The 72,089-nt window shown below is 40.8% G+C and overlaps 1 protein-coding gene across 2 annotated transcripts; it reads left to right on the forward strand.

Moving 5' to 3' along the window:
• Positions 1 to 4,904: 4,904 nt before the first annotated feature.
• Positions 4,905 to 54,469, forward strand: enpp4 (ectonucleotide pyrophosphatase/phosphodiesterase 4). 2 transcript variants are annotated; one of them, XM_039749452.1, is made up of 5 exons: positions 4,905 to 5,558; positions 34,453 to 34,550; positions 41,641 to 42,504; positions 47,542 to 47,712; positions 52,645 to 54,469. In XM_039749452.1, exons 3-5 carry the CDS (start codon positions 41,661 to 41,663, stop codon positions 53,013 to 53,015), a joined length of 1,386 nt encoding a protein of 461 aa, XP_039605386.1. In that variant the 5' UTR covers positions 4,905 to 5,558; positions 34,453 to 34,550; positions 41,641 to 41,660; the 3' UTR covers positions 53,016 to 54,469. The 2 variants fall into 2 exon arrangements, with proteins under 2 accessions (XP_039605386.1, XP_039605387.1); XM_039749453.1 differs by lacking the exon at positions 34,453 to 34,550.
• The last annotated feature ends 17,620 nt before the right edge of the window (positions 54,470 to 72,089 follow it).

Here is a 72,089-nt window from a genome sequence, read left to right on the forward strand (position 1 = left end):
GGGGGCCCCAAGCAAAATGGACATGGAGGCCCCCCGCACGCATGCAAAGGAACCACAGCATAGTCATACAGTTTAAATTCACTCACACTTTATATAAATAAAAAAGGTTTACAGTGCAAATACTGCTGTTGCATATAAAGTGCATAAAATTTGAACATTTTCAACAATTGAACATTTGCAAAAAACACCACTGTACCATAAAATCAAATATACATTAAAAAAGTGCACAATAACTAAATCCAACATACTTAAAAACACACATACACATACTCACATTAACATTTTTCAGTTCTCTCAAAAATGTGCTATATAAATAAACTTTTTACTGTTAACAAACAATGAACTTATAATTAAATGTTTACTAATTATTATTAGTGCTGTGAGTCGACTACCAATGCTTAAAAACATCCCAAGCTAATGTTTGATGCACAGAATTTATTGTGTGGTTTTCCTAAATAGATTATCACAGTGGAATAGTTAGTATAGCATGCTATGCCACTTTCATCAAAACCTATTACAAAGCTATAGCAATGTCATGCCATTTATGTATGATACATAAACATATTTCTGCTAGCCTACCTGCTGCAAAATTGCACCACTTGTACAAGACAAGTAGAGCTATTTTATGTGTGTAATTTATCACTTACCACTGTCTTGTTTTTTCTTATCCTCCTCTTCCTTTCTCTTCTTTCTTTTTTGGCTTCCTGAAGCATAATTCCGCTTCATGACTGCCGAAGAAGTTTTGTATTTTGCCGGCAGCAGAGATCGCGTGGTTGGCTGGCTGCTGTCAGCGAGGGGGGCCCCCTTGAGGGGGATCCCGATAACAGTGTCATTGTACTTTACTGCATTCACTATCAATGGGGCGCTCACACTGTTTGTTGCTGCATTTTATTCTTAACCAGTCGTTGTCTTGGGGCCCCAGGCCAGCTCGGGGCCCCAAGCAATTGCTTGGTTTGCCTGCCTTGTCGCGACGGGCCTGCACGGAGCTGAACAGTTTGACATCCGTGGCAGAGCGACGGGCACTGAGCAGACTCCTGCCAATCATGGAGAATCCACTGCATCCACTGAACAGGATCATCTCCAGACAGAGGAGCAGCTTCAGCGACAGACTGCTGTCACCATCCTGCTCCACTGACAGACTGAGGAGACCCCACACTATGCGACTCTTCAATTCCACCCGGGGGGGTAAATGTTAACATTAAACAAAGTTATTATCTGTCTGTTATACTTTCATTGTTATCACTCTTTAATTTAATATTATTTTTTATCAGTATGCTGCTGCTGGAGTATGTGAATTTCCTCTTGGGATTAATAAAGTATCTATCTATCTATCTACTGCTATGGACTGATATGGTGATGTGTTAGGAACGAAAGGATGGAAATGAAAATGATCAACCGACAGAGGTCTGAATTCAAAGACACCCCGAAAATCAAAATGATGATAAAGCAGGCTGCCGAGTCCATTTGGCCGAAATTTAATTGCAGCAACTCCAAATCGTAATCAGTAGTTTGTCCCCCTGGTTGCGCATGAACTAGTTCAAAAGGGCGCGTTCATTGAAAAAGCTAATTTTTCTAAGAACGGTGAACTTAACGTAACATATTTTTAAGAGAAATTAGGAGACATGCTGGATCTGGTTTAGGTCCACATTAAACGTTTTGCTTTACCCTGTAATGTAGGAGTGGAGCCGAATCTGAATACGGTATTTGGAAAAGCACAAATAGTGGATTTGTACAAATATTTATATCGTAATAATTTTTTGCCATTTATTTGTATTAGGGAAAAATAACATGAAATCAAATAGGCACCATCTGGGTCTGCCTGCTTGTGCTTAAGATGCACCCCTGCTGACACGAGAACACGGTGAAGCTCTGCTTTCACTTTTAGGGAAATGTTGTACTCTGTGAGGCCATTTTATATTTTTCCCCATTGGACATAAAATATGTGATGCGAATTTTGACCGGCAACGTATTCATTTAGTTCACCTACACCAGGGGTGGGAAAAGTCAGTCCTGGAGGACCACAGTGGTTGCAAGTTTTTGTTCCAACCCAATTGCTTAATTAGAAAACCATTGTTGGCAATAGTTTAATTTCATGGCTTGTTACTACTTAAACTCTGCCATGCCACTTGATTTTCTTCCTCTTTTTAAGGATATCATCCACATGATTTGAAGTCTAAAACTAGATGAGTAATTCTCAGTCCTTTACTTTTTTCTATTCACTTTCGTTCCAAGTATTTAATTAAAACAAATAGTGCTTGATAAATACACATGGGTGTAAATGGTAACAAGCTAAATGAAGAACTGCTGGTTTCTTTTGTCATTTGCATCTTATTGCTAATAAAAAATAAAAACCGAGACTATAGTTGTTTAAGACTAAAATAAGCAATTAGGGTTCAAAATCTTAATGAGCGAGACGACGAAAATGAAGCAGAAGTGTTACTTGAGCAATAAGTGCTTCTTATTAAGCAGGAACGACTTTGCCCACCCTGACCTACACACTGGTTCCACAATTGCCATTTGTGTCACAAGATTGGAAATAGAGCAGTAATTTATATGTATACTTGCATCTATTTATTTTTTTGACCAGAAGGATATTAGTATATACTAGGCTGACCCACCTTTTAAGGCGACCGACTTTTAAGTTGACCACTTCTTAAGGCAATTCAATATGTAGATCAATTTGGTATTTTATACAAACTCATTAATTTGGTTATATTGCATTTGAGCGGTATTACTTTAATACTCGTAGTTTCTGTTATTTTTGTGATGAAATTTAAACTTTTTTTCTATATTGAGGTCACCCTTTTGAACCCCCCTGATATTTACTACGCGGTGAGGCATTTGTACTCCATCAACATTAATTATTTCCAGAGACATAATTTTGTCTATTTTTCTAGCGCATCGCGCACAAAAGCAAGGGAACGATGGGAGCACCAGAACTCTGCACACATCATGTCGCTTCGTACCGCAAACTGCAAGTGGTAAGTCTGTGATAAGCGGAATACCGCTACGCTTTCCACTCACGGGACGGAAGGACAATCCCGACCGCTTTATATAGTAAGAAAGAAGAAGAAGATATCGCACAGTCTAAAATCATCTTTTATCTGGAAATACGAAACTACAAATCCCATCGTGCATTGCAAAATGGACGGGGCGTGTTTGAAACTCCGCTCCTGCGTAGCACTCACGGGACGGGACGGAAGGACAATCCCGACCGCTTTTATATAGAAGGATGGTAAGACATGTTTGTTGCTGCGTATAACTAAAAAAAGTCTTCATAATTATTGTATTTAATTCAAGAATACTGCAATAGCCTAATATAAGGTATGCAAAATTGAAAAAAGTAAACTCATGGGTCATTTATTCTCACTCCTTAAAAAATACAAACTGAACAGAACATGAACTAGTTCAAAATTCAAATGGTGAACTATGAACATCAGTCAGTCAGTAATTTTCCAACCCGCTTTATCCTAACACAGGATCACGTGGGTCTGATGGAGCCAATCCCAGCCAGCGCAGGGTGCAAGGTAGGAACAAATCCCGGGCAGGGTACCTGCCCACCGCAGGACACTAGGGACAATTTAGGATCGCCAATGCACCCAACCTGCATGCCTTTGGACTGTGGGAGGAAACTGGAGCACCCCGAGGAAACCCACACAGACATGGGGTCTCCTTACTGCGAGGCAGCAGCGCTACCACTGCGCCGCCCACTATGAACGCGAATTTGTTTATTTTAATCTGTGTGAACTAAACTTTGAGCTCGTTCTTGTGAGGTGTGAACTTGCACAAAACTGCATTTAGTGCCTTTCCTATCACTTAAGTGAAAGACGCCAATTGCTTCACTCTTTATCATAAAAGAGTGTAACTTCATGCACAACATATGGTCCACAAATGGCCTAGAAGTGCAGGTGTAGAAAGTCAAAAATTGGAGGGTACCCAAAAAGCTTAATGTCATGCACAACAAAACATCAAGACGCGCTGAACGATATGCCAACTTCTGGTCGTTTTCTCCTACAGGTGAGTCAGGACACCGGATAAAACGAAAGTGACTTAAAAGAGATCCTATATATTACTGGCTGAAGCGACTCAACTCCGATTTTTTTCCATAATGTGACACACATTTCATTCCTTCAGGGCTGTGTGGACACAAAAATCCTGTCTTTTAAAATCAAATTTGAGTCACTTTCATATGTGGTCCTAGACCTGATACGTAACCGATTCGTGGCCATGCGACGGGAATGACGAACAGCTTGCCATCCTCCACAGCAAACTGTGATTCATACACTGGCTACCAGCGCATTCGTTTGATCGTTTTTAATACCACATGTAATGTCGAAATAGGAAGTTTTTTGTTAGTGATGCAGATGACTCGTGCACAAACATATCGATGTGCGCATGTGTGGCGCTTCGGCGGACATGTGTTCAAATTACAGTTTACCGCAGGTCACTTGAACCACCGAGATGGGCAAAAAAATCGGAATTGGGCATTGAGACTTTTAATGTGCACGATGCCTAAGTAATTCTCATGAACACCATAAAACACGAATCGGCACGATGCACAAAGTTGCCAGTGAAAGGTAAGAAGGAAAGGGAAGAGACCCCGCCCATTTATCTGGTGCCAAAACGTCTCAAGTTTGTTTGCGCTACTCCCATTCCCGGTAAATAAATTAAAAAAATGCGACTGTCTCTAGTTGGAAAGAAGGACCTCTCTGTCTCGATCCGTTACAACCGATGCATCGCTGCTCGACACGTTAAACGGGTAGAAAAGTTAAATGGCCCGAAGGAAGATCAGTCCCAACCCATAATTCTCCTATAAATATTTATGCACGGGCTCAGCTCCAAGAGGAGCAGTGAGCTGAGGGCGGCAGTTCAGCACTGCTTGTATAAAAGCTGAAACAGGAAGGCGTGGTTAGTGCGAGAGAAGCAAAGATTTAGCCTGAGATAAGCTGGAGCGGTGAGCACCAGGCTGGTTTCTCAATTTTCAACTGAACCTCCGCAAGCAGCGATCGCGATAACTGAATGCAGCTTGTGCAAGCGCAATGCAACCCCCAATGGGAGTTGTCCTGAAAACAGGGAGGTATCGGTTTACTTCTTCCAAAACGGATGAACCCTGTGATCACGCGGAGAGAGAGCTGGCAGAGTAGTTACATTCCTCGCTACAGCGTCGCACTTCAAGCAGGTGTCACTTTGGTGATGGTGGCGGCTGCCTCTACAGTCGGCTCTGAGGCAAACCTCGCGGCGCTGTGTTTCTGTTTCGCTTCACTTCCAGCTCGTAAGAATGGGCGGGGCGGAGCTGCTCGGTGTTAAGGACTGATCAGGGTTGTTCCAGTTTCCAGTCGAAACGAGCACGGAGGACAGAAAGGAGGAGGAAGACGACGACGAGTACTTGGCAGTTGCTGTTCCTACTCAAGTGGCGCACTTTTGAGTTTCAGCGAGGGGCACGCGCGCACCTGTTGCCGTCAGCACCTCGCGCCTGCGCACCCCTCACTTCACGCTTGGCTTCCCACTGTGCTACCATCGCGGGGCTGCTGGCTGTCTGGACCAACGTGACTGCGCAGGTGACAAACTTCTTACTTTCTGCCTTACCCGTATTATCTGTAGATGGCAAACTATTTCGAGTTAATCCGTTTATTAAGATATAAAGTTTTTTTTTTCAAGGAAAAAAAAATGATTTGAGGGACTTTCTCCTTACCAGGAAGCGTTGTCGGCAGGCGTCGGGCAGTTTGCGCCATAAATTAAACGCAGCCCTTGTCACCAGTACAATTAAAATATATATATATATATATATATATATATATATATATATATATATATATAGTTCCTCATATCTATATTGTACGGAAGCTGACGTTTTAGATTAATTGGTGGAAATAATTTGATAAAGCGAGTGTGTGCGCCCTTAAATAAACCGCCGGGATCGGGACACACATTGTGCTCCGTTTTGCCAAGCTAGGCAAAAGTTTACTGCAACCAGGAATTGCCTGTTTAAATTCAATGAGCTGACAATTTTTTTACTTTGTCATTGTTCAGTTTTGTACTGAAATTACAATGCCATACCATACCATTTTCTACAAGTAAGCCTGCTTAACCCAGAGCTGGGTCACGGGGACCTGGAGCCAATCCCAGCAAGCATAGGGCACAATGATGGAACACATTCTGGACGGGATGCCAGGCCATCTTTGGTATGAACACACTCACACACCTCACAACACAGACACACACACACACACAAACACACTAGGGCCAGTTTGGCATCGCCAGTCCACCTTACATGCAGTCTTTGGACTGTGGGAGGAAACCCCCCCAGACATGGGGAGAACAAAGTGAAATCTGACATCAAATATATTGGAAAGCTTGTTCTGTCTGAAATAAATAAAATACACGTGTGCATTAAATTTATTTGCCTAGCAGATGCATTTATCCAAAGCGACTTACAAAGCAGGTCAACATAATCGAGTAAAAATCAGTCAGAGAGACTGTATAGGAATCGGTGTGACTGGAAATGTTCGTCTGAGGGACTGTTAGGGACCCAGTGTGACAGGAAACATGGGGGACTGTATGGGAACCAGTGTTACAGGACAAAATTTCAAAAAGTGAAGAGCGCAGAACAAAATACAAGCTCATTACAATTCCTAGGTCTCAAAACCTCATACAGAAATTCACCAAAAATAGTCTTCAAATGCATCTTAAAGACATTGAGGGTCTCTGAAGTTCAAATGGAGGTGGGCAGTTTGCTCTACCAGCAAGGAGCTACATGTGAAAAGAATCTGGAGTGAGATTTGATACCATGTGGAGGGGGCATCACCAGATGTTCGAGTTATTAATTATTAATACAAAGTGTAGTGATGATAATAGTGATTAGTGAACAATACAGAAAAGCAATTTATAATATAGTAGTGGCAATCATGTACAATGTGTGTGTGTGTGTGTGTGTGTGTGTATGTGTGTATATATATATATATATATATATATATATATATATTGTGAACGTGGCCCGGACACAGACAGGCGAACATGTTGTTCATCACCACCACATGTTTATTTTACACTAATATTTACAAATAAGTCCAGTGCACACACACAAACCCCACACAGTCTTGGCCACACAATGCCTTCTCTTCGGGCCGCCTCCACTCTCCTCTCTTGCTTTGTCCTGCTTCCACCCGACTCCAGCCTCGAATGAAGGGAGACGGCCCCTTTTATTTCATCCCGGATGGGCTCCTGGTGTTTCCCGGTACTCCTCCCTGGAAACGCCCCAGTGTGGCAGAAGTGCCGGCTGTTCTCCCAGTGTCCCTGCTCCTCTTCCCCACAGCACTTCCTGGTGTGGCGGAAGTGCTGAGGTCCAGGGTCCCCAAGGCTTTGGGGTGCCCCCTGGTGGTGACCACGGGTCCCTACAGGGTTGGGCTTCCATGCCCTCTACCCGTGACCCCCAAAGAAACCAGGATGGCGGCCCCCACGTGATCCAGAACGGGCATAGACCCTCTTCCAGTTCCTCAAGGTGTCCCGGCCGGGTCGTTGCCCCTGGCATCCCTGACAATATATATAATTATATATATATATATATATATATATATATATATATATATATATATATATATATATATATATATATAATATTACATTATATTATATACATACATACATACACACACAAGGGATGTTCAAAAAGTTTCCGCACTCTTATATTTTCGTTGGAAACGGTGAAGGCGGGGGGAGTAGTAATTAGGCATTAAAAGCTTCGTATGACACTGGGAAAATTGCATCACAAACAAAGGTGACTATGTAGAAAACTGATGTCATTTGTTTTTGAAATCGTTAATAAACAGAGTTAAAAAAATTGCGGAAACTTTTTGAACATCTCTCGTATATGTGTAGAGAGAGATACAGTATAATGAAATTCTTAATTTGGAAGTGCCTACCTCACAGAATACAACCATTGACTTAACAATTAATGGAACAATTAACAGTACTGTATTGCAATAACACAGAATATCCATCCGTTTTCCAAACCCACTTTATCCTGTGCAGAGTCATGGAGAAGCTGGAGCCTATCCCAGCATGCATAGGGTGTATGGCAGAAGCAATCCCTGTGTAGGGCCAGTCCATCACAAAGTGAACAGACAAACATGCCAGGGCCAATTTAGCATCACTAATCCACCTCATCTAATGTCCACGCAGACGTGAGGAGAACATGCAAACTGCACGCATGGAGGGCCTGAGATGTGAACCCCAGGCTGTTTGTTGTGAGACAGCAGCACTACCGTTGTGCCACTTTGCTGCTCACAATACAGAACAATATTGCTAAATTACAGAATATAAAATACTCTGCAAGTGCAAACAACATACTGCCTGGAGTTGTAAAAATGAGGTAAAACGGGGCAATAGAATTAAGTGCCATGCATTAAATAAAGAGCTGTAATCTGTGTAGCAGCTCAGAAAATAAGCAATAAGGTGACTGTTCTACGACTATGATAATAATAAAGTACAGTATAGTAATACAGTAAATTGTAGCTGACCGATAAGGGGCAGTTATTGGTCTTGGCAGTACAGTGAGCGACACTGTAAGATATGTAGTGCAGAATATAAGATGTAGGTCATAGACTCAGCAATAAATATCAAATTCTGACAATATGGTATTGTAAAATATTGTGACGTGTATATACAAATCACTATAAGGTCAGATAATTGGTATAATGGAAGAAAGTCTAATAGCGTCAGTACTGCGCAGACAGACAGACAGAAAGTTATAAAATCCCAAAAGAAATTGCAAGGTTACAACAAGCAGACAAAAAAGGCACAGAATGCATTTAAAAATGTTGAGTATGTTAGAGAGGTGCAAATATGCATATAACAAGAATTATCTATAAGTATATTAACAAGTGATTAGAATCGCACACAATTTTCAGCAGGGCTGTGGAGTCGGAATCTGAGACAATTTTGGGTACCTGGAGTTGGAGTTGGCCAGAATGTACCGCTTCTGACTCCTAATAAATTTAAATTGTGATGAAAAAAAAAATACAGCAAGTTCAAATGTCCCATTTCACAAGCAATAGTCATAATTAAGTACTTCTCTGATGTAAAAATAAAGCCGAGTGCATAGTTGTGTTACTAGTAGTGTGAAGTTCAGCTGAGCTAATATACAACCTGACATTCACATGTAATCTGGATTATGGTACACTACAAAAAGGGTCGTCATTTTATTTCAGAAATAAAGTGTTTAACAAGTGTAACGATGTAGGTGGAGATGTGTGCTATGGCCTGATGTGTGTGTAGTCAGAGGTTCTTGTCTTTTGTTTAAACTGGCCAATACAGTAGAGAGTCGGCTTTCTAGCCAGTACTTCTGTGGCTAAATGACGTGTGTGTTGCCTTCCATCAATCAACATGGAAAATACATTAGCATAATAAATACAGAGGAGTCGGAGTTGGGGAGTCGGAGTCAGAAGTACTGGAAATCAAGGAGTCGGAGTCGAAGGATTTATCTACCGACTCCACAGCCGTGCTTTTCAGGTGCAGTATGTTAGTCATTGGTGCTGTATGTTGGCACAGTGTACTGAAAATGCTGACATTGTCTGTGAAGGTTTCTTCTTGACCAGCTCAGTACCACTCATCACATGGGTAACAATTACTCCTCTGCCAATAGGTGACTCATTATAGAGCCTGATGGCCATGTGTATGAATGTCCTTGCATAGCGGCCCTTGGAGCAGAAACACAGTTGTGTCAATCCATTACTAAATATGCTCCTCTGTTTAGCCACAACTGTGCAAAAAGAATTCAGTTTTATAGCCAAAGTGACATTCTTACATCCAATATATTGTAATTCCTGTTCTGTCAATAATAAAAATCTAACAGGTATTATTAATTACTAACAAATATAAAGTGAGATAAAAATAATAGTGTATCAGTTCACATGTGGAAAAGCAGTTCAAAATAGAATAATGACAAACATGCAATGTGTAGTGATAGCAAACAGACTGTGTTAATCAACTAATTTGTTATAAAGCACAGTTAGGATTTCACATTATTATTGCATAGATCAAACAATCTTACAATCGGATCATCCTTGCACGCAAACCAGCTTAGTCTTCTCTTAGTGTTGCTTCCTGTCATTCATTTTCTAACCTGCTTACCCAGTTCAGAGTCCCCTGCAGCCCTTTGTTTTGAATGACTTTGCCTTATGGATGAGGGTAGAGGTGGCAGCATGTCAAACTGGACTGAACCGGCCTTCTTCCAGTTCCCGGCGGTGCATTCCCAGATGCTCTTAGACTAGTGCCGAGATCATGTCATCCTATATTGCTGAGCAAGGGCCTTCTCATATAGAGTAAACCCAGCAACCCCATGACAGGACTTCATTTCGACACACAGTCTCATTTATTATGTCACTACTACTGACATGATAAACTGCTGACTGATTCAGAGAACGTAACTCTGATTCACAACCATGGATTGTGTGCAGTATCTGGGGGAAAAAAACTGTTGCTTCACTAATCCATTAGCCATTATTGAATCACCTTTTTCCTTGGTTGTGAACAAGTCCCCAAGATACTTCCAGCAGCTACTCATGGTTAAAACCCATCCTTTTCCGGGAGGGGCCCTTCAGTGAGAAGTAAAGCAAAATGACCTTTTTTATTGTCTAAATCAGGGGTCCTCAATCCCAGTCCTGGAGAGCAGCAGTGGCTGCAGGTTTTTGTTCTGACCCGGTTGCTTAATTAGAAAGCAATTCTTGCCAATAAAGCACTAACAAGCTATAAAATTAAATTAACTCTGCTATGTCAGGTCATTCTCATATCCTAGATTTTCTTTCCCTTTCTATAATGCAAATGATTTGAAGGCTAAAATGAACGAGTAGTTCTCAGTCCTTCACTTTTTTCTCTTCATTTTTCCAAGTATTTAATTAAACCCAATAGTGCAGATAAATACACACAGGTGTAAATGTAAATAAGCTAAATGGAGAAATGCTGCTCTCTCTTGTCATTTGCATTTTATTGATAATAAGGAGCAATTAAAATAGCTGTTTAAGACAAAATTAAGCAATAAGGGCTCAAAATCACTAAAGTGAAGCAGAAGTGTTACTTTAGCAGTAAGTGCTTTTTATTAAGCAACTGGGTTGGAGCAAAAACCTGCAGCCACTGCGGCTCTCCAGGACCATGATTGAGGACCCCTGGTCTAAATGAGTAATAACTGAGTAAACTCACTTAGCCAATAAAAGGTGTCATTTTGCTTTGCTTCTCTAAGTTTGATACGTAATGTGTTTTTATCAAAAAAGCGTTTTTTTGAATTACAGTATCTTACTTCTTAATTAGGTACCTATTGGAATCATAGAAATTTTGAAGTAACAAACAAATAGCAGTAGTAAGGGGGTTCTATTTTTGCTGTCGTCGACCCCCAAATTTTTTTATTGAAACTATCGACCCCTAGAAAGTTCAAATCGATCCCAGTGGGTCGATATCGACCACTTTGGGAACTCTTGATCTAAATCAAGTGGACTGTATGGTAAACTGGTGCAATAAAAACGGTCTCACTCTGAATGTAAAAAAGACCAAAGAAATGGTATTTGATTTTAAGAGACAGAAATCTGTATGTTCACCTATTGTAGTTCTGGGAGAGGATGTAGAAATAGTGACTGAATATGAATATTTAGGAACTTACCTAGATAATAATCTTAACTGGAATACAAATACAAAAAATATATATTTCTAAATGCAACCAGCGCTTATTTCTCCTCCATAAACTCAAACTATTTAAAGGTGTCATTTTGCTTTGCTTCTCAGGGCGTCCATAAATAGCTAACACGGTACAGATTTGAAGCTGCTTATTCTCATCCCAACAGTCTTCCTCGCTGGTATTCTCAAGCTGTATCAGAGTGACCTTTAGGTTCGCCTCTCTTACCAAGACACTTCTCCATCAATTGATTAGATTAGATAAACTTTATTAATCTCATGGGAAAATTAAAAAAATCCCATAGAAAATTCAAAATTGCTCCGTTTGGTTGTTCCAAACTTATTCCCTTTAAGAAGGGGCATCGTTTAGTCTCTCAAACTAAATATCCTCCAAACCTTGACTGTGCCTTGATATCCTGCATATTAAAATCATAAACAGGAGAGGAAAGATGCCCCCTATGCAGATGTTTGATTTAATGCAGGAACCTTTTCAAGACAACAATCAATTTGCTTATTGTGCAAACAGAGGTGTGGAAGATGCTCTGCTTGTTATCTTACATCAAATCTACACCTTTCTTGGTCAGCCTGGTTCATATGTCAGAGCACTATTTTTGGATTTTTCTTCAGCATTTAATACCATACAGCCTCATATACTGATTGGGAAATTGAACAGTATGAATGTAAACCTATTTATTACACTATGGATTCAGAACTTTCTTTTAAATCGTTCACAGACAGTTAAAGTACAGGACACTTTTTCAATAGTCATTCATTCAAACACAGGAAGTCCGCAGGGGTGCGTCTTATCACCATTACTGTTTAATCTGTAGACAAGTGCCCTGTGACAGAATAATGACCACTGCTTCATTATCAAGTATGCGGATGACACCAGGCTCATAGGACACATATCTGGGGAGGATGAATACCACTATCTAAATCAAGAGTTTCCAAACTTTTTTCGTCCGCAGACCCCTTTACCAAAAACCGTCGACCCCCTAGTCGTTTACTTCACTTACTGAAATTAATACATTTGCACTGTATTCAAAATTAAATATTTCACTAGATATCAAACTTTTCATTTTAATCACTTGTAATTAATGACTGAAAAAGATAAAAGGACTACGGAATATGGCATTATCTTGTGCAACATTTAATATCGAAACCTGCACTAGCGAAAATTAAAGCAAAAAACTACGAGCAGAGTTTTTTTTACATTTTTGACATTTATGAAATAAATATGTAAATTCAAAATAAGTACAATAAGTTTCTTTTTTGGTTTAGTTGTATTATTATCTGAAGAAATAAAAACTTTTATTAACAAACAATTTTGACAGCCCCGTGATTAAAAAAAAAAAAACAATAATATGTACTTACTTGAAACAGAAGATTTTTGTTCAAACTCAAATAAACAAACTGTGTCCTCTGATTTTCTTTTTCGTAGTACTGCTCCTCAATAAATAATTTTATTCAAAGTTCAAATCACAAATATGTACATGTCACATCAAACAAACCAATTTATAGTGTTTTATGAAAGCATGGCCGTACAAGACTGATAGATTCTGCTAATATCGAATATCCGTCGTCTCGTCCCACCACGAGCAACTGCGGACATGCAACGGGTTTTTCATGTCCACACTTGCTTTGATACGTTCGATAAGACTATGCACAGACATGTTTGTGCTACTTGTATTTTTATGCATTCTTATGTGTCACTCATTTTATGACACATTTTACCTTTTCGTTCGCAAGTTTGGTATGTAATGTGTTTTTATCAAAAAAGTGTTTTTTTGAATTACAGTATTTTACTTCTTAATTCGGTACCTATTGGAATCTTAGAAATTTTGAAGTAACAAACAAATAGCAGTTGTAAGGGGGTCCATTTTTGCTGTTGTCGACCCCCAAATTTTTTTATTGAAACTATCGACCCTTAGAAAGTTCAAATCGATCCCAGTGGGTCATATCGACCACTTTGGGAACTCTTGATCTAAATCAAGTGGACTGTATGGTAAACTGGTGCAATAAAAACTGTCTCACTCTGAATGTAAAAAAGACCAAAGAAATGGTATTTGATTTTAAGAGACAGAAATCTGTATGTTCACCTATTATAGTTCTGGGAGAGGATGTAGAAATAGTGACTGAATATAAATACTTAGGAACTTACCTAGATAACAATCTTAACTGGAATACAATTACAAAAAAATATTCTCTAAATGCAACCAGCGCTTATTTCTCCTCCATAAACTCAAACTATTTACAGTAGACAAGGACCTTATGTTGTCCTTTTATCACAGTCTGATCCAATCTGTGGTCTCTTTCAGTTTCATTGCCTGGTTTAATAGTCTGACAAACCAACACTCAAAAAAGCTCCAGCAGATTACGAAGTATACAGCTGAAGTTATTGGGGCTGATGTAGATGATTTGACGTGTGTGTGTGTGTCAGAGGGCAGGCAACGTTAAAGAAACTGGAAATCATCTCAACTGATGACAGACATCCAGAAAAGTTCAGTAAATCAGGAAAACCCACACAAATCGCTCCAGGAACTCCTTTCTTCTCAGTGCCATATGACTTTTCAATAAGAAATAGCGGAGATAATGATTAAGGTTTTGATATATATCCTGTAACCTTTTGTTTTTTGTGTATATATGTATTATCTAACTGCCTTACCTTAACCTTTCTTGTTTCTATTTGTTTGTTTTATTTCATTCTGTCACTTATTAGATACAAATGAGAAGGCAAATTTCATGTTTTCTTGTGTAAACATGACTAAATAAAGAAACCTTAAACCCTAGCAGGTTAGGAAAATGGATGGAGGGCATATCAAAAGACAGCCAAGGTTCAAAGTGTATACAGTTCAGGAACCGAAGCCTTTAATACATAAGTTGCTATGCAATAAAAAAAGAATGGTAAATGTAACACATACAAGTTTTTAAATTATAAAATAAAAACAAAGTGCAGTGTTGATTATATCAGGAGAAGCTCAAAATTGCACAGGATAGAACTCCAGCAGTAAGATCAGGGGCCTCGTGTATAATGCCGTGTGTAGAAGTCACAATAAAAAAAGAGCGTGCGGAGAAAAACAGAAATGTGCATATGCATAAAAAAATATTGGATGCTTAAAATTGTGTGTAAGCACTTCCCTTTAATAAATCCTAACCAACATAAATTTTAATGTCCATGCAGGTGCCTACAGCCCCTACCTAAATTTTGGATATTTGAATATGCAAATCAATTTAAATAGCTCCTTCTGTTCACTTAAAAGACAATGGCAAAAAGCACATGTAAAAAAGAAAAATATCACTGACAGTGAACTGGAGGTTCTGCTCAATGAAGTGGCGGTAAGGAAAAGCATACTGTTTGGTGGCTTAAGCAGTGGTATGAGCAACAGAAGGAAATTGATAGAATGGCACATAAAAGTTCAAGTTCAGAAAGTAACACAGTGCCTGAAATAAACAAAGAAGTGGGCAGATGTCAAAGTCAACGTGAGAAGGCGAGTGTCTGAGTGTCATACGAAAGCATATTAGGGCCACAGAGAAGAAAAAAGGGTCTATGTCAAGGTTAAAGTTGAAATGTCAGCTTTAATCTCAAAATGTAGTTTATTTTGTCATTAAAGTAAAACATTGTAATCTTAAAATCGATGTTTAATTTACTAGAGATTCCCAAATCCCATTGTTCCTAAAGTAGCACATTAAATGCTTCATATTCTAAGTGTTCCCCGACCCAGTCGTTAATCGCTTCTTAAATGGGCTTTCTCTTCTCGCCAACAGGAGAGCGTAGGCAGTGATTGCCACACAGAATGCATTACATTCATGATATTACAGCTCTCTGAACATTTTAGAGTACTAAGATGTATACTTGATATCATTTTCAAGATGAAATGCATTAATGCATGTATTAAATATGTGGGGGCACAGTGGTACAGCAGTAGAGATGAGCTTGTACTCCATCCATAGATTATTTCTGCCTCCTGCAAGATGCTTGCTGGGACGCACACGACCCTGTACGGAATAATTTATTTCAACAGTACTGTGTCTGTGAAACATACCAACCCCTAATTCCTGTCCTTCTGTTTTCTTTCTCCACGTAACCAATTGCCACACAATAAGCATCTGTAGTAACCGCAAAACCAGCTGTAAGCTTAGAACTGCAATTCTTCAAAACATTTAAGGAACATTGCTAAATCTTTGTTATACATGTGTAATTATTCCATCCATCCATGTGTGGTAGGCTACTTAGCAGGACACTAACTGATAAAGAACACCTGAATTGAGCCTGTGCTACTGTATGCTGCGCGAGTCCGTTTAAAATCAGGATCCATTGGTATTTCACAAGTCTGTTACCATCTAGTCATGGAGAGGCTACAGATTGTAACTTAAATAAAGGGTCTTTCTGGATCCTTCATGTGGGTGGGTCTTTTGGAAACCAAAAATGGTTCCCTAATGGTATCGCTCTAAAGAGCCGCGCTGGCACATTTATTTTTAGGAGTGTAGATGACTACATTTAAAAGCTTTTATCAGGCATATTTATATGCTCATCAGTTACTGTTTTTCCAAATATCACTAAAATGTTCCCTCAATGTTAAATAGTATGAAAAAATGTTAGTTTTAATTATATTAGTGTACCACTTTTGGCACTGTATTTATACAGTGTACAGTACAGTATATGTAATTAGCTGCATAATTACACAACATTTGTATTATCGAATATCACTTTAGGTATTTATGTGTGTGTGTGTGTGTATGTGAGTATAGGTGTGTATAATTTTATATATATATATATACTGCTCAAAAGAATTAAAGGAACACTTTTTAATCAGAGTATAGCATAAAGTCAATGAAACTTATGGGATATTAATCTGGTCAGTTAAGTAGCAGAGGGGGTTGTTAATCAGTTTCAGCTGCTGTGGTGTTAATGAAATTAACAAGAGGTGCACTAGAGGGGCAACAATGAGATGACCCCAAAACAGGAATGGTTTAACAGGTGGAGGCCACTGACATTTTTCCCTCCTCATCTTTTCTGACTGTTTCTTCACTAGTTTTGCATTTGGCTACAGTCCGTGTCACTACTGGTAGCATGAGGATACCTGGACCCTACAGAGGTTGCACAGGTAGTCCAACTTCTCCAGGATGGCACATCAATACGTGTCATTGCCAGAAGGTTTGCTGTGTCTCCCTGCATAGTCTCAAGGGCATGGAGGAGATTCTAGGAGACAAGCAGTTACTCTAGGAGAGCTGGAGAGGGCCATAAAAGGTCCATAACCCATCAGCAGGACCAGTATCTGCTCCTTTGGGCAAGGAGGAACAGGATGAGCACTGCCAGAGCCCTACAAAATGACCTCCAGCAGGCCACTGGTGTAAATGTCTCTGACCAAACAACCAGAAAGACTTCATGAGGGTGACCCAAGGGCCCCATGTCCTCTAATGGGCCCTGAGCTCACTGCCCAGCAGCATGCAGCTCAATTGGCATTCGCCATAGAATACCAGAATTGGCAGATGCACCACTGGCGTCCTGTGCTTTTCACAGATGAGAGCAGGTTCACCCTGAGTATATGTGAAAGACATGAAAGGGTCAGGAGAAGCCATGGAGAATATTATGCTGCCTGTAACATCGTTTAGCATGACTGGTTTGGTGGTGGGCTAGTGATGATCTTGGAGGCATATTCATGGAGCGACTCACAGACCTCTACAGGCTAGACAACGGCATCTTGACTGCCATTAGGTATCAGGATGAAATCCTTGGACCCATTGTCAGACCCTACGCTGGTGCAGTAGGTCTTGGTTTCCTCCTAATGTACCGACAATGCCCGGCCTCATGTGGCAAGAGTATGCAGGCAGTACCTGGAGGATGAAGGAATTGAAACAATTGAATGGCCTTCACGATCCCCTGACTTAAACCCAATAGAACATCTGTGGGACATTATGTTTCGGTCCATTAGGCGCCGCCAGGTTGCTCCTCAGACTGTACAACAGCTCAGGGATGCCCTCATACAGATCTGGGAGGAAATGCCACAAGACACCATCCGTCGTCTCATTAGGAGCATGCCCCGACGTTGTCAAGCATGCATACAAGCTCGTGGGGCCACACAAGATACTGAAAAGCATTTTGAGTAGCAGAAATTAAGTTTTTGAAAAATGGACTAGCCTGCCACATCTTCATTTCACTCTGATTTTAGGGTGTCTACACAATTGAGCCCTCTGTAGGCAGAAAACTTTTATTTCCATTAAAAGACTTGGCATCCTTTTGTTTCTAAGACATTGCCCTGTCGTTATTTGTATAAATATCCAACTTCATAATGAGATCTGATGTATCTAATGTGTTTCTTTAAAGTGTTCCTTTAATTTTTGTGAGCAGTGTATATATAAATAAATAGATATGAAAGGCACTATGAGATTATATATATATATATATATATATATATATATAATAGTTCTTCTCTCTCACGTGCACGCGTCTCTCTCCATCTCTCTCCTTATCTCTCTTGCTCACACAGCACGTCTCTCTCTCTTCTTATCTCTTGCTTGTGCCTCTCTCTCTCTCTCCTTATCTCACTCGTGTGCCCCCAACAACAATCTGTCATCTCATTAGAAGGATGCACCGATGTTGTCAGGCATGTATACAAGAACACAGGGGCCATACAAAGTGCTGCATACAATTTTGAGTTGCTGCAATTAAATTTTGGCAAAATGGACTAGCCTGCCACATAACTTTTTCACTCTGATTTTTGGGGACGTCTTTGAATTCAGGGCTCTGTAGGTTGATCATTTTCATTTCCATCAAACGATGTGGCATCCTTTCATTCCTAACACATTACCCAGTCTATAACAGTATAGATATCCAGGAGGATTTCTTTTTCCCATTGAGATCTGATGTGTTTTCAAAGTGGTCCTTTAATTTTTTTGAGTTTATATATATATATATATATATATATATATATATCTATACTAATAAAAGGCAAAGCTCTCACTCACTCACTCACTCACTCACTGGCTCACTCACTCACTCACTGACTCATCACTAATTCTCCAACTTCCCGTGTAGGTAGAAGGCTGAAATTTGGCAGGCTCATTCCTTACAGCTTACTTACAAAAGTTGGGCAAGTTTCATTTCGAAATTCTACGCATAAGGGTCATAACTGGAACCTATTTTTCTACATATAATGTAATGGAGTTGAGACAGAGATGGCGTGGGGCGGAGTTTCGTGTGACATCATCACGCCTCCTACGTAAGTACGTAGAGAACAAGGAAGAACTCCAAACAGCGATGAGCACAAAACGCCATTTCACAATTGAGAAGGCAGAAAAACATTATGAAGCAAATGATGCATACAAGCATATTCATAAGTACAGCTACTGCGGAAACAAAGCACGGCGTGAACCGTAAGTTTATATTAAATTAAGTTCATAGACAGGCTGCCACTAGCGTTTGTAATTTAGTGCCTGCCCATATAAGGCCGTCCATCAGCGGCAATCCAATACAAACACTGCCGGTAAATATTCACGGTGAAGGACTGTGCTTATGCAGAGGAAGATGAGATGGTCAGGGTGGTGTTTGGCACAAACTCATTGAAACTGCGAGAGAAACTTTTAAGTGCGGGTCTTAGCTGACATTACGAGATGGCACCAGCACAGCTGGGAACCTTCAATGCAAGAACACCAAGCGGCTCACGTGAACTGACGCAGTGCACAGACAAAAAGCAACAGTTCCAAAGAGTGCTGAACAAAACCGAATTACACAATTGAGAAGGCAGCAAAAAATATGAAGCGCCTGATACATACAATCATATTCATAAGTGCAGCTACTGCGGAAACAAAGCACACGGTGGAAAAAGTGAATGTCCTGCTAAAGGAAGACAGTGTAAAAAACCCGTGCATGCAGTTTGTCACATCTCAGATAAAGAGGAAGACGAGCTGTTTATTGATGCAGTAAGAAACTAATCGATGAATGAAACCTCTTATCTTTACAACGATTGACAAACACGGAATGTAACTTGAACACAACACATCCTACAAATACGACCTGATTGAAACAAATAATGATAATCAAATCCTTGATGACAGCAACATTCAATAACACTCACAAAACAATTACTGTATATTGACAATCACGTTATTTTTAAAATGTTCCCTTTTCTTTTTCATAACTTCTACTTCTCCACTGCGATACGCGGGTATATATATATAAATGTATATATATACCCGATCTACAGTACATACTCTAGCATAGACAAGCCACACGCTGTGGCGAATTGTAGAGTCTTCGCCTCTAATGCCGAATTCGAGGTTCGATTCGAGAGGGATGCACTGAGTATGTACGCGCTACCGATTCATTTTACCTTCGATCTCCTTGGTTTGGGACGTATGAAAAATATTAGGTTAACGCAGAATCATGTTACGCTATTTTTAAAATGTTTCCCTTTATTAGCACAAGCACAGCTGAGAAGCTTCCATGCATGTACTCCATAACGCGTTAAAAAAATAACGCAATTTAATCACACTTTCAATTCCAAGCAAACGGGAACTTTTGTCAATGCATGATTTCCTGGTACATCCATTACACTGATGCACACATCACAGCTACAAAAATGTTAGAGTCGGAATAAAGCGTTCCTACGACTGATCATTTCGACTACCGAGCGAAGCCTTGATAAAAGCATGGTTTTGTGCACACTGAAAAGCAAGCAAAATTAGATGCATTACAGAAAGCGGACTTTGTGGCTCTTACTGGGGATCATTGGACTTCCGTGACCGTTAGTAATTCTAATTACATCTAATTACAAAATGTTCAATGATCACACTGTTTTAGCCTAATGTACAAAATAATTTTGGCTAATGTTACTCAGAGTTTAAAGATTAAGTTGGTCAAATTACCTTTTATGTTTCTGACTTATTTTTTAAGAAGAAAAACTGCACTTTATGTTGAAATTTTGGTTATTATTATTTAAAGACAATACTATTCTGAAAATGTACTTAAAGTACTTAAACTACCACTTTATTTTAAGTCTGCCCAATTTTAACCAGGGATGATATTTTTGTTTCTGTTTTGAATTCAAATGCAGTTTAAAGGCTTTTTTTCAGAAATTAAAACAGCTTCAGTTTACAATATTCATGTCCATGTCTATTATTTGATTCTGTAAGCCCACTAAAACCCTTTTAAATTAAAAAAAAAACATTTGCGATTTGGGGCAAATTTACGTGTGCGATTACATACGATTAATCAAGATTAATTCTTACACAGCCTCTAATTAATTGGATTAATTTTTTAATCGAGTCCCCCCTAATATATATATATGTGGATATATATATGTAGATTTGTATATATATGTGTATATACAGTATATATGTAGATATGTATATGTGTATATACAGTATGTATATATGTGTGTGTGTGTGTGTGTGTATATATACAGTATGTGTATATATGTATATATATATGTGTGTATGTATATATATATATATATATATATATATATATGTATATATATGTTTATATATGTGTCTGTGTGTGTATATATATATATATATATGCCAGCAACACTCATGACAATGACAAAACAATTACATTGTCAATCATGTTACGTTATTATTAAAATGTTTCCTTTCTTTTTACTTCTCGCTGCCAATCGCAGGTATTTTATATATATATATATATATATATATATATATAGATATATATATAAATATATATATATAAATAGATAGATATGACAACAACACCCATATCAATGACAAAACAATTACATTAACAATCATCTTACGTTATTTTTAAAATGTTTACTTTTCTTTTCATAACTTCTTTAAACACTACTTCTCATCTTGGCTGGTATTCTGCTAGTATATATATATATATATATATATATATATATTCACAGTGCATCACTTTTTCCACATTTTGTTATGTTACAGCCTTATTCCAAAATGGATAAATTCATTTTTTTCCTCAGAATTCTACACACAACACCCCATAATGACAACGTGAAAAAAGTTTACTTGATGTTTTTGCAAATTTATTAAAAATAAAAAAACTGAGAAAGCACATGTACATAAGTATTCACAGCCTTTGCCATGAAGTTCCAAATTGAGCTCAGGTGCATCCTGCTTCCCCTGATCATCCTTGAGATGTTTCTGCAGCTTCATTGGAGTCCACCTGTGGTAAATTCAGTTGACTGGACATGATTTGGAAAGGCACACACCTGTCTATTTAAGGTCCTACAGTTGACCGTTCATGTCAGAGCACAAACCAAGCATGAAGTCAAAGGAATTGTCTGTAGACCTCCGAGACAGGATTGTCTCGAGGCACAAATCTGGGGAAGGTTACAGAAAAAGTTCTGCTGCTTTGAAGGTCCCAATGAGCACAGTGGCCTCCATCATCTGTAAGTGGAAGAAGTTCAAAACCACCAGGACTCTTCCTAGAGCTGGCCGGCCATCTAAACTGAGCGATCGGGGGAGAAGGGCCTTAGTCAGGGAGGTGACCAAGAACCCGATGGTCACTCTGTCAGAGCTCCAGAGGTCCTCTATGGAGAGAGGAGAACCTTCCAGAAGGACAACCATCTCTGCAGTAATCCACCAATCAGGCCTGCATGGTAGAGTGGCCAGACGGAAGCCACTCCTTAGTAAAAGGCACATGGCAGCCCGCCTGGAGTTTGCCAAAAGGCACCTGAAGGACTCTCAGACCATGAGAAACAAAATTCTCTGGTCTGATGAGACAAACATTCAACTCTTTGGTGTGAATGCCAGACATCACGTTAGGAGGAAACCAGGCACCACTCATCACCAGGCCAATACCATCTCTACAGTGAAACATGGTGGTGGCAGCATCCTGCTGTGGGGGGCAGGAACTGGGAGACTAGTCAGGATAAAGGGAAAGATGACTGCAGCAATGTACAGAGACATCCTGGATGAAAACCTGCTCCACAGCGCTCTTGACCTCAGACTGGGGCAACAGGTCATCTTTCAGCAGGACAACGACCCTAAGCACACAGCCAAGCTATCAAAGGAGTGGCTTCAGGACAACTCTGTGAATGTCCTTGAGTGGCCCAGACTTGAATCTGATTGAACATCTCTGGAGAGATCTTAAAATGGCTGTGCACCGACGCTTCCCATCCAACCTGATGGAGCTTGAGAGGTGCTGCAAAGAGGAATGGGCGAAACTGGCCAAGGATACTGTAGGTGTGCCAAGCTTGGGGCATCATATTCAGAAAGACTTGAGGCTGGAATTGCTGCCAAAGGTGCATCGACAAAGTATTGAGCAAAGGCTGTGAATACTTATGTATATGGGATTTCTCAGTTTTTTTATTTTTAATAAATTTGCAAAAACCTCAAGTAAACTTTTTTCACGTTGTCATTATGGGGTGTTGTGTGTAGAATTCTGAGGAAAAAAATGAATTTAATCCATTTTGGAATAAGGCTGTAAAATAACAAAATTTGGAAAAAGTGATGTGCTGTGAATACTTACCGGATGCACTGTAGGTGTGAATATAAGTAAAAAAAAATATATATATATATATATTCTCCACACACAGAAATTTGTCTCTTCTTCAATTACATACTTCATCATTTTCTGTTAGAGAATCAAACCTCATTTTCTCTTTCTACAGATTACTTTCTGGCACCAAATGAATGATCATTAGATGGAGATTCATTTAGTGTTTATTCAGACTTGCTTATTCTATGGCAGTTCATGTGTATTTTTCTTTTCTTTTCTTTTTGTCAGATCATCAGGTTTTCCCAGCTACTAATGACACTCAGTGTCTGGCAGTTTAAAATGAGGTTTCAGATGCGTGGCCTAAATTCCCCTAAAATCTCCTAAAAATCCCCTATCCTCGATAAAATCCACCTTCATGTCATAAGCTATGTTATTAATTGAGATGCAAAAGTTGAATAATCATTAATTAAATTGATATAGTGCTTGTCTCACTACTCTGGCCACTTTACATAAAACAGAGGGGAACCACTTTAACCAGCACCCATATGTAGCATCCACCTGGATGATGTGATGGCTGCCATTATTACTCCAGTACACTCCCCACACATTAACTGTTAGGTGGTGAAGCGGTGAGAGATAGGTAGCTAATTACAGACAGGGGATGATTAGGGGGTCAGAATGACTGGGCTGTGGTGGGAAATATAACCTGGACATCTGGATACACCCTACTCTTTATGAAGGACACCCACGGATCATTTAATGACTCTAGTCAGGACTTCGGTTTTATGCCTCATCTGAAGGACTGTGCAGTTTTTACATCACAGTGTCCCCGTCACTGCACTGGGGCATTGGGATCCAGACACAGACCACAGGGTAAGACCATGCTGGCCTCACTAACACCTGAGCTTTTCCGAGATGGTCTACCCTGTAAGTACTGGCTGGGCCCAAACTTGAATAGCTTCAGGGGGAGGACCTGTTTTGAAGCACAGGTGGTATGACTGATGAAAAAAATCGTAAATAGATAAAGTAGTAAAATCAGAAATAGATAAGTAGCAAATGAACAAAACTAATATTAAAGTTACTGATACCAATATTACATGTACTGGAGCATGTTACAGGTTTAAATTCTTTGAACTTAGAGATGCAATATTGGAGATTACTACTTTTATACCAATATGAAAATTTCTGGTTGATAACAATAGCCGATTATTTAAAAAAAAATCCCAGTCTCATACCAATGCTGATCCCTATTGTTTGGTGCTTCTGTTGAGGTTGGATAAGTTTATGTTTGTGAAAGTGTAATAAACGGCATGTGCAAAATGTGAAAATCAGAGTACATTTATTTTCTAATATTAAATTGATACCAAGTCTTAGCATACAAATAAACATAAGCAGTCTCTGAGTTGTAGAATTTTATAACTTAATTAACTGCTCTCATTTGAAGTCACTGGTCAGTCTCTTTAATTCAGTGTGGGCAACATTAACATTAGCTCAATAAATACGATGTACAGTCTCTGAGTTGCATATTTTGGAGTGGAGGCTCTCAGACTAAGGATCTGCGCTGGTATCTGGATGGTTGTTGGTTCAAATCCATTTGCTGCGAGAAGTGATCCCTTAACCTGAAGAATTGCTTCAAGGTGATTGCTGTACAATGGCTGACCCTGCACTTTCTCACAATAAGCAGACCAGAGTTCGCATCCCTATCTGGGTCCTCCCTGTGGGGAGTTTGTATGTTCTCCCTGTGTCTGTGTAGGTTTCCTTCCAGGTTAGGTGAATTGGCAATCCTAAATTGGCCCTGTGTGTGTTTGCCCTGTGATGGACTGATGCCCTGTTCAGGGTTTATTCTTGCCTTGCCCTCTGTGCTAGCTGGGATAGGCTCCAGCAGACCCCTGCGACCTTGCTCAGGACTTAGCTAAGCGTGTTAGAAAATGACTGACTGACTAGTATTCCTTCCTTGTAGAATTTTCACAGAGCCGAGTTTGCAGATAATATTTCTAGTGTTCTTTGAACGCACGTTAAAGTGAGCTCATTCTACCTAGTTAGTTTTTTTGCTGAAGCATCATGGAAAATGTTTTTGCTATGGGAATAATCAGCATTAAATATTTGCTTATCTGTAAAGTTGATTGTAGCATTTTCATGCTTCATTAGGCGATACAAATATTGGGACGCTACAATCGGTGCGTCTCTAGAGATTACACCAAGTAAAAAGACAGAAGAGCAGGAAAGCAACTTTTCCTTGAGATCTGAAGAATGCCAGAGAAAAAGCAGCTGCTGAGATTTCCAATAACATTAATCTATGAAATACATCCAGTCAGGCTGGGCAGTCCTTTCTCTGGTCTTTTTTATTCAGTTCTTCCTTTATATAATGATATTATCAACAAACTCCATCCCAAGGAGTTTTTCAGAACAAACACTAGAGTAGTACAGTACCAGATCTTCATCTCTTTTTACTTTCTTGTATACGAAGTATAGGGAAAGTATTGTAATCATCCAAAAATTCAATGTCAAGATTTTGATGAATCTAGACATTTTAGATCTCCTTGACCTCCTTGATTATATACAAACTATAGGGAAAGTATTGTAATCGTCCAAAAATTCCATTTTGAGATTTTGATTAAATTTGACCCTTTAGACCTCCCTGACTTTCTCGTATACGAAGTATAGGGAAAGTATTGTAATCGTCCAAAAATTCCATTTTGAGACTTTGATGAAATTTTACCTTTTTAGACCTCCCTGACTTTCTCGTATATGAAGTATAGGGAAAGTATTTTAATCGTCCAAATATTCCTCTCACCAAATTTTTAATACAAGTATTGGGCACAAAATATAGATTTCTTTAAACTTTTGGGCTATTTGCAATAACCAGAAGTGGTACTTTACCTTTTATTCATGCAGCAGCAAGTCCAATTTATTCAGCTTTACTTTTATAATAATTGTTCAATGTATTATTAATTTGATTTGTTGTTGATGGTTCTTTAATGTATAGAATATAAAAATAGAATCATTGTCTTGCGGTTTACTCCTCAAATATTCATCCCTATATCTGAGTATACAGTATGAGAAAATCGAGGGGAGAGCACTCCCGATTTTTAAGTCCAGATCCATAAACCTGCCTTTTTCATTGGCTACTACACACTTTCCCAGCGCCTTCATTTCCATTTGTTCATCCATTTCTTTATAAAATCTATTACTCTTCTCTGTGAAATTCTCCCATCACAATACTGCACCCCTTTTACACTGTCTGGTTTTAATTTCCAACTCTATCACGAGGTTGTTTCTTTGGAATCTATGTTATTTCTTTCTCTTTGTTCTTGGGCCCACTGCACGCTTCCCCTTTTCCCTTTTTTATTTTTTCCCCCACCCCCCATTGTTACTTCCTCCTAACCACACCACACCATGTCTTTGAATTTTTTTTTGACAGATTTCTTTGTCTCATATATACTGTCGCAACCCCTCAACAACTATTTGCATTTAACGCATTCCTCTAACATAAGTAAAACTAAACAGATTTCTTAATTTTCAAGTTCCCCAAATGTAGATTTAAGAAAAACAATGGAAGTTTGCATTCTGTTTAGGACAATTGAAGTAAGTCCTAGATTCTTGTAAATTGACAAGTTTGTACTTTATAGTGTAATACAGTGGGTACAGAAAGTATTCAGACCCCCTTCAATTTTTCACTCTTTGTTATATTGCAGCCATTTGCTAAAATCATTTAAATTAATTTTTTTCTTCATTAATGTACACACAGCACCCCATATTGACAAAGAAAATAATTTTTGAAATTGTTCCAGATTTATTAAAAAAGAAAAACTGAAACATCACATGGTCCTAAGTATTCAGACCCTTTGCACAGTATTTAGTAGAAGCACCCTTTTGAGCTCATACAGCCAGGAGTCTTCTTGGGAAAGATGCAACAAGTTTTTCACACCTGGATTTGGGGATCCTCTGCCATTCCTTCTTGCAGATCCTCTCCAGTTCTGTCAGGTTGGATGGTAAACGTTGGTGGACAGCCATTTTTAGGTCTCTCCAGAGATGAACAATTGGGTTTAAGTCAGGGCTCTGGCTGGGCCATTCAAGAACAGTCACAGAGTTGTTGTGAAGCCACTTCTTCGTATTTTAGCTGTGTGCTTAGGGTCATTGTCTTGTTGGAAGGTAAACCTTCGGCCCAGTCTGAGGTCCTTAGCACTCTGGAGAAGGTTTTTATCCAGGATATCCCTGTACTTGGCCACATTCATCTTTCCCTCGATTGCAACCAGTCGTCCTGTCCCTGCAGCTGATAAACACCCCCACAGCATGATGCTGCCACCGCCATGCTTCACTGTGGGGACTGTATTGGACAAGTGATGAGCAGTGCCTGGTTGTCTCCACACATACCGCTTAGAATTAAGGCCAAAAAGTTCTATCTTGGTCTCATCAGACCAGAGAATCTTACAGAGAGTAAACTCCATGCGGGCTGTCATGTGTCTTGCACTGAGGAGAGGCTTCCGACAGGCCACTCTGCCATAAAGCCCTGACTGGTGGAGGGCTGCAGTGATGGTTGACTTTCTACAACTTTCTCCCATCTCTGGAGCTCAGCCAAAGTGATCTTTGTGTTCTTCATTACCTCTCTCACCAAGGCTCTTCTCCCCCGGTAGCTCAGCTTGGCCGGACGGCCAGCTCTAGGAAGGGTTCTGGTCGTCCCAAACATCTTCCATTTAAGGATTATGGAGGCCACTGTGCTCTTGGGAACCTTATGTGCAGCAGAAAGTTTTTTGTAACCTTGACCAGATCTGTGCCTGGCCACAGTTCTGTCTCTGAGCTCTTCAGGCAGTTCCTGTGACCTCATGATTCTCATTTGCTCTGACATGCATTGTGAGCTGTAAGGTCTTATATAGACAGATGTGTGACTTTCCTAATCAAGTCCAATCAGTAGAATCAAACACAGCTGGACTCAAATGAAGGTGATCTCAAGGATGATCAGAAGAAATGGAAAGCACCGGAGTTAAATATATGAGTGTCACAGCAAAGGGTCTGAATACTTAGGACCATGTGATATTTCAGTTTTTCTTTTTAATAAATCTGCAACAATTTCAAAAAATTCTTTTTTTGTCTGTCAATATGGGGTGCTGTGTGTACATTAATGAGGAAAAAATTTAATTTAAATGATTTTAGCAAATGGCTGCAATATAACAAAGAGTGAAAAATTGAAGGGGGTCTGAATACTTCCTGTACCCACTGTACCTTCTATATTGTCATCTATCCTTCCTTTCCCACTTCACACTCACAGTCACATGCCCTCTAGCCATTTTTAGCAAGTTACTCAAAGGCTCTTCCTACTTCTCTTTCCTTAAACTCTACTCACCATATTCTTGCCACACTGCTATGCTGGCCCCCAACCATGCTTCACTAACTAGAAAATGTTAATTCTTGGTTCAGCTGCAGCACACTGTCCTGCCCCTCTCTTTATTTTCCCCTTGAAGTCAGGAGTACCCAATCAGGGTTGCCTTAGATGGCATTTCAAGGGGTGCGATAAAGAGGAACGCTGCATAGTGATTTATTAAAACTGAGTGAGACGCGTTGTCCGATTTTTATCACGGTGCAATCTTGCCGTGTGCTGTCATTTGTAGGTTATTTATTAGTTTGTGACCCTGTTCTACGATGTGAGAAGAATCAAGCATTGCAGACGCAATTGTCACCTGTGAATGAGCCACAGAACTGCTTGTTCTTATGGGTTCCATGCTGCAGGTGGAACGTTCTCTTTTAAGAGAGAAGAGGGGAAAGGTGTTCCCTGGGTCAGGAATAGAGGAGGAAGGTTAGGAGAGTTGATGTGAGGGTAGGAATTTTGAATGTTGGTAGTATGACCGCTGTGGAGAGAGAGTGAGCCGATATGATGGAGAGAAGAGAGGTTGACATATTGTGCCTGCAAGAGACCAGGTGGAAGGGGAGTAAGTCCGGGTGTATGGGAGGTGGGCTGAAATTATTCTACTGTGGTGTGGATGGGAGGAGAAATGGGTGAAAAGGTGGTGAAAAGAGTGTCGGACAGAGCACTGGAAATTGAAGAAGTAATGATGAATATTGTTAGTGCATATGCCCCGTAAGATGGGTGTGTGATGGATAATAAATAGATTTGGTTGAAGTGATGGGAGTATGTATCCAAGGGAGAGAGACTGGTGATTGGAGCGGATTTCAATGGACATGTTGGTGAAGGGAACAGAGGAGACGAGGAGGTGATGGGTAGGTATGGTGTCAAGGAGAGGAATAAAGAAGGTCAGATGATAGTGGATTTTGCCAAAAGGATGGGCATGGCTGTGGTGAATACGTATTTTAAGAAGAGGAAGGAACATAGGGTAACGTACAAGAGTGGAGGAAGATGCACACAGGTAGATTATATCCTATGCAGGAGGGTCAGTCTGAAGGAGAGTGGAGAGTACAAAGTGATGGCGGGGGAAAGCGTGGATAGGCAGCATAGGTCTGTAGGTTGACATTGGAGAGCAAGAACAGGAGGAGAAGTGGGAAAAGGAAGACTGTAAGGTGGAGTTCAGGGAGGCAAGAGAGTGTAATTGCACACTATAGCACCTATGAGGTCAGTCAAATAATGCCCAACCTCACAAAACACCCATCGCATTGCACTATGGTTAAGATTAGGGTTGTTGGGAGGGTTATCTGACTCAAAGGGCATTTCCTGACTGACGTTGTGGGCACTACCTGACTTAAGTTATATGTATTACATGCTGCAGTTAGACCCATCTGCAGGAAGAAGGTAAGACAGGCACTAGGTGTCAAGAGAAGAGTTACCAGATAGCTGGGCAACTACAGCAGCAGTGGTAAAGGAGACAGCTAGAAGGGTACTTGGTGTGACATCTGGACAGAGGAACGAGATCAAAGAAACCTGGTGGTGGAATAAGGAAAGAAGAGTATGCAGAGGAAGACATTGGAGAAAAAGAAGTGGGATAGTCACAGAGATTAAGAAAGTACTAGGCTAATCCGCCTTTTAAGGCGACCGACTTTTAAGTTGACCACTTCTTAAAACCCCTTAACGCGCACACGTACCGGTCCCGGGACATAACAGCGTTTTGACGACGTTACAGCCATGTGTGCATGCCCATCTGCCATGCATCTCGACATACTACCCATCAAATTAAACTTTAAAGTCTCGTCTTACCGATGATATAAACCATTTTGACACACAACAACCACAGCACTGACACTAAAGCCTTTTTTACAGAGAAGTACATACTTTTAAGAGTTGACTTTCCCTACCTTTGACTACCTTTGAAGACCCTCTGCAAGTCAAACATCAATATTTCCGAGCAGTATTGGTCTCATTCTGTCCGTAAGGCTCCAGCGAATATAATTCAGTAAAACGATTAGGTCCAAAACACACGATATATCCTCAAACGGACAAAAACTCCAGAAAAGTTTCATAACTTGAGACTAGCTACGTCATTTTTTTTCATTTCTATTGATCATATCAGACGTAATTTGTTTCTGTCGTCGATAACCATGCTAAAGCATGTTACACGGAAGTTGGCCAATTACGACGGGTCTGGGGTTGACTGGCACCTCGTATAGCCAACGAGTGTCACAGACAGCTGAACGATGACGTACAACTCCAAACCCTGGTAGAATCTACCAGTTTGATTGGACACTGTGAGTGACACTCAAAACTTACAGCCAATGAGCAGCTCAGCACGTAGATATGTAACTTGCCATACTAACTTGTAAACAAAACGATCGGAGCTGCGCAAAGGTGGCATTTGTGCCAGTCTGCAGACTTGGTGCGTGGTTGTTTATTGTGATTTCACCAAGTTTTTTCGCATTTTAAATATGGATAAAAGTACAGATAAACGTGAATACACTCTCGATTAAAAGTGTTAGAGGCATGTACGCGGCGTGAAAGTAATCAATCGGCCCAGGAGACGTCTAATGGCAGAGAGCTACATGTGACACGCCCTTGTGCTTTCTGCCGGCTAGGGATTACTGCCATCAGTGGCACATGAAAAAACGCTGAGCTGTGTTGTAACAGTTTGTAAAAGAAATGTATATAGTATGTGTGCATTTTATAAAAAAAAAAGTAAAAATAATATATATATATATATTCTTGGCCCATAAGACTTGTATTGACTATTTTTATATTGAAATGTGTATTTTTTATTGTTTTTATTATTTTTATAACTAATAGAGTGACACTGTGTGTAGATATAGATTCCTTTAGGTGTAACCTTTCAGTAGAGCCCTCATTGATATCTGTGGGTTGAAGCATTCAAAAGTTATTACACTTTTTCCATACGTTCCAAAATGTGGATAATGGTCCCTCTAAAAAGCACCTGGACATGCCCACATAAAAACTGGTGTAAAAATGTCATTTTGACAGGTATTCTTTTCAAATTTGAAATGTGAGTAGTCAACAAGTTATTCTGTTGGTACATAGTGTGTTTCTGTCCCCACCTACCTACTGCAGCTTTATTTTCCTTTATTTTCACAAAAAAAACTTAGGCGAGAACAAAAAAATTTGTTTTTTTTGTGAGTTCTAATGTGCATAACTTTTGATCAGTGATACCTACAGTGATTCTGACTACTAAGGGTGAAACTAGAGAATGTTACCTTTACAAAGAGACCAAACATGTGTTTATACTCCAGATAGTTCAATAACAGCAATGATTCTAATTTGGAGAGGTCGAATTACAAGCGATTTAGCAAAAATGACCCCGCTTGATAATTAAGGCAATTCAATATGTAGATCAATTTGGTATTTTATACAAACTCATTAATTTGGTTATATTGCATTTGAGCGGTATTACTTTAATACTCGTAGTTTCTGTTATTTTTGTGATGAAATTTAAACTTTTTTTCTATATTGAGGTCGCCCTTTTGAACCCCCCTGATATTTACTATGCGGTGAGGCATTTGTACTCCATCAACATTAATTATTTCCAGAGACATAATTTTGTCTATTTTTCCAGCGCATCGCACACAAAAGCAAGGGAACGATGGGAGCACCAGAACTCTGCTCACATCATGTCGCTTCGTGCTGCTAGTAGTAAGTCTGTGATAAGCGGAATACCGCTACGCTTTCCACTCACGGGACGGAAGGACAATCCCGACCGCTTTTATATAGTAAGAAAGAAGAAGAAGATATCGCACAGTCTGGAGTAAAAAATCATCTTTTACCTGGATAAATGAAACTACAAATCCCATCGTGCATTGCAAAATGGACGGGGCGTGTGTGAAACTCCGCGCCTGCGTAGCAATCACGGGACGGAAGGACACCCGACCGCTTTTGTATAGAAGGACAAGTACAAGGAGATACAGCGGAAGGTGAAGAGAGACGTGGTGAAGGCTAAAGAATAGGCATCTGATAAGTTAGGCACTAGGAAGGAGAAAAGGGCCTGAACAAATTGGCTAAACCGAGGGACCGATCTGGGAAAGATGAGCAGCAGATTAGGGTGATTAAAGGATAAAGATGGAAACGTACCCGTTGGTGAGGAGAGGGTGTTGAGCAGATGGAAAGAATACTTTGAGATGTTGATGAATGAAGAGAATGAGAAAGATACAGTTGAAGGTTGGATGATGTGGAGATAGTGAACCAGGAAGTGCAACGGATTATCAAAGAGGAAGTAAGGACAGCTATGAAGAGAATGAAGAATGGAAGGGCTGTTGGTCCAGATGACACAGCTGTGGAAGCATGGAAGTGTTTAGGAGAGATGGCAGTGGAGTTGTTAGCTTATTTAATTCAGTCTTAGAAAGTGATAAGATGCCTGAGGAGTGGAGAAGAAGTGTACTGGTACAGATTTTTAAGAATAAGAGGAATGTGCAGAGCTGTAGTAACTAAGAGGGATAAAGTTGATGAGCCACAGCCTCAAGTTAAGGGAAAGAATAGTGAAAGCTAGGTTAAGAAGGGAGGTGATGATTAGTGAGCAGCAGTATGGTTTCATGCCGGGAAAGACCACTTCAGATGTGATGTTAGTTCTGAGAGTGTTGGTGGAGAAGTATAGAGAAGGCCAGAAGAGCTGAATTGTGTTTGTGGACCTAGAGAAAGCATATGACAGGGTGCATCGAGAGGAGCTGTGGTATTGTATGAGGAAGTTGGGCGTGGCAGAGAAGTGTGTAAGAGTTGTACAGGATATGTATGAGGGAGGTGTGACAGTGGTTGGGTGAAAGATGCATTTAAGGTTGAGGTGAGATTACATCAGAGATCTGAGCCCTTTCTTATTTGCAGTGGTGATGGACAGGTTGACAGACGAGATTAGACAGGAGTCCCCATCGACTATGATGTTGGCTTGTATTACATTGTGATCTGTAGGGAGTAGGCTGGCGAGACCCTGGAGAGGTGGAGATCTGCTCTAGAGAGGAGAGGAATGAAGGTCAGTAGGACCACCAAGACAGAATACATGTGTGTGAATGAGAGCGAGGTAAGTGGAGTGGTGAGGATGCAGGGAATAGAGTTGGTGAAGGTAGATGAGTTTCAATACTTGGGACCAACAGTAATGGGGATTGTGGAAGAGAAGTGAAGAAGAGAGTGCAGGCAGGGTGGAATGGGTGGAGAAGAGTGTCGGGAGTGATTTGTGACAGACGGGTATCAGCAAGAGTGAAAGGGAAGATCTACAGGACGGTAGTGAGACCAGTTTTGTTGTATGGGTGGTAGATGGTGGCACTGACCAGAAAGCAGGGGAGAGAGCTGGAGGTGGCAGAGTTAAAGATGTTAAGATTTGTACCGAGTGTGATAAGGATGGACAGGATTAGACATGAGTACATTAGAGGGTCAGCTCAGGTTGGATGGTTGGGAGTCAAAGTCAAAGAGGGGAGATTGTGTTGGTTTGGACATGTGGAGAGGAGAGATGCTAAGTATATTGGGAGAAGGATGTTAAAGATAGAGCTGCCAGGGAAGAGGTGAAGAGGAAGGCCTAAAAAGGAGGATTATGGATGTGGTAAGAGAGGACATGCAGGTGATGGGTGTGACATAACAAAATGACGAGGACAGGAGGAGATGGAAAAAGATGATCCGCTGTGGCGACCCCTAACGGGAGCAGCCAATAGAAGAAGAAGGAATTTGGACCTTGAAGTAATCCATAGAGAAGGACGAGTTCTAGCATTGATTTCTGCGCAAGCCCTGGTTGTGAAATGTCACTGAATTTGAGGTTTGATTGACATTTTCACCTATGAGGACTGAAATGGATGTAACACCTGCTGGTTACACTCAGCTCACCTCTCATGCTGGCGTATTTGGCAGTGGTGCAGTAATTTAAAGTTTGTGGCGCATCTGTTTTTGAACTGCAATGCAGGTGTTAGCGAGGGGACAAAGCCTGTCGACTGTGTTTCATTGCTTAGTGACATGCCAGCACCCATTGTGTCACAGGGGTCTCCTCAGTCGTTTATCATGTGTCATTTCCTTGCAGGTCTTGATGCTTCACGAGATACCACAACCCCTGTATTGTCAATTGAGTGTCTAAGCTTCACAGGGGACACATTTACAAGATTATTGAGATTTGTAAAGGTAAATTGCTCAATTTATATATAAATTTTATGCACTGAGTTAAGTTTTTTTTTTTTTAGTTTGGTTTGTTAACCCGCAGTACTGTATGGGGTTCAATTTGTGGTTCAAAAATTTGACTTCTTCGTGTTCAAATGTGATATTATTGTTGTAGGGGGTGTGGGCCATAGAAACCACTAAGTGATCAGGTATTTTTTATTGTAGATAGTATTATAATAGAATGAAACATAATAAGACACTTCACAGATCAAAGATGACAGTTGAGTACTAGAATCTCTTCTCTGTTCTCTTTTTGCCTTTGTACACGAATGCATCTTTTTTTTGATCCTACACAACCTTCCTCTACCCAGCATCTTTTGCTTCCATATGCTACCTAAATTCTTGACCATTTCTTCCTATTGTAACACTCATCCACCACTTTTGGGGACAAATAAAGTATCTATCTATCTATCTATCTATCTATCTATCTATCTATCTATCTATCTATCTATCTGTGATGCGTTTCAGTCTGTTTCCATTTTTCACATTAATAGCTATATTTTAAGAAATGAGCTTGGCGTTCTACTTGATTTCATTAAAATGTGCTGATTTTCTGAATTCCCCTATAATATACAGTGTATTTTATTTCAGGTGAAACTTTTTTTTTCATGCTGAAACAGGTCTAGGAAGTAAGCTTGATCATGAAATGCATTTGATGTTGCGCTAGCTGCAAATGATTACAATGATGTATAAAGCACACTTGTGTTTATGTGTCAAATTAGCTGCATTGTACAGAAGAATAGTGCTGAAATAGAAATTATAGGATACTAGGCAGTCGGTACCTGTCAAAGTGCAGAGTGATGGCTCTGTGGCGAAGGATCTGTTCTAGCACTTGGAAGGTTGCTGGTTCATCACTACTTCATTGGGCCCTTGAACAAAACCCTTAACCTGAAAATTGCCACAGGGGTGCTGTACAGTGGATGACCAAAGCCATCCAAGTCCCCCTGTAAGGTCATGCGAAAAGACAATTTCCCTTTGGGGATTAACAAAGTACTGTATATTAAATCGACTAAAAAAGCATTTTATTATTCAGTCTCTTGCCCTACGTGTAACTTCAGCACCTTTCCTCTGTATTTTTATGTGTGAACGTCTCCTAACCGATGCTTTCCCTCTCAAGTGTGTTCCTGTGAAGCCTGCTTCTTATACACTTTTATTATTTTTGAGGTGCCTTTCTCACGTCGTTTCCAATTTTATATTTGCCATCATTGAAGGTGACTCTCTCGGTGTGCCTTAAACACCTTTATTCCTCCTTGTTCATGTCACACTTGCACTTCTCTTTCGTCGCGTCACCAAAGTCAAATTGACCAATCACTTTGCTTAGAAGTCTGGACACACAGGCTTTGGTGTTTTATTAGATAGGTAGATAGATATGAATGACACTATATGATAGATAGGAAAGGCACTACAGTGGTGTGAAAAACTATTTGCCCCCTTCCTGATTTCTTATTCTTTTGCATGTTTGTCACACAAAATGTTTCTGATCATCAAACACATTTAACCATTAGTCAAATATAACACAAGTAAACACAAAATGCAGTTTTTAAATTATGGTTTTATTATTTAGGGAGAAAAAAAATCCAAACCTACATGGCCCTGTGTGAAAAAGTAATTGCCCCCTGAACCTAATAACTGGTTGGGCCACCCTTAGCAGCAATAACTGCAATGAAGCATTTGCGATAACTTGCAATGAGTCTTTTACAGCACTCTGGAGGAATTTTGGCCCACTCATCTTTGCAGAATTGTTGTAATTCAGCTTTATTTGAGGGTTATCTAGCATGAAGCGCCTTTTTAAGGTCATGCCATAGCATCTCAATTGGATTCAGGTCAGGACTTTGACTAGGCCACTCCAAAGTCTTCATTTTGTTTTTCTTCAGCCATTCAGAGGTGGATTTGCTGGTGTGTTTTGGGTCATTGTCCTGTTGCAGCACCCAAGATCGCTTCAGCTTGAGTTGACGAACAGATGGCCGGACATTCTCCTTCAGGATTTTTTGGTAGACAGTAGAATTCATGGTTCCATCTATCACAGCAAGCCTTCCAGGTCCTGAAGCAGCAAAACAACCCCAGACCATCACACTACCACCACCATATTTTACTGTTGGTATGATGTTCTTTTTCTGAAATGCTGTGTTCCTTTACGCCAGATGTAACGGACATTTGCCTTCCAAAAAGTTCAACTTTTGTCTCATCAGTCCACAAGGTATTTTCCCAAAAGTCTTGGCAATCATTGAGATGTTTCTTAGCAAAATTGAGATGAGCCCTAATGTTCTTTTTGCTTAACAGTGGTTTGCGTCTTGGAAATCTGCCATGCAGGCCGTTTTTGTCCAGTCTCTTTCTTATGGTGGAGTCGTGAACACTGACCTTAATTGAGGCAAGTGAGGCCTGCAGTTCTTTAGACGTTGTCCTGGGGTCTTTTGTGACCTCTCGGATGAGTCGTCTCTGCGCTCTTGGGGTACTTTTGGTTGTCCGGCCACTCCTGGGAAGGTTCACCACTGTTCCATGTTTTTGCCATTTGTGGATAATGGCTCTCACTGTGGTTCGCTGGAGTCCCAAAGCTTTAGAAATGGCTTTATAACCTTTACCAGACTGATAGATCTCAATTACTTCTGTTCTCATTTGTTCCTGAATTTCTTTGGATCTTGGCATGATGTCTAGCTTTTGAGGTCAATTTCAATAATGTGTCAGTAATAAAACAGAAAGTTAGGCAGTGCCATGCCACCTTCTGCTGTAGGTCTTTGTAGAGTCGCCTTTTCAATGCGTATCAAGACATTCCCTCTACTTTCAAGCTATACTGTATCTTAAAAGATGACAGTCTTGAGACATTAAACATTTAAATAGCAAATGTTTCAGGGGAAGACTCAAGATTTCTATCATCAAAATCCCCTTTTTGTTTTTGAATTACTAACTGGTAGGTCTTTTTGAGTGTGTATAGTTCTGTAACTTCAGTTACTAAGGGGAATTTACTTGGGATGTTTCTTATAGATCGTAACCTTTAGTAAGAGGATCAAAGCACAAATGTTGTAAATCTTAAATAAAAAGAAACTCGGGAATGCAATTTTTGAAATCACTTGGCTGAAAAGTTAGGGACTTCCCATGAAAGTGTGACCAGAGTTTGTGGCCACCTGGTTTGTTAAATGAAGTGAATTTAAAACGATCTTTGTTTTAACTGTGGGGTTTGAATGCCTTTCAGTATTTCAGGTTTTGATGACTGTGCAGGGCCTATATAATATACCTGTCTCGGATGCTTTTTTTTTTTTTTTTTTTTAGCAATTTCTTTTTGTGTTTTCTGTCAGATTTTGTAAAATATGCTCCATCCAATACTGGTTCCAGTCTTGTGCTTGATGTTGCCAAGAAAGGCACCAGTCCCTAATTATGTTGAAGGCTGTAACAACTCTAGGGGACATGCCAGCCACCCAACCCGACACAGACAGACTCGGGAGGCACACTAATAAAAACACAAGTTTTTATTTTTCTTCGCCTGTGGGTATCTCCTTCCCCGTTTCCCACAGGAACAATACAGTCCCAACAAGCACTAAGCACACACACAATACTTTTTCTTCTCTGTTCTTTCTCCTCCATTCCTCTCCGGCAAGCTTTGTCTCCCTCCTCCCGACTCTGGCTCCCAGAGTGATGGCTGCTGCCTCCTTTTATAGCCCACCTGGAAGTACTCCAGGTGTTTGATGACCCATTTCCGGCTGCACTTCCGGGAGTTGCAGAAGAACTGTCCACATGGGGCTCGAAAACCATTGCAGCGCCCCCTGACGGCACCCCTGGATCCCAACAGAGTTGTAGAGAACTCCCATCTCCCATGGAGCCCTGCAGGAATCTGAGGCACCACTGCCACCCAGGGGGGCTGCCATCTAGCGTCCCAACGAAGGTATTGTTCAGTCCATGCTTGTTCCCCTGGACCATATAAAGAAGAGATGTCCGCCACAAAGGCAAAAAAGCAAAGTAGCAACAGTGAAAAGACAATTCACAGATACTGGGCTTAGAGGCAGAGTTTCAAACAAAAAGCCACATCTGAAACTGGTGAATAAAAAGTGAAGGTTAAGTTAGGCAGAAGAATGCAATCATTGGAAGAAAGGTGACTGGAAAATCATGTTCAACGTTCAAAGAGTCGTCTTTTCACTTTTGTAGAAGTCACAGGGATATGGCATTGTTTTAAGGAAGAAGCCATCTGAGGACCTGTAAAAGTGTTTGTTTCTCAAACTACAAACTCTGATGTCCTTCTCCACTTTTGCAGTTGTGTATCTGGGCCGCCTTCATCTTTTTCTGTCCTGTTTAGACAGTAATGTAGGAAAACAATGAATTGATCACTCCGTTCTTTAATTATCATTTTTGCCGATAGGCTTTTATGAAACTAACTGAAGCAAACGTAGTTTTAAGAAACAGGATAATACACTTTACTGATAAACAGAAAGTTTATAGATAATTGCATATACATTGTCGTCTATCATGTTTTTGACGAAGACAAATTTTTATTTGATTTGTCCCTCTGCATTTAAAAATCAAGCAATTCAGATGTGATTAAAGTGCACATTGCAGACTTTCATTTAAGGGGATTTGCATCCATTTCGGTCACACTATGTAGAAATGACAATGCTTTTTATACACGGCCCCCCATTTAAGAGCACCATAATGTTAGGGACAATTGGTGCCACAGGCGTTTGTGATTCCTCAGGTGGGTTTCACGGTTTCATAAGATACCTCGGCCTGCTTAAGCCCTTTGGAGTCTGTAGTTGTCGTTGTTCAACATGAGGACAAGAGCTGTGCCAATGAAAGTGAAAGGAGCCATCATGAAGCTGATAAACAAGAATACAACCATTGGATACATCAGTAAAATCTTAGAAAATCAACTGTGTGGAATATCACCAAGAAGAAAAAAACGCACTGGTGAGCACATTCATCTCAAAGGGCCTGCTGGGCAAGGAAGACCTCCACTGCTGAACATAGAAGAATCCTCACTGTGTTAAAGAAAATACAACAAATGCCTGTCTGACAGATCAGAAACTGTCTTCAGGGGGCCGATGTGTGTGTGTGTGTGTGCGTGTCAGAGACGACTATCATCTTCATGACTAGAAACACAGATGACACACAAGCCACACAAACAGGATGGCCAAATTACATTTTGGGGAAAAAGAACTTCAAAGAGCCTGCAGAATTCTAGGAAAAGGTCTTGTGGGCAGATGAGACAAAGATGAGCCTGCATCAGAGTGATGGTGAGAGCAAAGTGTGGAGAGGACAAGTGAACTGTCCGAGATCCAAAGGAGATCACCTCATCTGTTAAACTTGGTGACACTGGCGGTGTTACAGCTTGGGCCATGTATGGCTGCCACAAGTCCTGACTGGCACAATTCTCTTCATTTATGATGGAACTGCTGACAGCACAATGAATTCTGAGGTGTGTAGAAACATCTGATCTGCTCAAGTTCAGTAAATACCTCCAAACTCGGTGGATGGCACTTCATCCTCCAACAAGATAATCTATATAATAAAAGCCCAGCGAGGTGTCCGTGTCCGGGTCCGCGTCCCGTAGAAAAGCCCCAGTCCGCCCTCTCTCCGTTCTTTCCCCTTTGCTTTTATTTTTCCTGTTCCCGAAAATCTTTTCAAAACAAAAGTAAAGAAATAGACAGAGCGTGACATTAACGTCTTCTCCCCTCTGCCTATTAAATAATCATTAAAATGAAATAAAAAAATCACGAAAGAAACAGAAACCACAACCTACCCTTACAGTGTCCACCGTGCTTCTGGCGTTACAGCCAAACACGTGGTGTATGCAGGTTATGAGGTGTGCCCGTACTACAACAGATTATATTGTTCATATACTATTAACTATTTACAGGGATCAACTCTTTTGGGGAAGTTCATAACAAAAAAAAAATTTAATTATAAATAACATGTGCACTTGAGTATTTCAAGCCCCGCGTGAGTCGGATGGTTCCCCGGGTCACTAATTCGTGTGTTTCACTATGCCTTTCCGTCTTCAGCTACCCATGTGCACTTGTACGGAGGAGACCTCACGGAACAATGCCGAAACAAAATGCAAGTAAACCTGCTGCTGCGAGAGAGGACACATTACAGCGTGATCACGAAGCAAAGAGGCAAAGGCGTGACAGTCGCTCGCAAGAAACGGATACTCAGCATTCACACAGATTAGCTCAACGACGCGTCTCTGCCTCGCAACTGAAACCCCTACAGGGAGAGAAAACAGATTACGGCGTGATCGCGAAAGAAAGAGGCAAAAGCGTGCCAATGAGACACCCGACGAGAGGTCCTTACGATTGAGTCCTTCAACTGTGGTCATCCAACGTGCAGCGTAACGCGCACCAAGTTGCTAGTAAGCCAAATAAACTGCTGAGGCAACACAGGAGTTTATCAAAGCTAAAAAAAAAATGGAGAATTCTTGAAGTGCCAAGCCAGTCACCTGATTTAAACCTAACTGAGCAGGCCTTGCATATACTGAAGAGAAAATGTAAGGGGACAACAAGCAGGAGCTGAAGATGGCTGCATTAGAGGCTTGGCAGAACATCACCAGGGAAGATCCTCAGCACCGGGCAATGCCTATGAATCACAGGCTTCAAGCAGTTATTGCATGCTGGGATATGCAACAAAGTCCTAAATATGATGACTGTTTTAACAGACCCGTCATTGCCGTGTCCCAAACACCATGGTGCCACCCCTGAAATGGGGGGGACTGTGTAAGAAAAGTGTTGTGTGCCCAAAATGTATGCAACTCCCCTTAAATTAAAGTCCACAATGTCTGAATTGTTCGCTTTGTAATTTTAAACTGTGGAACAGAGGGGTCAATCAAGGAAAAATGCATGTTTGTCTCAAACATTATGGAGGGCTCTGTAGTCCTGTCTTAATAACACCTTTCAAGAAAATGATTCATGTTGTGCGACATTCTTTTTTGGATGTTGCAGTTGTTGCTTGGTAACATTTTCAGGTCCAGAAGGGTCTGTTCTTTTTATTTAGTATATTATACAATAAATAAACATGGAACTATAGTTCATAATTTAAGCATCAAATTTATACATTTTTTCTTTTTTTATTTTAGGTGTCAGAGTCAATCACTTCATGATGCTGGTCTGTATTTTATTTTGGATTTTTGTCCCTTCCTGTTGCCTCTCTGCAAGTAATCTTACAGGGAATTCAAGTGAAACTGGAAACCACTCCATCACTCCTTTACTTCTCATCTCCTTCGATGGCTTCAGAGCAGATTATTTAAAACAGTATAAGTTCCCAAACCTGCAGAAGTTTTTTTCTGATGGTGTTCTCGTGGAACAAATTAAAAACATCTTTATAACAAAGACGTTCCCAAACCATTACAGTATTGTCACTGGTCTTTATGCTGAAAGCCATGGGGTCTTGGCTAATAACATGTATGACCCCACTGTAAATAAAACCGTCTCTCTTCCAAGTTCCTTTGATCCATTTTGGTGGAATGATGCCACTCCTATCTGGGTTTCTCTTCAGCAGAAAGGATTCAAGACAGCCGCTGCCATGTGGCCTGGCACAGATGTGAAAATTCATAACATGACCTCAACGTACCACATGCATTACAACAAATTGATGACTTTCCAGGAGAGAGTGGACAATGTCACCAAGTTACTGAGCGATGGCACGGTGAAATTTGCGGCTCTTTATTATGAAGAGCCAGACCATTCTGGTCACACCTATGGGCCAGACAATACGACTGAGATGGCCAAGGTTTTAAAGCAAGTGGATGATAACATTGGCTACCTCATTGAGAAGCTCAATGAGACCAACCTGTGGAGTACCATCAACACTATCATCACTAGTGATCATGGAATGACGCAGTGCTCCAAGCAAAGAATTATACAGCTAGAAAAATGCATCAATAGCAGTTCTTACACCCTGGTGGACTCTGGTCCTGTGGCTGCCATCTTACCTTTGTTAAGTAAGTAAAGTCATTATTAGTTGTGAATTGTTTACACTTTTTAGATGTAAAAAAACAACACGAAACCCCTGAGGCCAGTCCAGCTCAGTTGTGGAGGGCTACAGTCAATTATATGCATCAATTTTCATTATCTGTGGGGTTACCTTCTTGAAAACCCTCACAGATACTGAAGCATTGATCCATTGGGAGAAATTGGATTAGGTGAACCTTATTCACTACACTTTTGGTAACCATGCTCCTAAGCACATGATTTTATGTACCGATAATCAATGTATTTGCACGTAGGAGCACTTGGCAAAACACTTTCATTAGCAGTACACTTTGCTGCCATTGTTAAAATTTAATAAATGTATATGAGAAACAATTTTACCAGAATGGAGAGACTTGTTAATACAACAGAAGCTGCATGAATGAAGTCTTTAAATGATGTCAGCAAAGGAGACAGACAGGTCACCGTGCTACTGTGGCTACAAACGGAAGCAGGGTGGTAAGCAATGCATTGTGTCCATTCCAGCTTGCATGGGCATGACTCATTGGGTCGGGCAAGTGGGGAATGTTGGTCGGGATGTTGGCTCAGGTCTTGTTCCGGATGACCCTCCGACCTCTCTCCCCAAACTGGGGGAGGCTGGCTGGAACAGGATTGGCAGGGGGAGGCGTTCAAGGCTCTGTTAATGACCTTTGTGGAAACCTTGTTTTTATTTTTACTTCAATATCGGGGGGTGGCGGTACCCAAAAATAACCGGAATTGAACAAAAAAAATAATCTTTTTTTTTTTTTTTACTGAAACTTTAGTCTCCTTCAAAGTACTCTTCTCCATGTGAATAAATGGACTTGCCCTAATGGTTTTCCCACTGGTGGAAGGACCCTCCACTTTTTCCCCCATCATGAAGTCTTTGGTTGAGCTTAGTAGTGTCTTTGAAATGATTGTCTTGCTGCATGATGAAGTTCCTGCTGATTAGTTTGGATGCAGTTCTTTATCATTTGGCAGATAAAATATTTCTGTGGTCTTGTATATTTTGGATCATGAGCAACTGTATAGATTGAAATAAAAATGAAAGAAGCAGTCTAAACACTTATGGCTTAAATATGTGCATCCCAGTGATAACAGTGGAATGTAAGAAAGCCAACCTTAGTGGGTTGTTTACTTGCATATTCATTTTGTTTTATATTTGTGCATTTGGTTTTGATAAATAGATGAAGGCCGCAGATCTTTCATGTGGTTACACTGTTTCCTGTTTTCTAGTTCTGATCATCTGGAGATGGAAAATCTAGCAACAAAAATAGAATACTCTGCAGACCACCTGTTTTTTTGTGTTTGGGTCCCAGGGTGACCATTTATACTACTTAGTTTGTAAACTTAATAAGACTAGGGGGCTTCGTCCCCTGCTTGCTTCACTCACCATCAACCCCCTCGCCTGCAGTACACTCCAGCCACTTCGCATCTCTGCCACTCGTGTATGTGGATTTCACTTTCACAAAACAACAAAAGTTTTAATTCTCACAGATACGCCTCTTCATTGGGAAGAAACACTACTTTTCTGTGATGGCAACATGAATTAGACGATCTGCAAATCTCCGATTTAAAGGTTAAATCCAAACAATATACAGTATTCAAATCTCTTTTCGTTGTTCCGTTATTTCACCGAGTAACAATTTCCATTTGTTTACGCTAATGCGATCTTTACTATCAGTTTTTTGAGACTTTCGAATTTTAGTACTTCCATTATCTCTAGACTGCACTGCATGTGTATCGCGCCAACGTTTTTGAATTCTTTATGACGTTCTACTTTGTCTTCTACTCTTTGTCTTTTATTTCCGGCCCCGGCTGTGGTTAAATCTCTTGGTACAAAGTCTCGTCTCGCAGGACGTGAAAGTATTAGCAAAATGCTTGTTGACCAGTGAGGTTGATCTTGAGAAAAGTAAAAGTATAACTTATTTAAAGTTTTCCTTTCTCCATTTTTATATAAAAAGGAGGTTTTGTTCTAAAATTATTTTCCATTTTCTGAGGAAAAGCACATTTTGATTTCTCTAGTTCAAGTTTTGAAAATTTTTGCGTCTAAAATAACATTTTCAGGACACTGCAGACTTCACTTACATTATCTTAGAGAGATGAGGGTACTTCTAGTGCACACCAGTGAACACCAGTTGTGTAATCTGACATGACCAGCAACTCAATCCAACTAATGTGCAACTCACTGCAACAAAATCAAAAAGGCCTGACTGTGTCCCAAGACTTAAGGGTGGGCTCTGCCCGTGTGTTAGATCTGACAACCAGTGAATGCTCATCTGTAAGTACAATGCATAGAACGCAGCCTACAAGGAATAAGAAACGCAGGTGTTTTGGACCCTACAGACAGAAGAGAGAGTCATCTGTCTGATGTTACAGGTTTTACCTGCCACAACAGGTATATCAAGATTGCAGTCGAAGCCTTCATACAGGATCTGGCTCTGTTGGGCAACACCTTGTTGGCTTTCAGATAAAGTGCTTGCATCCATCCATTAACCAACCCGCTACATCCTAACTACAGGGTCATGGGTGGTCTGCTGGAGCCAATCCCAGCCAACACAGGGCGCAAGGCAGGAGACAAACCCCAAGCAGGGCACACACTCACACACTTTGGACTGTGGGAGGAAACCGGAGTACCCAGAGGAAACCCACGCAGGTACGGGTAGAACATGCAAACTCCACACAGGGAGGACCCAGGAAGTGAACCCGGGTCTCCTAACTGTGAGGCAGCAGCGCTACCACTGTGCCACCGTGCCGCCCAAAGAGCTTGCAATACTTTGGAAATTTCAAAGTGTGCTGGCAAGTTGTTATAGTCATCTAATTAGATATACCCTGCGATTTTTATGAGATCAGCAACTGTAGTTGTCAGGTTTGACATTCCCTCTGATTAGAACTTGTGTGGTGTGCCGTCGGCTTAACTCGAGAACAAATGAACCTCATTTTTATGAAATGTTTTAGACAATGAGCACTCATTTGTCTTAACAGCTGATTATGTTCTGGGTGACTTCCAATTATTCAACTTCAAGTTCTTAACTACTGCTAATACTTAACTAACTTCTGTCAAACCACTGTTCAGAGGCTCGCAAAATATGACATTCAGTGCCCCCCTCCCATAATGTTTGGGTCAAGGATGCATTTTTCCTTGTTTTCCCCCTCTGCTTTACAGTTTAAAATTACAAATCAAACATTTCAGATTTGTGTTTAAAGTGCACGTTACAGACTTTCATTTAAGGGGAGTTGCGCACATTTTGGTCACACAACACTTTTCTTACACAGTCCCACCCATTTCAGGGGTGGCACCATGATGTTTGGGACACAGCAATAGCGGGTCTGTTAACTCAGTCATCATATTTAGGACTTTGTCACATATCCCAGCATGCAATGACTGCTTGAAGCCTGTGATTCATAGGCATCACCAGGTGCTGAAGATCTTCCCTGGTGATGCTCTGCCAAGCCCCTAATGCAGCCATCTTCAGCTACTGCTTGTTGTCTCCTTACATTTTCTCTTCAGTATGTGGAAGGCCTGCTCAGTTGGATTTAAATCAGGTGACTGGCTTGGCACTTCAAGAATTCTCAATTTTTTTAGCTTTGATAAACTCCTGTTGCCTCAGCAGTTTGTTTGGCTTATTATCTTGTTGGAGGATGAAGTGCCATTCACTTGAGTTTGGAGGTATTTACTGAACTTAAGCAGATCTGATGTTTCTACACACCTCGCAATTCATTGTGCTGTCAGCAGTTCCATCATAAATGAAGAGAATTGTGCCAGTAAGGTACTGTGGCAGCCATACATGGCCAAGCCATAACACCACCAGCACCGCCATGTTTAACAGATGAGGTGGTCTGCTCTGGACCTCAGGCAGTTCCTTGTCGTCTCCACACTTTGCTCTTGTCACCACTCTGATCAGGTTCCTCTTTGTCCTGTCTGTCCATAAGACCTTTTTCCAGAATTCTGCAGGCTCTTTAAAGTCTTTTTTCACAAACTGTAATTTGGCCATCCTGTTTTTGTGGTCTCCATCTTGCAGCGTGGCCTCTGTGTTTCTGTTCATGAAGTCTTCTGAACATCGGCCCCCAGACGACTGTGTATGATCTGTCAGACAGGCGTTTGTGGCTTTTTCTTGACCATAATGAGGATTCTTCTGTCATCAGCAGTGGAGGTCTTCCTTGGCCTACTAGTTCCTTTGTGATTACTGAGCACACCAGTGTGTTTTTTCTTCTTCATGATATTCCAGATAGTTGATTTATGTCATCCTAAGGTCTTACTGAGGTCTCCAATGGTCTTATTCTTGTTTTTCAGCCTCATAATTGCTTCTTTGACTTTCATTGGCACAGCTCTTGTCCTCATATTAAACAATGGCAGCTCCAGACACCCAAAGGGTAGAAGCAAACCGAGGTATCTTATGAAGCAATGAAACCCACCGGAGGAATCCTAAACAGCTGTGACGCCAAACATTATGGTGCCCTGAAATGGGGTTTGGTGGAGGGGCCCTGTTGAAAACGTGTTATCATTTTTATATAGTGTGACTGAAATGTGTGCAAATCCCCTTCGATGAAAGTCTGTAATGAGCACTTTAATCACATCTGAATTGTTTGGTTTGTAATTTAAAATTGTGGAGCAGAGGGGTCAATCAAAAGAAAAATGTCTTTGTCCTAAACATTGTGGGGGTCACTGTATGGATTTAGGACTTTCCTGAATTTCAGTTTCAGTCTTAAAAGTTCAAGATTTGAAGTTTTTGGCCTTTTTGAAAGCTCAAACAGATTAGTGGTACTGCATCTTGCATGTATGTTGGCAAATTCACATCATCTATACTGTACTTGTGTTGCAAATTTGGAGAAAGTTGTATTCTGGCTACATCTGATTTTTTTAGTTAGTAAGTTGTTATGCTGGAATAAATTGTGTACAGTTGCTGTTTTGGAGTATAAATCATGTCTAATTATCTGTGCTGTTTCCTTTTGCATGACCTTATTTTATTCCTATTTATCAGGGGTGGCAACAGCTCTTGTGTATATGTAACAATTGTATGTTCTTACAGATATTTCACTGGTGTACAGCAAGCTGAAGAACTGTCATCCAAACATGAAGGCGTATCTGAGGAATGACCTGCCAGACAGGCTGCATTACAAGGCCAGTCCAAGAGTCCAACCAATCATATTGATTGCTGATGAGGGGTGGCTTATTGTTCAATCAGGAGGATCCAATCTCTGTAAGTAGTTTGGCATAACTAATTAGAAAGTTACCAAGAGCTGAGCTCAATAGGATGATCCCATGGCTGATTTATTACATAATTCGCATCCCTCACCAACCCCTGGGCAGGCGAACACCACACGATAGCCACTTCACGTCTCTGCCGCTCGTGTATGGGGAAGCGGATGTACAATTTAAACAGATTGTTATTTTCATGGGAATTGTTATATATGCATAATAGAACTATTTTACATTACAGCAAGTAAATAACCATAGTAAAAAATAGTAAAACGTAATAAATTGAAAGAAAATTGTTTCGTGTTGCGTTAGAGGTATTCGTTGTGTTATACGTTTTTGTTCTGTTTGGCTTTGAAATTAACATGCAAATACTTTTTAAACTTCAGTAAAAACAATATTTGGAATTAACTTTTCGTCTATCGAATTGAATTTGGATTTACATCGTGACAATGCAACGTATAACTAACCGTGAGTGAATATCGTTTCTTTCTCTCTAATAAATAAACTGACTTTTTTGAATGTTTGTCCCTGTGATTTGTTAATTGTTACAGCAAAAGCTATTCTAATGGGAAACTGTAAACGTTTTAATACGAATGGCATATCAAGATCTCCTTTGGTGTCTGTTATCCCCTGAAGATGTACTACATTACCTTTCTTGTCACCTGTTAACATTTTATATGTCAGAATTGTTCGACCAATTCTGAATACAACTAATCTTGTCCTATTGTATAGCCCATCACTCAGACAGAAATTCCGCAATAACATTACGATACATCCTACATTCAACAGTAATTCAGCTGTTGGAAGACCAGATGGTGTTAACGGTTGTAGATATCCTTTGTGATATTGTAAGTTGATGTTTTCATCTTCTGCACCATTACCACCAAATGTTTCAGCGTACTCTATTGATACACATTTAACCAATTTGCCGTTTAACCGATCGACAAATTTCGTGTTAATTCATTTGACTTCATCATTTCTCTTGTTGATAACCCTTTGGGATGAAATTCTTCACTAAGATTTGTACATAGTAAGTCTTCTTTTATTGCGAACTTAAAGTGAGGAAAACGTTAAAATGTATAAGAGCTGAGAGTGCAGGAACTGACAAAAGCATTCACACAAATGAGAGGTGAGAGGACCATGGGTGCGGGCCATTAACTGGAAATGGTGGAGAAGAGGGCGGGACTTGAAAAAATCTCTTGGCAATAATCTCGTCTCGTCTCAGAATTTTCTTTTATAATCAAGAGACATTTTAATAGGACCAGTTTTTATTAAATAAAGCAGGGGGAAAAAACAACTACATTAGAGTTAGGGATGGTATTCTTTTAGGGCTAAATACCAATCACCGATTTCATGGTACTAGAATTGGCTGATTACATATTCTGATTTGCTTTTGTCTTTTTATTATTATTTTTCTTGTATTTTATTATGTTTGTGTGTGTGTGTTTTTTTACACTGAGTTCCTGCATAAGTGGCTTAGTAAGTTAGTTATACACAGTATTCAAGTGATATTTGTAAAATTAATCTGCAGACGATCTTTTCATTTTTTATTTATTAGCAAAATAAAATTCTACACGCTTATTGTTCATCCATCCAGCTATATCCTAACTACAGGGTCACGGGGGTCTGCTGGAGCCAATCCTAACCAACACAGGGCGCAAGGCAGGAAATAAACCCTGGGCGGGGCGCCAGCCCACCGCAGGGCACACACACACCAAGCACACAGGGACATTTTAGGATTGCCAATTCACCTAACCTGCATGTCTTTGGACTGTGGGAGGAAACCCACGCAGACACGGGGAGAACATGCAAACTCCACACAGGGAGGACCTGGGAAGTGAACCCGGGTCTCCTAACTGCGAGGCAGCAGCGCTACCACTACACCACCGTGTCCCCCGCTCATTGTTCATTTGTCATAAAATAATACTTCAATAAATTTCCCTTAAAGGGCAAAAAATATACATTTTTATGTGAAACAACATGTATAGAAAAGAATAATCCCCACCCCTCGAAATATTCGCATTTTGTTGCTTTGCAGCCTGAAATGAAAACACAAAAAAATTATTTCCCCAGTTGTATTTACTCAATGCCACTTATAACAGCCAAGTGAAAGATATAATAGAAATAGTTTAAAACAATAGTAAAAGATAGTTAATGGATCATCCCCCTTTGTTTCAGTACTTTTTAGAACCCCCACCCTTTTTGCTTTGATTACAGCCATGAGTCTGTTGGCGTTCTTCCCTACCAACTTTGAACATCTGGACTGCCCAGTATTTGCCCACTCTTCTTTACAGAACTGTTCAAGCTCAGTCAAACTGGATGGTGACCATTGGTGGACTTAAAAGTTTCTTCCTACAGTTGAATGACTTGCAGGTTAGGTGATTTGGTGGTGCTAAATTGGCCCGTGTGTGTGTGTTCTGCCTGCAAAGGACTGACGCCCTGTCCACTGATTGTCCCTGCCTGGCACCCGATACTTGCTGGCATAGGCTCCATCTTCCCTTGGGACCCTGCTCGAGATAAGTGACTTTAGAAGAAGGGTCAGTGGTTAGTTGAAGGATGACTTATATAACATTCTGCGTACTCGTATGTTATAACCCAGGCACAAGCAAGAGAAAAACTTCCATTGTTTTTTTACATTTGTTTATTTACAAAACAGAAACAAGAATACGTAAAATTTGATTTTGAAACTTCTGTCGTGAAGTTTCTAATGTCAGAAAGTATAGGCAGTGAATGGAGAAGCGCCATGTGGGTTGAGTGACGGGTCATAACTCACGAGTACAACATTCTGCATATCATTTAATGAGACTAATTCCAAGCAGATGCGTAAGTAGTGTGAGTGTTTCAACTTGAACTCTTTTTGCATTGAAATCTTGATATGTTGACAGGTAGAGTTTCATAGTAATAACTAGGGGGCTCTGCCCCCTGCTCGCTTCGCTCGCCCTCCCCCATGTTTGGTTTACCAGATATACAATTTGAAGAGATTGTTATTTTCATGGGAATTGTTACATATACATTATTTTCACTTTTATTTTAAAAACTTTTGTAAAAACAATACTTATCCTTTATTTCTGGCCCCGTGCGTGGTTACATCTCTTTCTCGCCAAACGTATAACGCTGCTTGCGTTGTGAAGGGGTTTAACGGCTGAACGTACACTAAGGAGATGCCGTCGGATCATCTGCTGTCTTTCTGCCGCTGGCGAGCTGCCTGTTCTGCTTGTCGCATGTCGTTGTGTTTAAGAGCAGGGAGCACATGATGCTTGTCTTCAAAAAGCAATCCAACAACTGCTAGGTTAGATGTCTGTGGACTTTTTTTAAATGATGGCTCACCGCCTTGTCTCGCGTGAAGTTGTAAAAACAATAATTGTCCTTTATTTCCGGCCCCGGGCGTGGTTAAATCTGTTTCTTTCATGACGTGTAATTCTGCTCACGTTGTGAATGGGGTTCAGCTGTTGTCGCGCATCCGGTCGATCATTTTAAAGCCTGTACAGCCGCTGTCCTTTTTGCCACTTCGTGTCTCTGCTGCTCACTTTGTGATCATAAATATACACCTGACCGAATTGTGTTTTCTTTGAAATCAAACTTGTCGTTGCTTTAACTGTTGCAGGACCATAGATTCTCATAGTGTATGGTCCATTATTGTGTAAATCTACGTTTTGTGCATTGAATGATGCGAATGCGAAAAAACTTTGTTTTTGCCTTTTATTTCTGACCTCGCTTTGTCTCGCTATTTTTTCAATTACACCTGGTCCCGATGATTAATTTCCTTTTGTTTGCGCTAATGCGATCGTTTCATTTATAACGTCCTTTATACACTTTATATGCACTGAGACCCTTGTATCTGTGTGTGCTGCGAGCCTTTACACTACAGATTTTTTTTTTGATGGCCGTGCTCTTGATATTGCTTGTAAGTAGGGAGTGTCTTGCGAGAATCTCATGTTCTATATCCTCGCGAGACAAAAGAGAATGGCCACGGAGCGTTTTATTTGTCTTCTGTTATCTTAATGTGAAGATTAACAACAGTTCATTGTTGTTGTTTCTCCTAGTCATTCCCACCAACAGAATTTTTTTTTATAATAGAGAGATAATAAATTCTTTACATTTATATTGTGCTTTTTTTCACTACTCAAAGCACTTTTCATAGTGAGTGGGGAGCCACTTCAACCAACCACGCATGAGTAGTACCTACCTGGATGATGCGACCACAGGTACTCACACAAGACATTTGCTGTTAGGTGGTGAAGTGGTGAGAGATGGTTAGCCAGTTAGATACAGGGGATGATTAGGGGGACTGAATGACTAAACCATGGAGGGCAATTTAGCCAGGATATCGTGACACACAAATGCTGCCCAGGGATCATTTATGACCACAGAGAGTCAGGACATTGGCCTTACATCTCATCCTAAGGACAGCGCCAACTTTTACAGCATAGCATCCCCAACACTGCACTGGGGCACTGGGATCCCCATTCAGACCGGGCGCCCCCTGCTGGCCTCACCAACACCTATTTCCAGCAGCATTACCTCGGAGAAGCCTTACTAATTTTGCCAGACTTTCTAAGCAACATCACATCTTTAGATTTGACAAACAACAAGCAGAAGTGTCGATTGGAAGTTTTCTTTTGTAGTTTGGAGACATTCATTATAAAGCTGTGTGAAAGGAAACGGTCATTAAACACTCGAGCTTCATTTGCAAAAAGCCAAAATGGTATGTTTGCTTTGTGTGTCTCTACAAAAGAAGAAGTAAACAGCTTAATGATTAATAGCATTCACCTCATTAAGAGAAGGTTCAAGTTTGCTCTGGACCTCATTATTGTTTCTTTACCAGCTGCAACCTTCTAATGCACGTAATCAGGCCTACTGAATATAGAAACTGTGTGCTCTGCAATTTCTTTTTGTTAAAAACCTAATCTGTTTTTTGGTTTTGTTTTCACAGTGGGTGATCATGGTTATGATAATGACTTACCCAGCATGCATCCCTTCCTGGCTGCCCATGGTCCATCATTCCGGAAAGGCTACAAGCACAACACGATGAACATTGTAGACATCTACCCTCTGATGTGTCATCTGCTAGAAATGCAAGAGCTGCCTAATAATGGCTCCTTCTCTCATGTCAAGTGTTTACTGTCTAGCCAGTGGTGTGTAAGCCTCCCAGAGATGCTGGGAATAGTCATTGGGGCTTTGATGCTTCTGACAGCTCTGACGTGTCTCATCGTCCTAACAAAGAAGAGGGCTGCACCTTCACAGAGGCCATTTGCACGCCTGGAGCTGCAAGAAGATGATGATGACGATCCACTTATTGACTAAACTCAATTCATTGTTGTTGTTTTTCTTTGGCTTGAGGTTGGTTTATAAAGGCAAGAGACCTCGGTCAAGTGATTGCCTTGCCATGCTCCATTAGGTGGGCCCAGTTAAAATCAAATCAGGTTCCTTCCAAATTTGCTTTATAGATAGATACCCTTGCAGGAAGAATTGAACATCATGTCCTCTCATTTAGGATGAATGTGCTTTTTTTTTTTCTCTCTCATAATGAGCATCCCTAGTTGTCAGTTTGTCACTGACTATCTTGAGATCAGTTATAACCAAACCGCAAAATATTGCATGGGCCTCAGTGAAGTGTCAAATGACGGAAAGAAGCATGAAAAGACACAATTCTGCATATACTTACCATGTAATTTATCCTGTTACAGCCTTCATTTCTGGAACTGTATGTGTTACCAGCAGAATGGACTCTGGCTGCCTCTCACAATATGGAATGAGTGGCTGGGAAAGGTGACGTCTTGACGTATTAGCACGCCACTATCTGCCCTGTTTGCACTTTTGTCCTCAGGAATATTTTTCAAAATAAGATTATACTACTGAGTTGCACAGCACAATCGGTCACCTGGCACTTTTCAGAGTTTGCACTCGATGAATTCACCCCATGAATTTCCACATGTTGTGCTCTGTTCTAACACAATACTGTACTTTGATGCCAACGGGTGGTCTTTTTTTTATTGTTCTGTATAAGCAAAAATCACTTTGTACTAATCTTGTCTGGGTTACCGTCTGAGAAGAAACAACTTCTGTTAATTGTGTTACATGAGTAATGTAGTCACACTTATTTACTCTTTATGCTTAATGGTCCACTTTGTTGGCAGGTTTTCTTCTTTTGCTCTGCAGGTATGTATGCTTGAAAGTATCTGAATTTACACAGTTTGCCATTCTGGGAGTTTTACATCAAAGCTTCAAACACAGTTTAAAGTTCTGCTTGACTGAGAATGGAATAAAATAAATAATGACGTCAGTCTGCACATTTTGAACATTTGTGTACTGTATTTGCAGGATAGCGTAAGTGGAAGCATAAAAATATAAAGAAAACTTCTAGCAAGAAAAATCCAGAGGCTGATAGCTGCCTTGCAGTATTACAAAGGTTAGGCATACATGGATTTATTTCAACCATTATGTTTTGTTAAAAGTGTTTTATTTTACAGCCTGATTATGTATCCCTTAACTTCTGTTACCAGTTGTCGTTTTGTACAAAATGAAATGTATAGTTTTGAATTTGAGGTGTTTAATCATCATTGAGAACAAAGACTATGAAACTAGAATCCAGCTGCGTATACATTAGGTGTGTTCACGGCAAGGAACGAAGGCAAACTGTGGTATGTGATAAATGTGCTTTCTTCCTGTTGTTTGGAAAATGTTACATCAAAACTGCTCTTTTATTTTGATTGGTGTGAATTATCTGAAAATTAAACGTCATAAGAATTTTTATAACATTTACAGACTTCTTAAATGTCGCAAGGAGTGTTTGCTCAGAATGCAGATACGTGATTGTAAAGTTACACATTTGTATTCCATTTGGAGGCGCTAGCTCCCTGGAAATACGTTCGTTTTGCAGTTGTGGCGTCTTAAGTAACCTGAACCTAAATAGATATATATAGAATAGACAGTGATACCTTGAGATACGAGTTTAATTCGTTCCGTGACCGAGCTCGTAAGTCAAAATCCTCGTATCTCAAATCAGTTTTCCCCATTGAAATTAATTGAAAAGAGATTAATTTGTGCCAGCCCCCAAAAATCCACCCCAATTTTTTGTTAAATGTTTTCAACATAAGAAAAATATATTTATAATGAACAAATATTGTATACAAACAAAATAAAACCTAATACATAAAAGAGAATCTAAAGAAATAAACAGATGTTGGCGAAGCTGATTAGCGTATTGTAATGTTTTTTTCTTTCACTTCACTTTTGCTTAACTTAATTTTCTTCTTCAGTAGTTATTTTTCTTTTTTGCCACGCTTTCGTCACTTTGATTCTCAAGGCGTTTCAATAGAAACCTGTCCAAGGAGCTTTGTTTCTTCCTCCCCTTTAGAATGTTTCTGAAATGAGTTAGGCGAGTGTCATTAAAAAGCAGCGCCGCTCGACCAGTTGTAACTTTTTCAGGGTTTCTTTTCAATAAAATCAAGTGTCATTAAATGGCGCCGCCGCATGACCAGTTGTAACTTTTTCAGGGTGTTTCTTTAAAGTTCGAAACATTTTCCCACATTGCAAACACTTCCTTTATCTCGCTTTAAGAGATAACCTCCTCCGCGATGCCGATCTGCTGCAGAACCTCCGTATGTTGCTGCGTCTGTAGTTCCGTCAACTCCTCTGTCGTCAGTTCCTCGGAATGTGCAGTGACATGCTCTTTGATGGCTCGTATTTCAAATTTTGGCTCGTAACTCAAGGCAAAAAATCGACCTAGTGACGGCTCGTATCCCAAAAAACTCGTACGTTGGGGCACTCGTATCTCAAGGTCCCACTGTATTATAAAAGAGGCGATATCCCTCCCTTAGTGATACGGCGGTAAGAAATCACATAAGAGAAAATAACTTTCTTTAATGATGGTTTATACGGCATAACAGACGGGAAGCCATCACAAGCCGCCCATGTGTAGAGTCTGCCATTTTTGTCTCTGCATTGGAAGGATTTTCAGGATCGGATGACGGTATCTCTCATCCGTCCGTCTGCTTCAAAGGTGGGCCGGGCAAAGTTCCAAGGCTTTATACTCATTCTCCATGTGCAGGACCCTCACTTAGGTAAATCATGCCATTCCAAACAAGGAAAAGAAGACCCAATGTCATGCTGGCTCTGACACACAGAAATAGTGCATGATGCCCATTTCGCAGTTGTCCTTAACTTGTCTTGTCTTAAGATGCTTGCCTAGCAATTCTAAATGCTGGGCCCCTGTACTAAATCTGGCTTTGTGATAGATGTGCACGTGAGAAGAAAAGAAAAGCAGGTTTAAAATATTTGCACAAAGCACAGTGACTTATTAAACTTTTATTCCGATTACAACATGGCAGACCATTTTTGAAGGTCTTAAATCATGTGTTTTCAGATATTTACATCCACTATATTGCCAAAAGTATTGGGACCCCCCCCTCCCCAAATCATTGAATTCAGGTGTTTCAGTCAGTTCCATGGCCATAGGTGTATAACATCAAGCACCTCGGCATGCAGATGGCTTCTACAAACATTTGAAAAAGAATGGGTCGCTCTCGGGAGAAACTCGGTGAATTCAAGCCTGATACCGTCATAGGATGCCAGTAAGTCCATTTGTGACATTTCCTCGCTACTAAATATTCCACGGTCAACTGTCAGTGGTGTTTTAACAAAGTGGAAGGAACAACAGCAACTCAGCCACGAAGTGGTAGGCCACGTCAAATCACAGCAGGAACAGCGCATGCTGAGGTGGGCAGAAGTCGCCAACTTTCCGCAGAGTCAATAGCTACAGACCTCCAAAAGCTCAAGAACAGTGCAGTGTAGAGAGAGAGTTTCATGGAATTGGTCTCCATGGCCGAGCAGCTGCAGCCAAGCCTGACTTCACCAAGTACAATTCAAAGTGTCGGATGCAGTGGTGTAAAGCCCACCACCTGCAACTGGACTCTCAAGCAGTTCAGACGTGTCCTCTGTTGTGACGAATCACGGAATCTGATGGACGAGTCTGCCAGGAGAACAGGACTCGCCTGACTGCATTGTGCCAAGTGTGCCAAGGAAGGGGGTTACGGTGTGGGGTTGGGTTTGGCCCCTTAGCTCCAGTGAAAGGAATTCTTAATGCTTCAGCATACAAAGCCATTTTGGACAATTTCATGCTCCCTACTTTGTGGGACCAGTTTGGAGATGGCAACATGACTGGGCACATACCAGTGAACAAAGCAAGGTCTATAAAGAAATGGAGGAGCGAGTTTGGTGTGGAGGAACTTGAGTGGCCTGCACAGAAGGAGCCCTGACTGACATCAACCTGGCAGAACACCTTTGGGATGAATTCAAGCAGAGGCTGCGAGCGAGCCAGTCCTTCTCATCCAACATCAGTGTCTGACCTCACAAATGCTCTTCTGGTCCAAAATTCCCATAAACGCACACAGTCCTTCACCCTGTGGAAAGCCTTCAGAGAAAGTCGAAGCTGTTAGAACTGCAAATGGTTGGCCAACTCCATATTACAGCCTATGTCTTTAAAGTTCATGTGTGTGTAAAAGGCAGGCGTCCCAGTACTTTTGGCAATAGAGTGTAGGCAGATACATAGCACTGCATAGTCCGGTGGGGAAAATTTGGCTTTTTACAAAAGCTCTTCAAATAAATAGAAAAAATTAACTTCCTTCCTTTGTCCAAATGGGGAAATGTAGCTTTTTACAGAAGCTGTTTAAGTAAGTAAATAGATAAATAAATAAATACATACAGTGGGATGCAAATGTTTGGGCAACCTTGTTAATAGTCATTATTTTCCTGTATAAATCGTTGGTTGTTCCAATAAAAAATGTCAGTTAAATATATCATATAGGAGACACACACAGTGATATTTGAGAAGTGAAATGAAGTTTATTGGATTTACAGAAAGTGTGCAGTAATTGTTCAAACAAAATCAGGCAGGTGCATAAATTTGGGCACCACAAAAAAGAAATGAAATCAATATTTAGTAGATCCGCCTTTTGCAGAAATTCCAGCCTCTAAACGCTTCCTGTAGGTTCCAATGAGAGTCTGGATTGTGGTTGAAGGTATTTTGGACCATTCCTCTTTACAAAACATCTCTAGTTCATTCAGGTTTGATGGCTTCCGAGCATGGACAGCTCTCTTTAACTCACACCACAGATTTTCAATTCTATTCAGGTCTGGGGACTGAGATGGCCATTCCAGAACGTTGTACTTGTTCCTCTGCATGAATGCCTTAGTGGATTTTGAGCAGTGTTTCGGTCGTTGTCTTGTTGAAAGATCCAGCCCCGGCGCAGCTTCAGCTTTGTCACTGATTCCTGGACATTGGTCTCCAGAATCTGCTGATACTGAGTGGAATCCATGCGCCCTCAACTTTGACAAGATTCCCAGTCCCTGCACTGGCCACACAGCCCCACAGCATGATGGAACCACCACCATATTTTACTGTAGGTAGCAGGTGTTTTTCTTGGAATGCTGTGTTCTTTTTCCTCCATGCATAACGCCCCTTGTTATGCCCAAATAACTCCATTTTAGTTTCATCAGTCCACAGCACCTTATTCCAAAATGAAGCTGGCTTGTCCAAATGTGCTTGAGCAGACCTCAAGCGGCTCTGTTTGTGCTTCCTCTGCATCACTCTCGCATACAGCATCTCCTTGTGTAAAGTGCGCCAATGGTTGAACGATGCACAGTGACTCCATCTGCTGCAAGATGATGTTGTAGGTCTTTGGTGCTGGTCTGTGGGTTGACTCTGACTGTTCTCACCATTCGTCGCTTCTGTCTATCCGAAATCTTTCTTGGTCTGCCACTTCGAGCCTTAACTTGAACTGAGCCTGTGGTCTTCCATTTCCTCAATATGTTCCTAACTGTGGAAACAGACAGCTTCAATCTCTGGGACAGCTTTCTGTATCCTTCCCTAAACCATGATGGTGAACAATCTTTGTCTTCAGGTCATTTGAGAGTTGTTTTGTGACCCCTATGTTGCTACTCTTCAGAGAAAATTAAAGGAGGAGGGAAACTTACAATTGACCCCCTTAAATACTCGGATTCACCTGTGTATGTAGGTCAGGGGTCACTGAGCTTACCAAGCCAATTGGAGTTCCAATAATTAGTTCTAAAAGTTTGGGAATCAATAAAATGACAACGGTGCTCAAATTTATGCACCTGCCTGATTTTGTTTGAACAATTATTGCACACTTTCTGTAAATCCAATAAACTTCATTTCACTTCTCAAATATCACTGTGTGTGTCTCCTATATGATAGATTTAACTGACATTTTTTATTGTAACAACCAACGATTTATACAGGAAAACTGACTATTAACAAGGTTGCCCAAACTTTTGCATCCCGCTGTATATATACACACACACTATGCTCTAAAGACACAGCTGAATGGCTAAAAAGGAAACCGAGAAAACACCCACACAAGGCATACTGTTCAACGTATCCTGATGTCTAGTTATGGAAGACGTCAAGTTTTTTGGGGTTCCCTCCAATCTGTGGCCATCTAGAGTCCGATGTCTAGGCCATTTGTGGACCATATGTTGTGCAGGAAATGACACCATTTTATGATAAAGAGTAAACCAATAGGCGTGTTTTGCTTAAGTGATAGAAATTTGGTGTTTTACAGAAACTCTTTAAATGATTAAATAGGTAAATATACACACACACTTTGGTCTGAACACACAGAATAGCCAAAAAGCAAGAAAATTAAAAGGAAGGAAAACTTCTGACTTGTCAGTCCCAGTTCCAGTGAGGTGCTATAGAGACATATTACTGATGCTATAAAGGAGCCCCCCACTAGTGTTTCTTGTCACACTTGCTATGAATAATTTGTTGTCTAAAATTCCTCGGTGTTGGTGTCAGAGAGAGGATGTGCAACATTGTTCATAACAGCACTCAGTTTTGTTTCAATTCTCGCCGCCTCTGCTGCCTCCTTGTGGGTTTGGAGTGCGTCCTCTGACTAATTAGCTAGTTGATTCAGTGGGCCTCTCTTGAAGTGATGTTACCAGCCCAGTACATCACATCACATGGCCATCACAAAGTTATAGAAGATGTCACTTCCCACATTAAAGGAACGCCGTTTCCTAAGGAAGGAGAGTCTTTTTCCATGCCTTGTCATACTGCTTATATTTTGTGAGGTGGGTGTACATCGTCAAGGGCCACAGCGTGTCTTCATGGTTTTTCTTTCATATGACATAACCGTTTCTAGATAGGTCCTAAATTGAATATTTCATCTATTGGAGGGGTTTTCCACTTTGGAGAGAATGGTGGCTTTTGAATTAGACTTGCAAGCCAGCACGACCAGAGAGGCTGATATTCTCATAATCGTTGATCATCATTGACCACCATTCAGTCTCAATTTGGAATTGGCATCATAGACCTCCAGTTCAAATTCACTCTGCCACAGAGTTCAGAATAATGAATTGCTGTGCTTAGGTTTTGAAATTTTTAAGCTGGAATTCAGCATGCATACTGTAAATATATTTACTGTGCAAATCGATTTTTTTAATGAAGGGTGTCAGTAAGTAAAAAGTCCGCTTCAACAAAAAAAAAAGCAAACGGTAAACAGTGTGGTTCAGTCGGGGACCTGCCGATAAGGAGTTCAGCCATAACTTGTTGGTATTTAAAAGAAGCATTAGAAGTGTATTCTGGTGAAATTTGTGAAACTTACCAGGAACGTTTATTGGGTTCATCTACTCTTACCCTTAACGATAAACCCACACACACACACATACACATAGCAGTCTTACCCAGAGAAAGTCTCGTGTTGTGCTAATTGTTAGTAATCCCTCGATATTTCACATAGGACACGGCTACACACACACACACACTTATCAAGATCGTAGCTAGGCAAAGTCTCGAGCGGCACTAATTGCCTGCTACTCCACAATATTCTGCATAAGATTCTCGATATAGAGACTCGCTGTCACCAGTGCTAATAAACATGTGGGGTCCTCACAACACCTATATAAAAGCACAACTCTTTTGGTTATGTGCCACTTACCAACCAAGCAATAGCGTGCTTTAATTATCCTAATTATCAAGTGACAGTCCCAAGGTGCATTTAAAGAAAAGTCAAATAATTCCAAATATGTCATATTCAGTGTTAACTGAACAAGTAACCAGAGCAAATTATTGTTGCTCAAAGTACAGCAGCATAAATTGTTATTGCACCTGTTAATAAATAGTACATTACATTACATTGTATTACATTAGTATATTGCACATTACCAATATAGCTTATTGCACATGTTCAATTAAAAATGATCTCAGACTGAGGAGATTCAGAGTTCAGAAAGTTTATGGCAGATGGGTAAAAAGCTATTTTTTAGTCTGTTTGTGCGTCCACAGATTGACCTAAAGTGTCTGCCTGACGGGAGGAGCTCAAACAAAGAATTTCCAGGATGAGTTTTGTCCTTGAGAATGTTTTTGGCCCTTCTCACACTTAGCAAGTCTTATACGAGAGTTTGAGTGATGGCAGTTCAGTCCCAATAATGGCCACTGCTGTTTTCACGACCCGCTGCAGAGCTTCTTTAGCAGCCATGGTGCAGCTGTTGTACCTGCAGGCCATCATGCAGTTAGTTAAGATGCTCTCTATATTGCATCTATAGAAATTAACCAGCAGCTTCTGGGGGAGGTCAGCTCTCCTTAGCTTCCTGAGAAAATGGAGGCGTTGTTGTGCTTTGTCTATTATATATAGCCAAGTTGTTGTCAGCCCGGGACAGGTCCTCTGAGATGGTGACTCCAAGAAACGTAAAGTTGGAAACTCTCTCCACAGCCTCTGCATTGATTGTTATCGGACTGTGATTTGTCTTTTTAGTGATCCTAAAGTCCAGAATAACTTATTTGGTCTTTTTGGTATTTAAGACCAGGTTGTTGGTGTTGCACCATGCTGTCAGATTCAGAACCTCTTCCCTATATGCAGCTTCATTTTTGTCAGTTACAATCCCAATAACAGTTGTATCATCCGCAGATTTAACAATAATGTTTGATTGGTGGATGGATTGACAGCCATGGGTGAAGAGTGCATAGAGAAGGGGACTTAGTACACATCCTTATGGCACACCAGTGCTCAGGGTAAGGGTGGAAGATGTGTGTTTGCCCATCCTGACAGACTGTGGGCGGTTGGTGGCATCTAACTCACACTTGGTACCCATTAATTATTTTAATCACTCTAGACACAAGTTTAGAAAATATAAAACCAATGTGTTATAAACACAGGGATGGGCAACGTCATTCCTAGAGGACAGCAGTGGCCGCATGTTTTTGTTCCAACTTGATTAGCCACCAATCCTTGCCAGTCTCAGACCTTATTTAATTCTATGGCTTGTTTGTCTGCAATGTTAGTTTTTATATCGTAGATTTTTCTTCCTTTACAAGGAAATCATCCAAATGATTTGAAGCCTTAAACGGATCATTTTCACTCTGTCACATGTTTCTGTTTTATTAGTACATGATGAACACACACAGGTGTAAATGGAAACAATTAAAGATGGAGGACTGCTGGCTTCTTTGTTGTGTGCATCTTATTGCTAATAAGGAGCCATTTAAAACAGCGAATGAAGCCGTTTAAGAGTGAAATAAGCAGTTACGGGTGGGGAACCTTAACAATCGAGACGACAAAAATGAGACATCAAAGTGTCATTTGAGCTTTTCAGAATTAAGGATCAAAACCCCGCAGTCACTGCAGCCCTCCAGAACAGACATTGCCCACACCGTATTAACGTATACCAATACCAAATAGAAGAAAATATAAAGTAAAATAGACAGCAAAGTCTGGATCTACACAGTAAGAAAAGCTTTCTGAAAATTAGAAGTGCGAAGGGGTGGATGTTGTCCTGGGCATCTTTTGGTTTAGCAATTGGGATTGTTCATAGTTAACGTTTTCTGACGCTCAAATCGGAGGATCTCATGTCTCTTGATCTCTGATGATGTCCTTCTGTCATTGCTTTTCTTCCTCCTCTTTTCGGTCCATCAGAGGAGCCAAAATGCAATTATGTTATTTGGGTTTCAGGACATGTGACATTGTACACAAACATGAAAACATGTTCTGTGGTATGTTCTTATGTTCCATTCCAAGGTCATAAAGTAATTGGAAACTAACTGACTGCAACTAAATGCATCAATTCTTAGTACAATTCAGAAAGGGACACTTGCAATGCCTGTAATGAAAGTCCTGTATATCCTATATCCAAAATAATTCAAATTTAATATATGAGGGGGTACCCAAAAAATAACTGGAATTGGAAAAAAAAAAATTTTTTAATAATTTTTACTTACTGAAACTTTAGTCTCCTTCAAAGTCCTCTCCATGTAAAACAAATGCACTCGTCCCAACGGTTTTCTCCACTGGTGGAAACATTTTTGGAATCGCTGAAGAGGAACGTTGTCCAAGTCCTGCAGTGATTTTTTCTTTGACTTCCTCCACGGTACAAAAACGCTTTCCTTGGAGGGCTTTTTTCATATGTGGGAACAGGAATAGGTTGTGCGAGGCAAAGATCAGGTGAGTAGAGAAGATGGCGAGAACTTCAAGGCACACAAGTCAATTCAGAAATCTCTTCAATAGTCCGACGACGATCTTCGTAAATTGCATTGCAAATTTTTTTCAAGATTTTCATCGTTCCTAATTGTGGAAGGTCGGCCAGATCTTGGTTGCTCTTCAAGTGACATTTCCTCTCGTTTGAAATGTGAAAACCACTCGTAGACCTGTGTTTTACTTAAGCTTCCTCATTAAAAGCAGTTTCAAGCATCACTAAGAGTTTCAGCAGCCATTTTTTCCCGAAGAGAAAACAAAATTTCACGCAGACTCGCTGTTCTTTATGATCACTCGTCACAAAAATCGCAGAATACGTTTAATAAGCACCGAGAAAAACTAAAAAACGGAATGGCAAACAAACAATATGGAGCAATGCCACTTGGCAGACTGGCACAGAATACTGTAAGTGGGCTACACCGAGCGGTGAGATTCACAACTAAGTCGAGATTGAGTACCAGGTACTGATTCTGGTTATTTTTGGGTACCCCCTCGTAAAGAGTCTGCAGCTGAAAAATGGAAGATTTTCCACACCAGAACAGAACAGATCTTGGGTCCTGGTTTCAAAGGCACGTGAGAATCTCTTTCTTAGTATTAAGATGGCCGTGAAGTGGTAATTAGAAATATTAAAGGGAGTTTGGGAATATTAGCATTCTTATGCGGCATGCTTTAGTTGATTCAATACCAAAGTATCCATTCAGTTTTTTATTAAACTTTTTTTCATTAAAATATTGTTGCCCAACTTGCAATAACAATGGAGAAAGGAAATTACAATTGCACAGGGATCTCTGGCAGGGGATCACCCAACTTGAAGGAAGAAATGAATAATAGCTGGTCATGAAATTATAGCTTACTTAGGGGGCTCTGCCCTCTGCTCCCTTCGCTCACCAACCCCTGAGCGGGCAGGTGCTACACGCTAGCCACTTCATGGCTCTGGGGATGCGGATGTACAATTTAAACAGATTGTTATTTTCATGGGGATTGTTACATATGCGTAATAGAACTATTTTATATTACAGCGAGTAATTAACCATATTAAAAAATAGTAAAACGTAAGAAATTTAGAGACAAATATGTTTCATGTTGCATTATAGGTATTCGTTACGGTGTATGTTTTCAATCTGTTTGACTTTGAAATTAACACGCAAATGCTTTTTAAACTTACACTTTTATTGTAAAACTTCAGTAAAAACAATACAGTATGTGGAATTCACTTTTTGTTTATATCGCATAGAATTTTGATTCCGTGTTTGGACTTTCATCGTGACAACGCGACGTATAACTGCCCGCGAGTGAATATCATTTCTTTCTCTCTAATAAATAAACCGACTTTTTCGAATGTTTGTCCCTGTGATTTATTAATTGTCATAGTAAAAGCAATTCTAATGGGAAACTGTAAACGTTTTAATACGAATGGCATATCAAGATCTCCTTTGGTGTCTAATGTTAACCCCTGAAGATGTACTACATTGCCTTTCTTGGAAACATCCCTTCAACAGTAATTTGGCCGGTGAAAGACCTGACGGTGTTAACGTTTGTAGATATTCTTTGTGATATTGTAAGTTGATGTTGTCATCTTCCACACCATCACTACCAACTGTTTCAGCGTAGTCTGTTGATACACTTTTAACCAATTTGCCATTTAACCGATCGACAATTTTCACGTCATTTTGTTTGACTTTATCGTTTCTCGTGCTAGGATTGCCCGTGTACTACTTTTTTCTTCTGTTTATAACCCTTCATGATGAAATTCTTCAATAAGGTTTGGACATAATAAGTCTTCTTTAATTGGGAACTTAAAGTGAGGAAAATGTTAAAATGTATAAGAGCTGAGAGCCCAGGAAGTGTGTCTGACAAAAGTATTCACACGAATGAGAGGTGAGAGGGCTGCAGGCGTGGGCTGTTAACCGGAAATGGTGGAGAGGAGGGTGGGACTTGAAAAAATCTCTTGGCAATAGTCTCGTCTCGTCTTAAGATTTTCTTTTATAATAGAGAGATATGATTGTATGATTATAGACCTGACCAACACTGCATTCAAATAACGCACTGTTCTTCCTGAAAAGTATTGAACGTTTGTCTTCCATGCAGGTGTTTCTGTGGTTGGCACGGAAACAAAGCAAAAACAAATGTGAACAGAGCTCAATTCTTACTTTTCTATAAAAAAAAACATTCCAGAACAGCCAGGAGAAAATTATTGGGACCCTTTAGACCAGTGGTGTCAAACTCCAGTTCTGGAGGGCCACAGTGGCTGCAGGTTTTCATTCTAACCCTTTTCCTAATCAGCGACCAGTGTTCACTGCTAATTAAATTCTTTCTCCCTTCATTTTAATAGCCCTGTTTTTAAAGATTCAGTCCTCTGAATTGATTGTTTTCTTCATTAAATGACAGCCAAACAGAAATGAGAAATAAGCCAACAGATAACCTGATAAACAGATAACCTGATAACAGATAGCTAAATTGGGGCTTCAACTCCAACCAATTTCACTCTAACTAGATTTTTAATGAGAATCCCATTCATTCTGTTAATTAAGCTTGTTTTTGAGCACCATCAAGATGTTTTGGTGATCTGAGAGATCAACCTTACTTAGACCTTCACCTTTATTTTCAGATATTGTGGGATGGGCACAAGTGAAGTGGTGATGTGGCAGCTCGTTTTTTGTCTCATTATTGTTTGGCTGCTAATTAAGGAAAAAGAAACAGCTAAGGGGGCCTAAGTCAAGTTAATTAAAATGAAGACAAAAGAAGTTAATTAGCAGCAAAAACCGGTCACTAATGAAGAAGGTGGTTAGAATGAAAGCCTGCAGCCACTGTGGCCCTTCAGGACTGGAGTTCGACACCCATGCTTTAGAACAGGGGTGGCCACACTTTTTCAGCTTGCAAGCTACTTTTAAAATGACCAGATCAAAATGATCTACCTACATTAAAAATGCTATAGACATAGATACACACACACATATATATATATATATATATATATATATATATATATATATATATATATATATATATATATATATATATAGTGACAGATGAGGGCACAATCGCTCCCTTGAACCCCTGTCCACAACTCTAGACACCAGGTAAAAGTCCAAACGATGACTTTATTAAATTGCCACAGTGCACAAAACACCCTCTCCACTATATTCATAAACCAATCACAATAATACACAATAAACAATCCTCCGACTCCCAGACGCATTGCCCTCCTACCACCCAGCTCAGCTCGCCGTCTGGGAGCTCTCACCGTCCTTTTATTCTACCTGACCTGCAGTCCATGTGACTTCCTAGCACTTCTGGGTCAAATCAAAACTCTTCTTTCTTTGTCAGCCCGGAAGCACTTTATTCCCTCCGGCCTCGTGACTGGCAAGTACTTCCGGGCTGTAGGAAAAGCCAATGTCTCTGTGTCTCCCTGCAGAATCCCCTGGCTGTGCACTACAACTCCAAAGTCCATGATGCCCTGCTGGAATTCAGGGCATATCCACATTGCAGGGAGGGTTCCATCTGGCGGCTTGGGGGACTTGGCCGGGATAAACTGCCATGCATAGTCCACAATACTTCCCCAAAGCAGCAAAAAATCAGGATTTTGAGCGTCCAGCCCCACGAGGAACATCTTCCTCCAGGAGGATCCGTAAGTCGGGCCTTGGCAAGGTTGTCTAGGTTCCCCGGAGAACCTTGGGGAAACGTTATAACGGGAATCCACTGTCCTCCTGGTCGCCCTCCTCCATGACACTGGAAGCACCTGAGTACTCCTGGCTCAATCCATCTCTCCGCTGAGACGGGTTCATCAGCCGCCCTCACATTTTCCAACCTGTCAGGAGACCCCTGCTTTATTTTTGGGATCTCCTTTTTACTTTTGGGCTTGTCTACAGTTTGAGTCTCTCTATAGGAGAGACCCCTTTTACTGTTTTCACACCCTTTGATTTATTTATAAGCTGAAGCGGCATCTTTAGCACTGCATCGTTCCGAGAGACAGCACCTTCCAGCTGCTCCGGTTCGATCAGCGCTTCCCCCACTCCGTCTGTCATCATACCATACTCCCTTCTCAGGCACACAGTGCTTTGACACCCGCTACTTATTAACCGCGGTGCCGGTTCGCACTGTGTCCCTTTATACTGTACGATACGGGCCGGACTCACCTGTATTCCCGCATCGATCATCACGGGAGCCTCCCGACTAAAACGCTGTAGGTAGTCCCTTACCTTTTTCAGCGGCACTTCGGCCGTTGCCCCCAGCTCCTCCACCTGTTTCTTGACGTTTGTTAAACTCTGTAATAAAGCAAATACGGGCTTGAGCAGTTTCTCGAGATCCCGGAGTTCTATAATGTTATTTAATTCGGCCGAAGGCAGGTTACTTTCATCATCCACCTTACCTTTCGGCCGGGAGCCAATCAGCACGTCTGCTCCTGGCACGTGCTCGGCTGGGTCTTGCAAAGGCTCTTGGGAATTGGAGTTTCTCATCTTAGAGGGCCGGGGTGGCGCCACAGGCCGACTGCGATCCGTCTTTTTTACTTTAGCGACGAACCTTTCAGTCGCATCCCGTCCCTCTCTACTTTCAATTACTGCTGGCGCTGCTTCGCCTGCCTCCCCCTTCCCCTTCAGGGAGCTCGATTCCATCGAAGAAATGCTGATCTCACCTCCGGACTGTAGTTGACCTTCTCCTTCCCATAATCCTTCTGGGGAAATCGCGTGCCCATTTTCGGCGAATGGAAGGTGACCCTCCTGGTCATATGATCGACTGTAGTCCTTTAGTTGTTCCCAGCCTGCTCCGGGATAGATCACATGATTCTTTTCGTCAAATAGGATCCCTTGTTGTCGACTCCTAGATGGGCTAGCCTCTTCGTCATCATGGCCATCTTGCCTAGGTGGGAAGTATTTCTCCGACTCGTCATCAGAAACGAAAAGACAGGCCTATGAAAAATAGGAATAATAACTTCCCGGCGCATCAGGCGTTTTTTCCGGCACATACCTCTATATTTAAGGGACGTTTTCCTCATTCATTTAGGCAGTCCGGCGTGTCCGATGTCTGGCGGCCTTCCTGCTGCCATAACGCACGGGCCCTTCCAGCTTCAATCATTGCCCAATCTTCCTCACTTCCCATCAGGTAGGTCCATGTACTCGCGGCATCATCCAGGGCCTGTTTCCTTGGGCGATCCTCATTCTTCCTCCCAGATTTTTTCCCCATGGCGTACCGATGTTGAAGGAGGTCTCTTGTTGCAGCGCTCTCTGTAGAGGGTAGCGTTTCTACCTTCGGACGCTTGAGCGGGCCCTTCTTAGGGTCGTCTGCATACACAATACTTTTTTTAAATGCAGGTCCCCTGCCAACAGATGGCCAGAGAATCCTGCCGGCTACGCCAGTGTCGCAGTAGGGGCAGTATCGCTCCCTTGAACCCTCAGGTACCACGCCAAACACCTGGTAAAAGTGCCACAATTATTCTTTTTATTATAAAAATAACGTGCACCAAGCACCCTCCACTCCATACTGTTCACAAATACACAATCAATAATCCAATCCTCCAGCTCCCAGACGCGTTGCCCTCCTACCAACCAGCTCAGCTCAACGAAGCTGTGCTTCAGTCACAGGTCATGGGGTCTTCCAGCTGGATAACAACCCGAGGCAGACCTCAAAAGACCCCACGAAACTGGGGTTGAAGAAGACATTGTGGAACGTTCTGAAATGGCCGGTTAGGAGTCCTGTGCCCGTAATTTATGAAGCATTTCAGAATGATGGGCTAGGATATGAATTTGTCCCACCTCAGAGTGTGCTCTTAAAAATAAAGATGCCAGAGTGGTTCTTTAGGCTGATGCCATAGTGGAGCCATTTTTGGTTTGTGAAAGACCCTTCCACCCGAAGGTGCCAGAAAGACCCTTTATTTATGTAGATCTGTAACAAGCTTTATAAATAATCATGAATAGATTGAGAAAAGCCAAGCAAAATGACACCTTTTATTGGCTTACTAAATTACATCTTGCCTGACGAAGGGGCCTGCGTTGTCTCGAAAGCTTGCATATTGTAATCTTTTTAGTTAGCCAATAAAAGGGGTCATTCTGCTTGACTTTTCTCTACATTCATAATGGCTAACACGGTACAACACCCTAGTACTACATGAATAGATAGAAACAAATTTGTGAAATCCCAATGGCTCCTGATTGTAAAAAGGCTCTCGCTGTCTTCAGTCACATAGGCCAAGTCCAGGTGGGTATTTTCAGTACGTCACTTAAATCATCCGAGATCAGATGCCTCATCTTGGATGAGTTAATGCCGGTGAAACTCAACCGGGATAAGTCAGTTTTTCAAATGCAGCCGTGTAGTAGATTAGTCTCGCTGGATCTAATCATCTGAGATGATTGCGCGCACCCGCGCTGATTGAAAAACCCATATACAGTGGGTACGGAAAGTATTCAGACCCCCTTCAATTTTTCACTCTTTGTTATATTGCAGCCATTTGCTAAAATCATTTAAATTCATTTTTTTCCTCATTAATGTACACACAGCACCCCATATTGACAGACAAAAAAGAATTTTTGAAATTGTTGCAGATTTATTAAAAAGAAAACTGAAATATCACATGGTCCTAAGTATTCAGACCCTTTGCTGTGGCACTCATATATTTAACTCCGGTGCTTTCCATTTCTTCTGATCATCCTTGAGATGACCTTCATTTGAGTCCAGCTGTGTTTGATTCTACTGACTGGACTTGATTAGGAAAGCCACACACCTGTCTATATAAGACCTCACAGCTCACAATGCATGTCAGAGCAAATGAGAATCATGAGGTCAAAGGAACTGCCTGAAGAGCTCAGAGACAGAATTGTGGCAAGGCACAGATCTGGCCAAGGTTACAAAAAAATTTCTGCTGCACTTAAGGTTCCCAAGAGCACAGTGGCCTCCATAATCCTTAAATGGAAGACGTTTGGGACACCAGAACACTTCCTAGAGCTGGCCGTCCGGCCAAGCTGAGCTACCGGGGGAGAAGAGCCTTGGTGAGAGAGGTAAAGAAGAACCCAAAGATCACTTTGGCTGAGCTCCAGAGATGCAGTCAGGAGATGGGAGAAAGTTGTAGAAAGTCAACCATCACTGCAGCCCTCCACCAGTCAGGGCTTTATGGCAGAGTGGCCTGTCGGAAGCCTCTCCTCAGTGCAAGACACATGACAGCCTGCATGGAGTTTGCTAAAAGACACCTGAAGGACTCTGAGATGGTGAGAAATAAGATTCTCTGGTCTGATGAGACCAAGATAGAACTTTTTGGCCTTAATTCTAAGTGGTATGTGTGGAGACAACCAGGCACTGCTCATCACTTGTCCAATACAGTCCCCACAGTGAAGCATGGCGGTGGCAGCATCATGCTGTGGGGTGTTTTTCAGCTGCAGGAACAGGACGACTGGTTGCAATCGAGGGAAAGATGAATGTGGCCAAGTACAGGGATATCCTGGACAAAAACCTTCTCCAGAGTGCTAAGGACCTCAGACTGGGCAGAAGGTTTACCTTCCAACAAGACAATGACCCTAAGCACACAGCTAAAATAACGAAGGAGTGGCTGTTCTTGAATGGCCCAGCCAGAGCCCTGACTTAAACCCAACTGAGCATCTCTGGAGAGACCTAAAAATGGCTGTCCACCAACGTTTACCATCCAACCTGACAGAACTGGAGAGGATCTGCAAGGAGGAATGGCAGAGGATCCCCAAATCCAGGTGTGAAAAACTTGTTGCATCTTTCCCAAGAAGACTCATGGCTGTATTAGCTCAAAAGGGGGCTTCTACTAAATACTGAGCAAAGGGTCTGAATACTTAGGACCATGTGATATTTCAGTTTTTCTTTTTTAATAAATCTGCAACAATTTCAAAAATTCTTTTTTGTCTGTCAATATGGGGTGCTGTGTGTACATTAATGAGGAAAAAAATAATTTAAATGATTTTAGCAAATGGCTGCAATATAACAAAGAGTGAAAAATTGAAGGGGGTCTGAATACTTTCCGTACCAACTGTATATTGAGCCTAGAAAACATGATCAGCAAGTCTTTGATAGGCTGTGACAAAATGACAAAAGAACGGGCGAATTTTTTTTTTTCACACAAGCGGAGCAGGACCTTTTATTAAGATTTAATATGCGCAAGGGGTAACACTGCAAAAGCAGCCCGAACCAGTAAAGACGGCTAGTAAAAAGTGGCCGACAAATTAAACGCTAAGTAGTGTGCATTGTACTTACTGAATGCACCGTTTCATTTCCTATGTGTCAGATTAATTATTATCTATATGTCATAATTCCAGATCAAATGTGAGCACAAGGAGAACATGGGAACAGGTTAAAGTGAAGTACAAGAATATACTTCAAACTAGTAAATATTGGTTTATAACTATTTAAAGAATTGTTGACATAAAGAATCATATGTAATTTAAAAAACATTAATTTTTAAGCTAATAAGAAGAAGGCAGACAAGCACAAAACAGGTGGAGGTCCACGCGGTCCAGAACTAAGCCCTGCAGAAGAGTTGGCTCTCCAGCAAAATGCCCATCGCCCTGTTTCTGAGGGCATTCTGGGGGAAGCTCCTCCTCAGATGCAGTGGTCACTTCATTTCAGGTAAAGGATGGTCATTGCATATATTTGTCCTCAATGTGTGCCATACGTATGTTCCATATAACCCTCTTTTTTTTTGTTGGGTCAGTTGCAGTGAATGTCATATCCCTAGAATTTGTGTCTGACCAACGAGATTTTGACGAAGGTCAAATATTTGATGAAGACACTGTGTCTGATTATTCATCAGGAGGAGAGGTACTTTTTCCAAATACTCCCCTCTGATCAGGCCCATGTGCCCCAATCACATTTGGAAAACCTGGGTAATGAGAATGTTAGGCTGATTGTGAGATTCTTTATGGAGCTGTGGCAATGCCGTCTC

The sequence above is a fragment of the Polypterus senegalus genome, chromosome 3 (genome assembly GCF_016835505.1).
Source record: "Polypterus senegalus isolate Bchr_013 chromosome 3, ASM1683550v1, whole genome shotgun sequence".
Lineage (NCBI taxonomy): Eukaryota > Metazoa > Chordata > Cladistia > Polypteriformes > Polypteridae > Polypterus > Polypterus senegalus.

Coding starts and splice junctions, on each gene's coding strand:
- enpp4 (XM_039749452.1), top strand. CDS start 41,661: ATGATGCTGGTCTGTATTTTATTTTGGATTTTTGTCCCTTCCTGTTGC. Junction 42,505..47,541: donor TGCCATCTTACCTTTGTTAA/GTAAGTAAAGTC, acceptor ATGTTCTTACAG/ATATTTCACTGGTGTACAGC. Junction 47,713..52,644: donor ATCAGGAGGATCCAATCTCT/GTAAGTAGTTTG, acceptor TTGTTTTCACAG/TGGGTGATCATGGTTATGAT.